The 72,089-nt window shown below is 41.1% G+C and overlaps 1 protein-coding gene and 1 pseudogene across 4 annotated transcripts; one reads left to right on the top strand and one right to left on the bottom strand.

Moving 5' to 3' along the window:
- The first annotated feature begins 50,590 nt into the window (after positions 1–50,590).
- Positions 50,591–70,587, top strand: LOC120322158 (eIF-2-alpha kinase activator GCN1-like). Of its 4 annotated transcripts, none has more exons than XM_039377190.2 (4): positions 50,591–50,692; positions 50,746–50,848; positions 54,260–54,332; positions 70,204–70,391. In XM_039377190.2, the coding sequence occupies exons 1-4, from the start codon at positions 50,678–50,680 to the stop codon at positions 70,235–70,237; spliced, it is 225 nt and encodes a 74-aa protein (XP_039233124.1). In that variant the 5' UTR covers positions 50,591–50,677; the 3' UTR covers positions 70,238–70,391. The 4 variants fall into 4 exon arrangements, with proteins under 4 accessions (XP_039233124.1, XP_039233125.1, XP_039233123.1 ...); XM_039377191.2 differs by having other exon boundaries at positions 54,238–54,332; XM_039377189.2 differs by lacking the exon at positions 54,260–54,332 and having other exon boundaries at positions 70,204–70,587.
- Positions 52,366–53,837, bottom strand: LOC122319626 (annotated as a pseudogene).
- Positions 70,588–72,089: the final 1,502 nt, after the last annotated feature.

Below are 72,089 nucleotides of genomic sequence, written 5' to 3'. Positions count from 1 at the left end.
GAGAAAATATTCTTTGTCTGTTGAGAAAATGTCTATGTGTAGCATTTCTCCTACATGAGAGGGAATCGGAGACTCGCCAATCTCTTGCTTCCTAGGATGCCTATCATATTTAGCTTTAGCGCATGTTTTGCAGTTTTGGACAATTTCATTGGCCAGTTTGGCCATTTTTGGGAAGTAGTATTCTGTGAGAACCTGCTTCACATTTTCTTGGGCCGATCGGTGGGCCCTATTGGGTTCTGCCAATATGATTTCCCTTTTTTCCTCCGCAAGGTCATTGAGTAATGATTCCTTGTCAGTGAAGTTGATTGTATGTCGTTTCTTATTTTTAAAGAGAACGAAAGAGCGTTTTAGCGGAAAGCGGGCCTCTTCCAGAATTAGTTGGTTCTGGAAGCAATTTAGGTGCTTATCCGTAGTTTCTATGGTGTGCGTGAGGGAAATCTCACTGTGAATGGTCGCACCACATGATTCTGCGTCCTGTTCTTCTATGGCATTAATATGCTGCCTAGACAGGGCATCAGCAACCAAATTTTCTTTTCCCGGTCTATAGACTACCTTCGCACCCGTTTCCTCGATGCGACCCTTCCACCTTTTAATTTTCGCGTTAGGGTTAGAGTCTGATACCGAGAATGACAATGGTTGATGGTCGGTGAAGATAGTTATATCTTTCACCGCATATAAATAGTGTCTCAGTTTGGCCAAAGCCCAAACGATGGCTAATAATTCCCTTTCATTTGTGGCGTAGTTCATTTCCCTGTCCTTTAATGTCCTCGAGATCATTGTAATAGGACGGTTCTCCTGTGAAAGCACTGCTCCAATACCGTAGGCTGAAGCATCCGTCGTTAGATGGAATGGCTTCTTGTAATCCGGGTATCGGAGCATAACATCTTCGGATGCTAAAATGTTGCGCAGTTTTTCGAAAGAATTTTTTTGCGCCTCATTGAATTGTACTTGGATGTGCCGCGATCTGTGTCTGCTTACACTTCCGTTTTCGCCCTTTAAGATGTCCGAAATAGGCCTTGCTATGGCTGCGAAGTCCTTAATGAAGCATCTGTAATAGCTCGCGAGACCTAGAAATGATCTAACCTCAAATACTGTTTTTGGTTCAGGGAACTCCTTTATGGCCCTGACCTTTTCTGGGTCGGTGGTAGTGCCATCACTGGTGACTATAAAGCCAAGAAAGTTTACGCTTTTTTTTAAAAAAACTTGACTTTTTCACTGAGACTCTCATATCTGCATCGCTTATGGTTTTTAAAACCCAATCCACGTGCTTGACATGAGCATTCTCGTTTTCTGAGAAGATTATTACATTGTCGACGTAGACATAGCAAGTCCTGCCGATTTGCTCTCTGAGAATGTCATCAATGGCTCTCTGGAAGATGCTGGCAGCATTTCTCAAGCCAAAGGGAAGCCTCTTGAATTCGTACTTCCCTCCGCTTACGGAGAAGGAAGTTTTTTCGCGGTCATTTTCCGCTAAGATGATCTGGTGATACCCGGACTTGAGGTCCAGTGTCGTGAAGAATTTGGACTTACCCAAGTTGCCCAGTATCATCGAGATATCTGGCATAGGGTATTTGTCTGGGATAGTTCTTTCGTTTAGCTTACGAAAGTCTATGACTAATCGTCTATTTTGATTGCCGGCCTCGTCGGTTCCTTTTTTATCAACCACCCATATTGGGTTGTTATAAGGAGAAACCGACTTTTGAACAAGAGAGAACGCTATAGTCGAGTTCCCCGACTATCTGATACCCGTTACTCAGCTAGTGTAAGTGCGAAGGACAGTTTTTGGCGGTTTGTGGGCGTTAGAGTGGGCGTGGCCAAAAGTTTTTTGGCAAATAGATAGAAATTTACAAGACTAATACAAAAATGAAAAAATATCAAAACATTTTTCAAAAGTGTGGGCGTGGCAGCTTTGGGCGGTTTGTGGGCGTTAGAGTGGGCGTGGCAAAAAGTTTTTTTGCAAATCGATAGAAATTTACAAGACTAATACAAAAATGAAAAAATATCAAAACAATTTTCAAAAGTGTGGGCGTGGCAGCTTTGGGCGGTTTGTGGGCGTTAGAGTGGGCGTGGCAACCTGAATCGACAAACTTGCGCTGCGTCTATGTCCCTGGAGTCTGTATACTTAATCTCAACTTTCTAGCTTTTGTAGTTCCTGAGATCTCGACGTTCATACGGACGGACAGACGGACAGACGGACGGACAGACGGACGGACAGACGGACGGACAGACGGACATGGCCAGATCGACTCGGCTACTGATCCTGATCAAGAATATATATACTTTATATGGTCGGAAACGCTTCCTTCTGCCTGTTACATACTTTTCAACGAATCTAGTATACCCTTTTACTCTACGAGTAACGGGTATAATTATACCATTTTTAAGCAGGTCTTGGATTTCGTTGTTGACGAAATCTGCTGCCCCCATAAGGTATGCCAGTGTCTAAAAGGAATTTCATTGGTACCCTTTCTTCGTCTGATGACGGGTAACAGGGATTTTCCCCTAAAAAATTTAGGTAGTCAGAATCATACTCGGTAATGGCATCGTCGTCTATTTTCGATTCCCCTTTGGCGGCGGCGGCGGCATACGCTCCTGTCTTTTCTTCCGCATTCTGCGTAATGAAATTAACTTTTTGTTGTTTCCTCACGGCGCCTGTGCGCTCGGAGGTGGCTGGTCTTCTGTTCCGGTAGGCATTTGCCTGGCTCGGCTGCATCACTTTAGAAAGTGAAGGATCGACCTCCATAGGCTCTGGTGGGCCGTCGTCTTTGTAATTTTTGGTACTTTGCGGGTGGGCGTGAACCTGTGCCTTATGCTGCCTATTAAAATACAGGTTTTTGGTATTACTAGGTTGTGGGTCATGGCGGTCGTATTTGTCAAGTTGACGACCCTGCGCTTTTGCAGTAGGTTCGCGATCTTTGTCTTCTTAACTTCTAGCAAAACTAGCTGTAAAAACGTACCTCTCGTGGTTAGATTCCACTTCTTGTGCTAAGGCCAAGGCTGCCGGCATGTCTTTCGGCTTTGCCGCAGTGAGGTTGCGTTTAAGTCCCGAGATGAAAATACGCAAGGCGTCCTCTCGGAATTTTTCGCACAATATATTTGCCGCCGATGGCTCGTGAGACATATTTGCTTTATTTGTGAGTAAGGTGAGTTTTTTCTCGACCTCATCATAATACTCCAACAGGTCATGTTGCTTCCCTGTCTTAAAGTGCTCATGTCCTGCTCAATGACATGCATTGGGCGTTTGTCGCTGTAAGTGAAATCGAGCCGATTTATAATGCCATCGAAATTCAGTACGGTGCCAAACGAGGATAAGACGTTATTGGCCGCGCCCCTAATTATACCCGTTACTCGTAGAGTAAAAGGGTATACTAGATTCGTTGAAAAGTATGTAACAGGCAGAAGGAAGCGTTCCCGACCATATAATGTATATATATTCTTGATCAGGATCAATAGCCGAGTCGATTTGGCCATGTCCGTCTGTCCGTCTGTCTGTCCGTATGAACGTCGAGATCTCAGGAACTACAAAAGCTAGAAAGTTGAGATTGGGCATACAGACTCATGGGACATAGACGCAGCGCAAGCCGCCCAAAGCTGCCACGCCCACACTTTTGAAAAATGTTTTGATATTTTTTCATTTTTGTATTAGTCTTGTAAATTTCTATCTATTCGCCAAAAAACTTTTGGCCACGCCCACTCTAACGCCCACAAACCGCCAAACCTGTCTTTCGCACTTACACTAGCTGAGTAACGGGTATCAGATAGTCGGGGAACTCGACTATAGCGTTCTCTCTTGTTTTGTTCCTAATAATTGTCACCGCCTCGTAATGGCGAGAGGTGCCGTTGTAATCTTTAAATATGCGATACGCAGCAACCGCCGCTTGTCGCCACGAAACATATGATTCTTGTGAGGGAGAATTCAGGCAAATATTTAACGGCGTCTAAAGTCATGTTACATGGTACACCACTAGTTATGTCTATGGGTTCGTAAGCTCTAATTGCGGGGGCCACTGCTGAGGTGGGCGCGACCTGTGTTGCTGCCAACTGGCTGGCCAGCTCCTGAATTTTCTGACGCATTTCATTTTGTGCGAGTTCGTTTTTGGCAGCCTCGTCCGCCAAAGAATTGGCCACCACTGCCTGTATTACAGGTTTGAGTTGTTCTGGGTCTATCGCCATTGCAGGGGAATTCGCGGTTGCACGTCTTAGAGGGGAAGGTTGATTTTCACAATCGGACTCTGAGTCCGTGGAGTATGGTGTACTATTCCTATACTGTGAGAAAGTGGGCTGCATGAGCAGTCCAATTCACTTAGGTATGCAAGAGCTGCCCGTGTGGGCAGCAGTTGACTAAAGCCAAACAAACAACAACTAAAGACAAAGGCTGCAGCGTCGAATGTCGCGCTTGAATCGAATGGAAACACAAAACAACAACAATAAATGAAAAGCGAACGTGTTATAAAAAACAATTATATGATTTCTGTTTTCATTCACATTGATGCGAGACCATGTTTTAGCGTATCTGCTGGATTAATAATTCTTTTATTATTATATATTTTTTTTTAATTTTCACAGACTTACAATGCGTTTAGCATCGGTTTCCACTCACATAATTTTTTGTTTTTGGTGTGTGTGTTATTTTGTCACTAATTCCCTTCACTTTTCCCGCTCCGCTGTCTTTTGCTTTGCCGCAAATTTAGTAGCTGTGTGGGCGGTGGTGGTGGGTGGTGGTTTTTTACCACTGGTTGGGCGCCAGTTATTAATGTTGGGGGTGGCAGGGGGGATCCCTCGCTGCAGTCCCAGATATTATGTTGAGAGGAACTTTCCTCTTTTAACTGCCAGCCTTGTGGTCTGGCAGAGTAATTAATACAAATATATTTTACGACGTTCAGTCGGAGTAATAAGGTTGACGAGCAGCCGCTCTTTAATAATGTCAAAAATCAACTGAACTTAAAAATGAATCTTACAGCTAACAAAAGACTCGCAGCGGCCACGCAAATATGCTGTGTTTGCCAGCTGCGCACGGGTTTCCGCCCGATGCTGGGTCAGCACTTTAACGTTATAATATTATATTTCGTGCACTGAGCCAACTGGTCTAGCTCGTTGGCTCGTGTTTACTTGTATACGGAATATCTCCAGCTGACCAGTCCAATCCTTTTATTTTCTGATGATTAAGATGTTGTTGCTTAAGAGTTTCATTATCCAATTCTTTAATGTTAAATGGTGGTTTAAAATGAAAGAAATTAGGTATGACAGTTCCGGGCAACATAAACGCTAACTCTTTTACAAAAACTTGTTTGTTGTTTCCAAGTAAATATTGAAAGTCTACTATAATGCTTGAATTTCGATCTACAGTGTTCATGATGGTTGGTTGAGACTTTTTAATCAGCTGAGGGTGAGTTTGGAAGGGCTTCCTCCTTTATATACCGCCAAGATCAGAATATACTTTTAGTTTGAATAAAGCATTCTAAGCCAATGGATACGTGCATAACTAAAAGAATGAAATCTGCTCGAAAGACCCAGGATCATGAAGTCATTTTTGGTTTCGAATATTATGTTGGTCATAACTTAAAGTTGAAACGTGGTCTGTCAACTTCTCGTAATTTTTCGGCCATGATTTGGATGCAGCAAAGTAAAAACAATTACGTTGGATTTGATAAAGACGAATGGATGCAACTGCTCACATATAAGGAATATATACAGCTGAAGCTTGACCAGTATGACTTCCTGATGCCAGATACTATTATTGATCATCCTTGCATGCCCTCAATAAAGTGTAATTTTAGATTTAGGAAATCAGATAAACAGTACGTTTTAGTAATTAATCAATATGGTAACAAAATTGAGTTCGATTGTGAGTCCTGGAGATCTTTATTAAGATTGGGTTTTTTTTTTTACCACATTTTTGTGCTGGAATTCCATATTACGACAACAAGTTATTTATCTTTATCACAAACATATAATTCCTAAGTGTGCATCCTTACAAAAGTTAGACATTCAACTGTCTGATTTGGAGGGTTCCTATGATAAAGATGTACAAATAGATTTAACTCGATTATGTTTTGAAATTTCTAAAAAGATGCGTGTGGAAATAAAACGGGATGTACTAGTATATAAGCAATCACTATTATCTAATCAAGCAACGTCTTATAATAAAAAGTAACTCAAAGAAATCAAATCCTGATCATGAGCAAACAACAAGTTGTTAATGAAATTCATAAGCCTGCTCGGAAAAATTGAAATGATTCCATTTAGTAAAGAAAATAAGGGATATAAATATTTACTAACCGTTATTGACACGTTTTCAAAGTATGCGTTCGCCGAAGCGGTTAAGACAAAGTCTGCCCCAGATGTAGTACAGGCAATGGAAACTGTTTTTAGAACGAGTAAATGTAAACCTAAGAACATTCAGTCAGATCAAGGAAAAGGGGTTTTAATTCCGCTTTTAGGGAATTAATGACAAAATTTCATATAAATCATTACCATACTTATACACACCTAAAGGCTTCTATATGTGAACGCTTCAATCGAACTCTAAAAAATCGTATGTGGAAAATGTTCAGTATGAAGGGTGACTATAAATGGATTCATAAAATCAAATTTCTTCTAGATCAATACAATAATTCTTATCAACGAACTATTAAAATGAAGCCTGTGGATGTGGGTGTCAAAAATGAAGAGTTCATTTTAAAATCAGTATATAATATACCAAAAATATTCCCAAAACATAAATTTTCAGTAGGGGATTTCGTTAGAATAAGTAAATACAAGGGAGTATTTATGAAGGGATATGAACCTAATTGGACTACAGAAGTTTTTAAAGTTTTAAAAGTTAAGTCAACAAGGCCTGTAACGTATGAAATAGAAGATTATATGAGTAACCCCATTCAAGGTTCGTTTTATGAAGAGGAACTTCAGAAAGTAAAAGACAAAAATTCGTTTCTAATAGAGAAAATAATTAAAAGAAAAAACAAGACAGAACGCTATAGTCGAGTTCCCCGACTATCTGATACCCGTTACTTAGCTAGTGTAAGTGCGAAGGACAGTTTTTGGCGGTTTGTGGGCGTTAGAGTGGGCGTGGCCAAAAGTTTTTTGGCAAATAGATAGAAATTTACAAGACTAATACAAAAATGAAAAAATATCAAAACATTTTTCAAAAGTGTGGGCGTGGCAGCTTTGGGCGGTTTGTGGGCGTTAGAGTGGGCGTGGCAAAAAGTTTTTTGGCAAATAGATAGAAATTTACAAGACTAATACAAATATGAAAAATTATCAAAACATTTTTTAAAAGTGTGGGCGTGGCAGCTTTGGGCGGTTTGTGGGCGTTAGAGTGGGCGTGGCAAAAAGTTTTTTTGCAAATCGATAGAAATTTACAAGACCAATACAAAAATGAAAAAATATTAAAACATTTTTCAAAAATGTGGGCGTGGCAGTTTTGGGCGGTTTGTGGGCGTAAGAGTGGGCGTGGCAACCTGAATCGACAAACTTGCGCTGCGTCTATGTCCCTGAAGTCTGTATACGTAATCTCAACTTTCTAGCTTTTGTACTTCCTGAGATCTCGACGTTCATACGGACAGACGGACAGACGGACAGACAGACGGACGGACAGACGGACATGGCCAGATCGACTCGGCTACTGATCCTGATCAAGAATATATATACTTTATATGGTCGGAAACGCTTCCTTCTGCCTGTTACATACTTTTCAACGAATCTAGTATACCCTTTTACTCTACGAGTAACGGGTATAATAACCAGGTGCTTGTAAAGTGGAGCGGTTTCGACTCCAGCCACAAGTCATGGATATCTGTAAATAATATGCTTAAGTAATGAAACACAATAAAATAATTTCAATTTGGTTTTTGTTTATTTACATTTCTGTATTGTTTTGTAATTTACAAGGGTATACAATAATTTTTTATTATTGAGTATTAGTAAAATTACTGCTAATTATATTATCTATATTATAATGACCGTGGCCTAAAGTGTTACAATTATCTGGTGAAATATATCTCTTATCATCCTTATAGTTAAGACTAATTTTATTTACAATTTCGGTATAAAGAATGTGAGACCTACTACGAATTACTCTCTGTGAGCCATAAAATGTCTTTTTATACTTAATACATTCAATATAATCTACATGATTCAGCCTCTTAATAACAGATTTTTGTACACCTTTAATTTTTTTTATACATTCGGGGTCATTTCCTTCTCCATCAACTTAACAAGAGTATGCCTTAGCCTTAAGTCCCGCAAAAGAGGTCATAACCTTACCGGCATGTCCATCTTTCATTTTTCCTGGTTCTTTATTATTAGCCTGTATTATATTAAATTGGTTTTCTTGCTTATAGTTAGAACTATCAAAGCGTTGTGGGTTGTCTTTTATAGTTTGATAAAAATCTTCTTCTGAAGATAGTATAAATGAATCTGTATCCATATATATTATTTTCGTAGATGGACTTTTAATTAAAAGGAAGTCATAATAAAATGCATACATCAGCCATTTTGAGAGTTCTAAAACCGTTTCTCCTATATATGGGTTTATCATACATAATTTTGGACGGTGTTGACTCAATTGCTGCTAAGTCTGAACCAAATATTTCTACGCTGTGAAAATCATTTCTAGCTATGCGCTGTCTAAAGCCTGGAGAATTTTGTTTCGATTGATAATGTTTAACTAAAGCTACTTGACGACGCTTTGCTACATTCTCCATTGTTTTTCCGTAAACAGCATTATTCATTAGCTTAAAAAAATTTTTTCAAAATCATTTTCAGCCAATTTTCTCTGCTGTGTGTTTAGGTCGATATAAGGCTTCAGCCAGCATGATTGCGTAAAGGACAAAACTCGGTGTACCTTTCTTACAATAAGACCATGCTCTAAACAAAGTTTAGCTGTTTTGAGTGAATTATGTATTCACTTTTATTAGTTAAATCAGCTATAAGCTTTCTTTGCTTGCCCCCGGGTGGAATTTTATTTTCAGGACAGAATGGTAAATAATTATGTAAATCATGCTTATCGGCAGGATACTCCAGATCAACTTCTAGCATATACCCTATACTACCATCACATGCTATATTTTTATAGTCGAATAAATCAACTTCTTCTTTATCCAAAAACTGAAACCCTGATAGGGGTAAGGGCTGACTCATAGCCCATCCATATAAATTATTGGCATCAATATAACTTAAAATATTGTTCGGTTTTTTTGGATCGAAGTTTTTTAAGTATTTATTATTTGCTATAGAAATGCGCTGAGTGCATTGAGTCAACCCTCCCCGAATTGCTCTTTTTAAAAAATTATACATATCACCATCACTTATTAGTTCTAAATTTACATTAGTGAACTTAAGCATAGCATCCCATGATATTGATGGCGCAGTAACATAATTAATGGGATCTAACTTATAAATTTTTTTGCAAATTTTCCTAAAATTTTCAAACACATCTGCTAAAATTAAAACATCGCTTTCTAAATATAGTTTTAAATAGTCTTTAATAGTTCGACAGTTAAATGTCTCCCAGACTTTCTGTGCGAAATTAAAGTTATCTATACTACAATTTTCTTCACTAAGAGAATTATAAAAACTATCAATGCTTGGAAGTTGGGTATCATTAAACTTTTCAAAACTACCTAAGTAGTCATAGGGAAACACCCCCTTCCTCCTCATTTGCTTAAATTTTTCTCCCTGAAATTTCGTACTTAGAATTTTAAAATCTTTATCCTGCATATAGCTTGATAGTTTATCTAAACTTGAATTTAAAAATCGGACTGAATCTATGTATCTTATTTTGTATCTGTTTGTAGCATTGATTTTTATAGTTTGCGTAAGTGCTATATAGAGCTCTTTATTGCAAGGTATGGGACTTAAGTCCCCCTCTAATTCAGTAATAAATAAATGAATATCATATTTAGATAAATTATGGAACACTACAGGAAAGAAAGGGTCACTTAATCTAAACTTAGGCTTACAATTTCTATGGATAGGACCTACGTATTCTCCAGAAAATTGATCAAAGAATTTGTCCAGGTCGCTCGAATTTATTTCTTTCTTGCAGGCGCAACCATTTCCCTTTTGAAGCTGTTAATCGAATGTGTCATCCCTCGCTTTATTGGAGTTAACCCAATATTTGTAATACAGGCTTAAAGTTTTTTCTTTAAGTGTTTTACAAAATGTTTGTACGCAATCAACGCCTAAAAAATTATAAAATTTAAATATGTTAGTTAAATATAATTTTATAAAAATGTTGTTCTATTTACCTTCGTAAGTCCACAGCTCGTTAAGATTAGGATAATCTTTATGGGCAATATAAAAGGATACGGCACATGCCGTATGCTTTTGTACTTGCGTAGTTGACGAGGAAGCAGAAGAATTTAAGCATGTTTTGTAATTTTCAAGAACAGCCTCAATGTCTGCATAAATTACAACTGGAGGAGATAATTTTTTGTGATATCCTTTAAACGATGTTGTCGTATTAGGGTCAGGATAAAATGAGGACACTTTTCCGCATTCCAGTTTGTTGTGAGTAGTGCTTTTCACATGATAACACTGAAGACAGTTCTCACAAAAATATCCTCCCGATTTTCCTTTAGAAAATTGTTAAGAGCATAATGTAGAAAGATTTGTTATATATGCATAAATCATAATGTTTTGGGTAATATTATCGATTCCCAATATATTAATGTGGTTCCGTTTTCTTTCTTTTGTTTTAATCGTGGGACCAACAATTTTTTCACCTGCTTCATCAATTTCATAAATATTTATGCTAAAGTTGACATTGTTTTTCTCAAAATGTCGAACTCCTATTTTTTCGATTGGAAATTTAATTCCCGAAAAATCTAAAGTCATTCCGCCATACACAATAGTTTCATCATTAATATTAATGTTATAGCTTTGAGGCTTTGTCATCCTTTCTCTCGAATATTTCCTTTGCTGGGGGGTTGTAAAAGTCCTATTTTCATGGTTTTGATTAGCTATAAATGCTAGTATACACCACTTGAAACAAAATACGTCGGCATTCTGCACGTTTATTAGCGCATTTCGGGCTCTTATTTTTTGAGGAGCTTTAATGTATCCGCTGGCAGGAATGTTTTCCAGTTTTATTATAGTAGTTTCAAAATAGTTAAAATTTGTAATAGCCCAGCCTAAGTCTTTTTCTTGAAATTCGCTGCTTAATGTAATTAAGCAATCTATAGCCGAATTTAGCTCATCAATAATATCTTCATTTATGTATACAGATTTGTAGGCAGTTTTAAAGTGCTTCATTGTTCACTTCATTGTTTCCACTTCATCTGTTTGCTTTATATATGTACCATATACACTTAGGTTAAATTTAATGGTTCTGTAGTCTGTCATACAATGCTTTATAACTTCAACTATATCTTTTTGACACTGCTGATAAAACTCTTTTAAATCAATCACATAATGGACTATCAATTCGATATGATTTTACTGGAAATGTCGTCTCTGATGTAAGCAATATGATATTCGCATTGTTCTTAACTTCTCTGGCCGACGCATTTTTATGTATATCGTTGACGTATCTGTTGACGTTCTCTGGATGCCGAGTACTTTTCACCGCAAGTAGGACATAAGAGTTCCCTTCTTAAGTCAATTTGTTTTCTTTTTGGTGGGCTAGATATTTCCTTATCCTCTTCCATCCTTAATCGTTTTATAGACTTAGCTGATGTCATAGGGCGGTCTTCTTCATCCAGTTTTCATCTATCCATTAAAATGCTAAATGCATTTCGGGGTCCTTCACAGCGTTGGTAGTGATCATCAAATTCACAATTTTTTACTAGACTAGAGCATAAGTCACATCTAATGTTAGAGTTTAACATTAAAGCCTCGCAGGCTTTACTGGATTCTGAGCACTTCGCGTAATGAGAGACAAACTCACTAATTTCGATGCATTGGTTGCACAAATCACAAGCCACTGATGATTCCATTTTGAATTTTTTATAAATATATTTTATTTATATATTTTAATTCGTTTTTAAAATTTGTCACAGTAAATGGTTTGAGTCCACACAAACAAATAAAACGGTTAGACGTGATATCCCGAGCAAGTTCGACCGAAATTATGTATATTATAAGAATGCAGTGCTGAGGTATTATAAGAACTGATCCTGAGCAATTTAAGGGGATCCATTTTTATACACGAGGATTAGAGAGTTTGACATCTACAGGGGGTGTCTACTCTTAGAATCCACCTGATTGGTTCTCGATTTAAGGAGCATTCACAGACTGCAGACTGCACAGACTGCAATGGGGAAGTCAGAAAAGGAGGGCGAGCTATGGGTTTGGATGCAGGTAAATAGCCGCTTGACTTTCTCGATAATAGGTTCAAAGAGTCATAAATATTTGATTTTATGGAGACAGATCACAGATAATCTGAAATACATATCTCTGTAGGGAATTAGTTCGGATGACCGCAGTCAGGGATCATGAAATTATTGGTGACTACTAGTCATTGTTACTTTATAAGTAACATTTTGCAAGGCGTACATTTAAAACGTGGGTAGCCTTAAGCTGAAAGTCGCTATGACTTCAGATTGTTTAGATTTTCTTCTCAACGGCTCCATAGCTTTTAGATGAAAGTAGCTGGAATATAAGGGAACGACGGTTTTTTAACGGTTTTATGATTATATGACCCTATAACCAGTTTGTTTGATATTTCTAAATATTTCTCAACTAATAATCCAACCACCAGTTACCTTCCCAGAAAATTGAGGACACAGTATGGTGCATAGCCTTGAACAGAAGTCTGACCCCCACCCTTGCGATCATCCTTATGACTGCTTGTGCGCGCAGGTACAGATAATTTGGCTTCTGACGTCGTTGTTGTTGCTGTTGCGGCTGCTGCTGATGAGTTCCTCCAGAAATGAAAAGTCACGGGATCGACTTCAATTTCGCACTTTATTACAACACTTGTAAATTAAGACTAACTTAAACCTAACATTGGAAATGCCGCGGGACCGCGGAGTGGTGAATACCTTGCGGGAAGGAGGGAGAGCGAGAGGAGAGAAGGAGAGCGCGAGGAGAGAAGGAGAGCGCGAGGAGAGAAGGAGAGCGCGAGCAGCGGTGCTTGCGAGCCGTGGAGGAGCTTGGAGTACAAGCATTGGCCGCTTACACTGCCGCTCAACTGTTTGCGCCCTTCTGGCGTGAACATTCTCCCCCCCCTTGCGTAGGCAAAGGTATCCCTGGCCGGCTAGACAGCAGGATCGGCCTCTTCACTCCGTGCACGCTCCAGAAACGGTCCATCCGAACACCTTGTTCTGCGCGACGGGCAACCCATCCTCAATCTTTAGGAACCCCGGTTGGATCAGATTGGCATATACATCTGATCCCAACACGAGGGAGATGGTGGCCGGCCGGTGGAAGCGCTCTTCCGCGAGACGAACACCGTCAAACTTGGCCCTTGCGGCGTCGCTCAGAGCTCGGATGGGTGTCCGGATCCTTAGGCTGGGTTCGATCTTCAAGACGACGTTGAGTCGGAAGGTGCTTGTTCGGGACCGGAGTGTCACCGAGCAGACCTCGTCGTCTCCCAGCCGTGTGATGGGCAGCCGGAACGCAGCCGCCAACGACCGGTCGATGCTGCTCACCGGCATGCATGGGTCGATCATGGCCCCGGTCTCGAAAGTCTTCGAGCCCGTGTCCAGCACGACGACGGCTGTAGCCTTCTGCTGCCCCGTTGCCACCGACGGAGACGCGACGGAGACCTTCGGACGCGGGCGATTGTTGGCGACTGGGGCTGGTGGCGGAGTGCGGGAAATCCGGACCGGACGAGGTGCAGCGGGGTGGCGCTCTCTGCGCGTCGGAGCTGGTAGCTCTGCCGGGGTCGGAGCGGGGAGGACCTCGTGCATGTGGAGTAGAGTGTGGTGGTCTCCTCCACACTTCTTGCATCCGTCTTGGCTGCGGCAGTCTCCTCCTGAGTGCTGATGGGCGAGGCAGTTCGAGCAGTACTTAATAATAAGTACTGCCCGAAGGCGCTTTTCAGCGCTCAGTTTGTGGAACCTCTTGCACTTCCGAAGAGGATGGATTCCAGAGCAGACTCGGCAGCGGTAGGATTTAATACCTCGAGTACGTCTGCTCTCCAACGACTGGGTGGCACGAGGACGAGGAGCCATTATTTTAGGAAGTGAGTAGTAAGTCTGCCAATAAAAGAAATAAAAAGCTTAGTATGAGCCAACTACTATTTGGGCCCCGGAATGGGGGAAGTGCCCTAATCCCTAGGAACGGAGGACTCTTTGTCCTCCATCGGTAGGAGAATAACCTTGTGGACAGGGCGTTTTATGGTGCCCCGAGACGTACGGATCTCAACGACTCGAATGCGGTCGTCGGCTCCTGGAAAGGCAGAAACGATTCTGCCGAGCCGCCATTCGTTCGGTGGTAGATTGTCCTCCTTGACAACTACCATATCGTCGGCTTGGAGGTTCCTGGTCGGAAATTGCCATTTGTGTCGTTTATGGAGTTCTTTAAGATACTCCTCTTTCCACCGTGCACTAAACTGCTGATGTTGTGCCTTGAGGTGTTGCCATCGATTTATTATCGACTTGGCTTCGCCCTTTATCTCGGGTTCCGCCGTGGAAAGCAACGGCCCTCCAATAAGGAAATGGCCTGGTGTGAGGGCCAGCAAATCTGAGGGATCTTCGGACATAGGGGAGAGGGGTCTAGAGTTGAGGCAAGCCTCAATCTTAGCGAGAAGCGTCGCCAGCTCCTCAAATGTGTATTTGCGGGCTGACGTCGATTTAAGGAACAGGGTTTTAAAGCTTTTCACCCCTGCTTCCCACAAACCCCCCATATGTGGAGCCCCTGGTGGGATGAACCGCCATACGAGTCCCTGATGGCTATATGCATCAGTCACGGACTCTTTGGTAGCTTGGAGAAAGTCCCTGGAAATCAAAGTTGCCGCCCCCACAAAGGTCTTACCATTATCCGAATGGACCCGCTGAGGACAACCGCGCCTTGCTACGAAACGAGCAAAGGCCGCTAGAAATTTCTCGGTTGTTAGATCGGAAGTGGGTTCCAAATGGATAGCCTTCGTGGAAAAGCACACAAACACACAAACATAACCCTTCGTTATGAGACAACCTCTCCCTGTATAATTATACCCGTTACTCGTAGAGTAAAAGGGTATACTAGATTCGTTGAAAAGTATGTAACAGGCAGAAGGAAGCGTTTCCGACCATATAAAGTATATATATTCTTGATCAGGATCAATAGCCGAGTCGATCTGGCCATGTCCGTCTGTCCGTCCGTCTGTCCGTCTGTCCGTCCGTCTGTCCGTCTGTCTGTCCGTCTGTCCGTCCGTATGAACGTCGAGATCTCAGGAACTACTAAAGCTAGAAAGTTGAGATTAAGCATACAAGCTCCAGGGACATAGAAGCAGCGCAAGTTTGTCGATTCATGTTGCCACGCCCACTCTAACGCCCACAAACCGCCCAAAACTGCCACGCCCTCACTTTTGAAAAATGTTTTGAAATTTTTTCACTTTTGTATTAGTCTTGTAATTTTCTACCGATTTATCAAGAAACGTTCTGCCACGCCCACTATAACGCCTACAAACCGCCAAAAACTGTATTTAAGACTCTCCTTTTCCATTCCACTAGCTGAGTAACGGGTATCAGATAGTCGGGGAACTCGACTATACGTTCTCTCTTGTTTTTTATTTCGAAAGGGCCGGCATAGTCGACACCCGTGTAGATGAACGCCCTCGAGAAGGAGACTCTATTTGTCGGGAAATCGCCCATCAGCTGTGTTTGGAGTCTCTTCTTGTAAATCGTGCAAATCTTACACGGATTGACCACAGCCTTCACCAGATTCTTGATTTTAGGAATCCAATACTTCGATCGGATCAGGCGTACGATCAATTGACTACCGCCATGAAGAGTAATCTGGTGGGTAAATTGGACGATGAGGCGCGACAGTCTACAGTCATAGGGGAGAATAATCGGATGACGTTCATCATATTGCAGGGTTTTGGAGGCAGTGAGACAGCCGCACGCCCTTAAAAGGCCGTGTTGGTCAATGACCGGGAACAAATTCACCAAAGGACTTGACACTGGAAGAGGCCTTTTCTCGGTCAGATGCTGAAGCTCTTGGCCATATGCTCTGCGCTGCGCAATGGAGGTCAGAGTTCGTTCTGCCTCCCGGATCTCTTCACTTGTAGGCCGTGAATTGGGCAAGAACGAACCTTTGCGGCAGCGTTTAAGGAAGCGTTGAACACAGACCAGAACTCGCAGGGCCTTGTCCAATTTGGAGAAACGTTCGAGAAAGTCGATGGACAGGGCCTTGACAAAATGCACTTTGACCGCGCGCTGCTCTAGCTCTGTCACTGGAAGAGTGTCGCTTTGTGCTGGCCATAGCTCTCGTGGCCCTTGCAGCCACTCTGGTCCGTGCCACCAGAGATGGTTTTCTGCCAGTTCATGTAGGGATACGCCTCGACAGGCTAGATCGGCGGAGTTTTGTTCTGAGCGAACGTGTGCCCAACAGTCGACTGGCGTCGCCTGCGTGATCTTGGCAACTCTGTTGGCCACAAATGTGGTCCAGTTGCACGCAGGCTTTCGTAGCCAGGCTAAGACGATTGTGGAATCTGTCCAGCAGCGGATATCTGAATTGGCGGAGGGCATGTGCGGAAGGATTGTTGTCACCATTTCGGTTAACAGCACGGCACCACAGAGCTCTAGCCGAGGAAGGGAGACGGTTTTTACCGGGGCCACTCGTGTTTTGGCTGTAAGCAGGCGAGTCAGGATCTTTTGCCCCATCTCGACGCGGATGTATATAGCCGCTCCATAGGCTCTCTGAGACGCGTCACAGAAACCGTGGTGCTCTATGATTACCTCAGGCTGGTACCAGATCCATTTCGAAACGCGGCTCTGGTTGAGGTCGGAATGCTCGTCTAAAAACGATTGCCACCGCTGACTCATTTCAGTGGGAAGCTTATCGTCCCAGCCTAAGTTCTGCAACCAAATCTCCTGCATGAACATTTTTGAACGGGTTATGAACGGCGCGAGCCACCCCGCAGGATCGAACAACCTAGCGATTTGGGACAAAACTTCTCGCTTTGTATAGGAGGGTTCCACAACTATTTCGGGGGGAACGAAATAGAATTCGTCGGACTTTGCCCTCCACCGAATACCGAGCGTCTTGGCCGTGCTTTCGGCATTGATGTCGAGGAACTCGCTATGAAGGAGGTGTTCGGCCGGGACGGAGGTGTTCGAGGTCCACTTTCTTAGCGGAAACCCGGAGGCACTTAGGGCTGCTTGCAACTCTCGAATCGAACTTTGGGCTTCGTTTACGGAATTCGCCCCTGCCAGAACGTCGTCGACGTACATGTGCTGCTGGATGATGTGGCTGGCATTTGGAAATGGCGCTTGGATATCCTCTGCCAGCTGTTGCAAGACTCGAATGGCGAGGAAGGGGGCGCAGTTGACCCCGAAGGTAACTGTTTTTAGTTCAAAGTCTCGGATATCTCCTTCCTTGTTTCGGAACAGAATTCTTTGAAACGGGGTAGTTTTGGATCGACCCAGATCTGACGATACATTTTCGTAATGTCTGCACTGAAGACGTATTGAAAATAACGCCATTTCAGGACCTGGATCGTTAGATCGGGTTGTAAGACTGGACCAGCATGAAGGATATCATTTAAGCTGGTCCCATTTGCCGACGGACTTGAAGCGTTGAATACAACGCGAAGCTTTGTAGTGGTGCTTTCGGGCTTAACTACCGCGTGATGAGGAAGATGATACGAGGGAGAATTGTGAGTCGGCGGAACTTCTTTCATATGACCCAGATCCAGGTACTCCTGGATCACGCTGTCATATTGCTCTTTTAAGGGAAAGTCTTTTTTTTAACGATTTTCGTTTCTAAGAAACTGAGCTAACGCAATGGATCTTGAATATCCTAAATCGGATCCGGTATTCTCGGGGTCCCGGAACGGGAGCGTCACCACGTACCTCCCGCTTGCGTCTTTTGTTGTTGTTTGGAGGAAGTTCCTTTCACAATAGGAGTCCGACTCTTTTACCATCTTTACTGGTAGATTCTCCACCTCCCAGAACTTGCTGAGAAGCGTGTCGAGCGAATCAGGGTCGCCTATTTGGTGCACCTGGGTCGTGAAGGATGCGACCCGTTTCGGCTTACCCTTGGAAATCGGCCCCGTTAGCACCCACCCGAAAATAGTTTCTTGGCCCAGGAGCGAGCCGCAAATATTTTGTTGGGTGCCATCCATCATTATGGATGGTAGAATGTCGGCCCCGATCAGTACATCAATTTGAGAGCTCTCAAAAAAGGTGGGATCTGCCCAGCGGAGTGCGGGCAGGTCCTTCAAAGAATTCCGAGGGATCGGATAGGAGGGCAGTTTGCCTGAGAGCTCCGGAAGGACGTACGCTTCAGTGTCTAACTGTAGACCTGGCTTAGTAGGAGAGCGAATCCCGAAGTGACACAGCTTCGAGGATTTCGCGGAGACCGAATGATTTAACCCGGAGACTTGGGTCTGGGTGTTGCGGAATGGCAACTTGATGAGGTTGAACAGGCGTTCTGAAATGAACGTCGCCTCGGATCCCGAGTCGATTAAGGCTCGGGCTCGGTAGTTCGTCCCCAAATGGCACATGTCAATGATCGCTGTGCTCAGTAGGACGGCTGAAGTGGCGGACGCGAAAAAAGTTTGCACCGCTGAGGTGCTTGCCGATGCATTTCTGCTGGAGGGTCTCGAAGGTTGCTGTGTAGGGGGCGAGGTTGAGGAACTCGCATTTTCGGAATTTGGAGGGCTGCGATGCAGCAGCGTATGGTGCCTGCCCTTACTTGTAAAGCAGCTGTGTGTACTTGTGCAGTCACGTAGCTGGTGACCTCTGGCACAACAATTCAGACATAGCTGCTTCTTTTTTATATAGCCGGAGCGCGAGTCAACAGACATTTGAAGAAAACGCGGGCACAATCTGACCGGATGGTTCTCCTTAGAACATAAGTCACACCCTTTCTGTTTGGTGCTGACCTTTGTCTCGAAGGATTGAAGCCTTTTTGGAACTGCCTGAGTCGGTTTCATATCTTTGATGGCTTCCAATGTCCGATACCTTTCGCTCAGGAAGGCATTCATTTCTTCCCAAGCTGGGATCTCGGATTTGGCAGTTAGCGACTGTTCCCATAAGGAACTTGAGCTGGCTGTTAACTAAAAGTCGCTTGTTTTGGAACCGATCTCGAAGCGCCTCCCACGCTGAAGCAAAACCATCATTCGTAAGAGGAGATTTCGCCACGATGGCTTTTGCTTCGCCACTTGTTTTCGTTAGGAGATGGAATAGCTTCTCGACCGGAGTCAGCCTGGGGTTGTTTACGTAAATTGCCGTGAATAGGTCCCGGAAAGTGGGCCATCGGAGGTAGTCGCCATCGAAGACTTCCGTGTCGCCTGGAGGTAAGCGGCAGCCGGACGAAATTAGCGGCTGAGATGGTGCTTGCGCGACTTGAGGCGTTGCTCTGTCGATTGTTTCGCCAATTTGTGCTGCACATGACTCGTATACTGAGTAGCAGTAGTCATATTTGGCCTGGAGAATAGACACTGTGTCGAGGGATCCTTCTTGGGCCATTAGGTCAGAGCATGTTTCGTACTCTCTTTCCACTTTGTCCCATAAGGCTCGCACCTGTTGCAGACGGACTTGTAACGTGTGTAGGGACGGAGAGGCTTGATCAGGAGTGTTGATCTTCGCTTCGAAAAGGCTTACGCGATCGCTGACGGCGATGAATTTATGCAACGCTGCGGTTGCGGGCGTTGGCTGCTCAGAGGATGCCATTTTCTTTGTGGTAGAGCGTGTGACGCGGAGGAAATCAGTCCCGACAGCGGAGGGACTCTCGGATTTTCTCGATAGGGAAATGACAATCCTAGGAGTTGTCTTAGAACTGGTCGATGGCAAAACCTTTGCTTTCGGAGAGGGAGTCGCGGTCTTGACCCTGGGACTAACGGACTTGGGTGCTGGCTTACCGCGAGTGGATAGCGGAGATTGCGGGTTAAACTTTTGTTCTGTTCCAGGTGCGGGTGTCTTTTTCTTGTCTCCCTCTAGGGGCATGCTCAGCTATGCCCTAGGAGAAGGAAGTCAAGAAGGCCTGCCCGCCGCAAAAAATGTGGAATCGAAAAAGAACCAGACACAGAGAGCACCCAAATCTGGATGGACAAAGAATCCCGTCGGAATTCGGGAGAAAGTTGCAATTGGGATCTGGAAACAATAGCTCAAATTTATAAAAAAAACTATGAATTGCAATTTCTAGAAAAATAGCTAAAAAAAAGCTACCATCTGGGGTCTGGATAATAGCCAATGATTTATAAAAAATCGCTACCGATTGGAAATCCCGAAAAAAAATAGCTAATATAGAAAATAGCTATAAATTGGAATTTATGGAAAAAAATAGCTAAATAATAGCTACCAGATGCAGTCTGGATAATAGCCAATAATTTATAAAAAATCGCTACCGACTTGAGATCCCGAAAAAATAGCTAATATATAGAAAATAGCTATAAATTTGAATTTATGGAAAAAAAATAGCTACCAGATGGAGTCTGGGTAATAGCCAATAATTTATAAAAAATCGCTACCGACTTGAGATCCCGAAAAAAAATAGCTAATATATAGAAAATAGCTATAAATTTGATTTTTTATAAAAAATAGCTAAAAAATAGCTAACGAATAGAGTTCGGATGATAGCTAATAATTTATAAAAATAGCTACCGGATTTAGGACCACCACGAAAAATCGCGACAAACGGATGCGAAACATAAACACCAAAAAAAAACCAACAAACACGCCAAAAAGCCAAGTTGGGAGGCTGATAAATTTGGGTGGAACTGATAAATAATTATTTTAATTTAGGAACCAAAAATAGGAGCCAGAAATAGCTTGTAAAAAATTATTATTTGGCTTAAATAATTATTAAATAATCGGGTCAGTTTTTTTTTAATTTTGTCGTCGAACTTATTTATTTTATTTTATGTTTCGATTCTAGGGTATTCTCTCGTCGCTATGCGCCGGTTTTTGTCAGGGCAATAAAGAACAAAGAGGAGACGAAAGAACTTGCACTTGGCAAGCCTATGTAAGTCGCGTCTGTTTGTATGTATGTATGTATTCTTTGGAGTTTAAACATATATATGTAATGTAATAACGGAAGAAACAAGTCAGGTTTTATTTTATTCTGTATGTCGAGATTTGTGTTTTATTTTGAGCCAAGAGATAAAAATTGTTCTCAGTTCGCATTCGATGTTATTTATTATTTTTGGTAATATATTTATTTTGTGTATTAAATTGGTTAAATCTATGGAGTGATTTTTATATATGTATGTAGATGTAAATTTTATTGGAATATGTAATTGTATATTTATATGTGTATGGATATATGTGTATGGATATATATGTATGGATATGTATATTTATGGGTATGTATAATTTTATGTGTATGTAAAATTTTGCTGAATATGTATATGTGGTTTGTATTTTTTATTGAGGCAAAAAAAACAGCAGTTTAGCAGCGGACGATAATAGTGAATTTTGGACAGTGTTTTAAAAAAAATGTATATATATATATGTATATGCGCTTGGATACCAGCGGATCACCGTGAGACGAATTTGGGGGCCGGTATTGGCAAAGTGCTTTTTTATGCACTTAAAAAAAAGAAGTAATCACGGTGGCTGGGCGCATGTACTTATATATTTTCACTTAATTTTTACTTTTCACTTGATACGGATGGACGGAAAGAATAACGCCGTTGGAAAAAACGAAAATGGCGACCACGGACGGAATAGGATATAAAGCCGTACTTATCTTGATTTTTTCCGCAAGGAGCGCTGGTAGGATGAGGATGTATCCGGCTCGAAGGACCATCGACTTCAATTTCGCACTTAACTAGACTAACTTAAACCTAACATTGGGAATGCCGCGGGACCGCGGAGTGGTGAATACCTTGCGGGAAGGAGGGAGAGCGAGAGGAGAGAAGGAGAGCGCGAGGAGAGAAGAAGAGCGCGAGCAGCGGTGCTTGCGAGCCGTGGAGGAGCTTGGAGTACAAGCATTGGCCGCTTACACTGCCGCTCAACTGTTTGCGCCCTTCTGGCGTGAACAATCGCAAGGGTGGGGGTGAGATTTCTGTTCAAGGCTATGCACCTTACTGTGTCCTCAATTTTCTGGGAAGGAAACTGGTGGTTGGATTATTAGTTGAGAAATATCAAACAAACTGGTTATAGGGTCGTGTATACGTATATATAAAAAATCATATAATCATAAAACCGTTAAAAAACCGTCGTTCCCGTATATTTCAGCTACTTCCGGTCTCTGTCAACCTTATTCCGTCGTGGGAATCGATTGCTGCATTCCTGGAGCAGCGATGTAGGACTTTGGAGGCCGTGGATTGCGCCATGGCAACCTATGCGCCAGGCGTTCAGGTGGGCAGAAATCGTTCGACGCTAGTTGCTACCACCCAAAATTCTCTTGGTTGCATGCTTTGCCATAGTACAGAGCATGCCATATATTATTGCCTGCAATTTAGAGACTTAGCGCCAGTAGATCGACTGCGCGAGGCAAAGAGGCTAGCACTTTGCCTAAATTGCCTAAAGGCAGGTCATCAGCTACGGCAATGCAGCTCGAGCCGCTGCCGCACCTGTCTTCAAGCTCCCACACTGAGCCTTCTGCCCCGCTTTCGACTTCTTCTACTCTAATTGCCCAGGATCTCGGTAGTGACCTTGTGCTGCTAGCCACTGCAACCGTTCTAGTGCAGAATCGGTCGGGACTGTTCGTTCCCTGCAGGGCCTTGTTAGATTCTGGCTCTCAACTGCAATTGGTCACCTCTCGGTTTGCAAATAAACTGAAACTTAAGAGGTCGAGGTCGTCCGGCTCCGTCACTGGAATCGGGGATTCCAATTTTGCGACTGATGGAATTGCGATGCGGTCTGTCACTTCGGATTTCTCAACGAGCATAACAGCAGTTATCGCTCCCAATGTCACGGATCGCCAGCTAAGTTTTAATGTGGACATTGGGAACTGGAAGATTCGAGAAAACCTGCAGCTCGCCGACCCGGAATTTCATAAAGCTCAGCGTGTTGACCTGTTTATAGGAGCTAGCCTGTTTTATGAGCTGCTGTGCGTAGGTCAGATAAAGTTGTTGCCAGGACTGCCAGTGCTTCATAAAACTCGTCTGGGCTGGGTTGTGTCTGGAGGCTGCGCGCGCCCTTGCGGGAGCGCCTTAATAGCTTCTCGCGTTCCTTCTTTAGCCAGCAAGGAAAACAGCATTGATGTTGAACTTGATTCACTTCTGCAGCGCTTTTGGGAGGTAGAAAATTGTCCCGGCCCAATAGTTCAAGCCACTAAGGAGGAGCTGGATTGTGAGGGCCACTTTGTTAAAAATTACACCCGACTGCCAGCTGGCGATTACTCGGTACGGTTGCCGCTAAAACTCCATTTGGACTCTTTAGGAGATTCCTATCCTCAGGCTTTGCGGAGATTCCTGTCGCTGGAATGGAAGCTTACAAAGCACCCTGTCTTGAGGGTTAAATATGCGGCGTTCATGAAGGAATATCGTGATCTGGGACATATGTCGCCTGTGCCTGCCTCCGAGGTCAGCTCGTGCCGATATTTGTTACCACATCACTGCGTCATGAAGGAGGATAGCACTACCAGAAAGCTTCGCGTTGTCTTTGACGGATCAGCTGCCACTTCCACTGGTTTCTCGCTTAACGATGTGTTAATGGCCGGCCCGGTCATCCAGCCCCAACCTATTTCACATCCTAATTCGATTTCGCTCACACCCAGTTGCCGTTACAGGAGATATATGTAAAATGTACCGATGTGTAAGGGTCTCGCAAGAAGATAGCTATTTGCAGTGCATTGTATAGAGGGACTCCCCGATCGATGACCTTCAAGTATACAAACTCGACACAGTTACCTACGGCACCAAACCAGCCTCCTTCTTGTCCGTAAGGGCTATGCAGCAGTTGCCAATCGATGAGCAGGCATCGTTTCCAATTGAATCAGAAATCCTTCGACGCGATTTTTACGTGGATGATCTTATCTCCGGCTCAGGCACGGTAAAGGATGCTATCAGCATAATGCAGCAGACGGCTGGCATTCTTGCGAAGGGCAAGCTTAAGCTAAGGAAATGGTGCTCTAACATTCCGCTTGTGCTGGACGGTGTGCCCGCCGAGGACAAGGAGTCATTCATGAAGTTTGAAGCTGGTAGCGATTTCACCAAAACTTTAGGTCTCGCTTGGGATCCCGCCTCCGACCAGCTATTGTTTTCGTTCTCTGCCTTTCAGTCGCCATTGAGACCCTGCAGGCGCTCTGTTTTGTCTGCGATTGCTAAATTTTACGATCCTCTCGGCCTGGTCGGTCCGGTAATCACAAGGTGTAAAGTCTTTTTGCAGCAGCTCTGCAAGGAAAAGCTGTCCTGGGATGAAAGCCTCCCGGAAACTCATAACACGAAATGGCTTAATATATGTCGCAGTTTTGAAACAATACGTCATGTTAGTTTCCCTCGGTTCGTGTTTAGCGCAGAGTCTGGTCTTGAGGTGCATGGTTTTTGTGATGCAAGCATTGATGCCTATGGAGCCTGCGTTTATGTGGTTTCTAAAGGGAATCAAAGTATTAGCCGTTTGCTTTGTTCGAAGTCACGCATAGCTTCGTTGAAGACCATAACAGTACCAACGCTGAAGCTTTGTGGTGCGGATCTTCTGGCTAAAATCATGAGGGAAATAGTAGGCTTGAAAGTATTTAAAGGACGCTACTATTGTTGGTGCGACTCGACGGTGGCACTTTCCTGGATCCGAGATGAGCCCGCCAGGTTCAACATATTTGTGGCAAATAGGGTTGCTGCCATTCAGGAGCTGACAGATGCCACGGCTTGGCGTTATGTTCCAACAGCGTTAAATCCGGCTGACATCTTATCCAGAGGATCCCTCCCGTCTGAGCCTAGCGAGTCGTCACTCTGGGCTCATGGACCCATCTATCTTACGGAGCCTGAAAGAGATTGGCCAACAGTTGTTTTTCCTGACAAGCCGGTGCTTGAGCTTCGTCGAAATGTGTTCATCGTAAAGTCACCGAACGTGGATGTAATTGCTAGCTCCAAATTTGCAAATTCTTACCCCTCACTGCAACGAGTGTTTGCATAAATTTACAAATTTTGTAGTGGAATTCGTCATCCTGGGGGCTCACCGTCGCACCCATTCAAGAGGGTACCCAGATGATGCAGCGTTTGGTGCAGCGCGCGCATTTACGGGAGGACATGCAGTCCCTAAAAACGCTGGGAAGAGTTTCTTCGTCTAGTCCCATATCCTCGCTTTCGCCGTTCCTAGATCAATTTGGACTTATTAGAGTAGGCGGAATTCGTCATTGGACTTTGATGGCCGCCACCCGAAAATCCTATCAAGGTCCCATCCGGTGACTCTGGCGATTATTTCGCATTACCATGAAACCAATCTTCATGCCGGACCTCGAGCTCTTCTGGGTGCAATTTGATTTCAATATTGGTCTATTGGGGGAGGAAGACGGTTACCAAGGCCGTGAACAGATGCATCAGATGTTTTCGGATTAAGCCACGGCTGATAAAGTACATAATGGCGGACCTTCCCAAGGAGCGCTTGGAAGGATCTCACGCTTTTGAGGTTGCTGGTAAAGACTTCTGTGGACCCTTCTTTCACAAGTCGGATACTCGCAACAAGCCTGCGGTTAAATGCTACGTCTGCGAATTTATATGCTTTGCAGCCAAGGCAGTGCACCTGGAGCTGATCAAGGATCTCTCGACAGTTGCGTTTCTGTGCGGACTCAAGATGTTCATATGCACCCGGCGGAAGCCGAAGCAAATTTGGTCAGACAACGCCACCAATTTTGTCGGCGCCAAGAATGAACTTCTGAAACTTCGAAGGTTATTTCTCAGCAGCGAGCATCAAGGCTTCATTCAGAATTTTTGCCTTTCGGAGAGGATAGACTGGCGGTTTATCCCTCCACGGTCGCCCCATTTCGGTGGACTTTGAGAAGCAGCGGTGAAAACGACAAAGCATCATTTCTACCGCGCTGTTATTAACTCCAGACCTTTAGTTCCCATTTCAGACAACCCTGCCGATCTGAACGTCCTCACTCCTGCGCATTGTCTCAATGGTGGTCCGCCCTCGTCGTTTGACGAGCCAGCTATAACGGGCCTAAACTATAATCGGCTTGACTCTTGGCAGCGCATTTCCTTTCTTCAGCAAGTCTTTTGGTCGCGATGGAAGGAAGAATACTTGACGTTGCTCCAGCAGCGCTCCAAGTGGCGCACCCCAAAGCCTGGCGTAGCCGTGGACAGCGTCGTTCTTGTTAAGGACGAGAATCTACCCCCAATGAGATGGCCTTTGGCGAGAGTCATGCAGTTGATTCCTGGCAGAGACGGCGTCACTCGAGTTGCAAAATTGAGGACCGCGTCTGGAGTAATAAGGCGGGCAGTGAACAAGCTGTGTCTGCTTCCCCTTGAGAACTCTGTTGGAAACAAAGCTTCCAACGGGGGGAGAATGTTGGGTCATGCAGCCACCAAAACTGTGCTGTAGACTAATTTTATAGTCTTAATATTGTAAGCCGAAATCTCTCTCTCTCTCTTTGTAATCTGCCTACATCAGGCTCGGGCCCCGCATTTCGGCTGTCTGTCCCGCCAATTGTCATTTCTATCGTTTTTCGGCAAAGACTCAACTTGTGAATTTGATATAGCTCTTGGTCGGCCCTAGCTGCCAGTATAATAAACAAAACCAACTGTATCGAAAAATATTCAGCTATTTATTATTTGCAACAGCTATTGAAAAAGCTCAATAGCTAAACAATACCGGTTACTCGTAGAGTAAAAGGGTATACTAGATTCGTTGAAAAGTATGTAACCAGGCATAAGGAAGCGTTTCCGACCATATGAAGTAAAGTATATTCTTGATCAGGATCAATAGTCGAGACGATCTGGCCATGTCCGTCTGTCTGTCTGTCCGTATGTCTGTCCGTATGAACGTTGAGATCTCAGGATTGTACAAAAGCTACAAAGTTGAGATTAAGCATACAGAGTCCAGAGATATAGACGCAGCGCAAGTGTGTCGATTCATGCAGCCATGCCCACCCCAACGCCCACAAACCGCCCAAAACTTTTTAAAAAAGTTTTGATATTTTTTCATTTTTGTATTGGTCTTGTAAATTTCTATCGATGCTTTTTGGCACGCCCACTCTAACGCCCACAAACCGCCAAATAGTGTCAGTGTTGAAGACTCTCCTTCGCACTTTCACTAGCTGAGTAACGGGTATCAGGTAGTCGGGGAACTTGACTATAGCCTTCTCTCTTGTTTTTATATCTTCTTTTTATTTTAATAAACTATTACTTTGTGTTTCGAAATGTGTATTAAATTTTTTCTAATGAGAACAACAACGAGAAAATATTTAAATTGAAAATCAGGTCTTGCAGTATCAATATTAATAGTGGGTACAAAATGACGCCAAAGAGAATATACCCGAGGAATACAGGGTAGTACGGCGTTTCGCTAATCTAAGCACGCCAAACGAAAAGGTGCCAAACAACAACAACGTAAGCACCGGTGCACAAGCTAAAACTAAAAGTTTACCGCTGCAGCTGCTGGTATATTAGGCTATTAGGCATTGACCTCAACTATTAGTGCGAGTTTGATCCAGGGAGTGGGAGACGGTGGCGACAGTGATTGAAGTAATGAATACAATTACAGTAAATTTCGACTTTTCTTATATTTCCATATTATCACAATTAAAGCCTAACTTAAGGAAGGTTGGCGAAGGCGGGGCGAATTCGTAAGGAGCGAGAGAGAGCTTTCTGCCTTCGCTCTTAACTAACTTACACTAGACTTCAAATTTTACTCCATACAAAAAAAAAAAAATAATTATAATAATAAATCCTGGAGCTTCAGCCAACAATGTGGCTTTTGACTACACTGATTTGTAAATAGCGTTTATAAATTTAATCAATTCGTTTATACAGGTTTGAGCTACTCTACAGCTTAATTTTGTATAATTGTATCCTATTAGTCTCCGAATCTTTCAATTAATTATACCCGTTAATCGTAGAGTAATAGAATATACTAGATTCGTTGAAAAGTAGGCAGAAGGAAGCCTTTCCGACCATAAAATGGATATAGGCGACCGTCTGTCTGTCCGACCGTCCACAGTGGCGCCTGAGATATTTTTGGGTTACAAAAATCATAACTTTTGAACCATTTGAGATATTTTCATACATGAAAGGTAATTTTAATACCTTTCGATTAAGACGCAGCGCAAGTTTTTCGATTCATGTTGCCACGCCCACTCTAACGCCCACAAACCGCCCAAAACTGCCACGCCCACCCTTTAAAAAAATGTTATAATATTTTTCATTTTTGTATTGGTCTTGTAAATTTCTATCGATTTGCCAACAAACTTTTTGCCACGCCCACAAACCGCCTAAAACTGCCACGCCCACACTTTTAAAAAATTTAAAATGTTATAATATTTTTCATTTTTGTATTGGTCTTGTAAATTTCTATCGATTTGCCAAAAAACTTATTGCCACGCCCACTCTAACGCCCACAAACCGCCAAAAACTGTGTGTTGAAGACTCTCCTTCGCACTTCCACCAGCTGAGTAACGGATAGTCGGGAAACTCGACTATAGCGTTCTCTCTTGTTTTTATTAGTAAATTATAAATTTCTACCGATTTGCAAACGCACACGAACCCCCCATAACTGCCACGTCCATAGTTAACGCCCAAAAATTGTCAGTGCTGAAGACTCCCATTCGCACTTTCACTAGCTGAGTAACGGGTATCAGATAGTCGGGGAACTCGACTATAGCGTTCTCTCTTGTTTTTATATCTTGTTTTTATTTATGTTTTTATTTATTATTTATGTTTCGAAATGTGTATTAAATTTTTTCTAATGAGAACAACAACGAAAAAATATTTAAATTGAAAATCAGGTCATGCAGTATTAATATTAATAGTGGGTACAAAATGACGCCAAAGAGTAGTACGGCGTTCCGCTAATCTAAGCGCGCCAAACAAAAGGTGCCAAACAAAAGGTGCCAAACAAAAGGTGCCAAACAACAACGTACGTAAGCACCGGTGCACAAGCGAAAACGAAAAGTTCACCGCTGCTGGTATATTAGGCTATTAGGCATTTACCCGCACTATTAATGCGAGTTGGATCCAAGGATTGGGAGACGGTGGCGACAGTGATTGAAGTAATGAATACAATAACAGTAAATTACCGTAAATTTCGACTTTACTTATATTTCCATATTATCGCATTTAAAGCTTAGCTTAACGAAGATTAGTCTCCGAATCTTTCAATTATTTATACCTTTTAATCGTAGAGTAAAAGAGTATACTAGGTTCGTTGAAAAGTAAGCCGAAGGAAGCCCTTCCGACCATATAATGGATATAGCCGACCGTCTGTCAGTCCGACCGTCCCACAGTGGCGCCTGAGATATTTTTGGGTTACAAAAATCATAACTTTTGCACCAGTTGAGATATTTTCATACATGAAAGGTAATTTTAATACCTTTCGATTAAGTGGTCATACAATATGGTGTGATGAATAGTAGATTTTATTTTCGAAAATTAATGTTTTTGGAGGCAGTTCTTTCAATTTCTATCCAATTTCGAAAAATACTTTTCATTTGTTTTCTCTGAAAATGCTAATATGGTACATATTTAATGTTTTAAAAACAAAAAATAAATAAATTTTAAAGAAAATAATTTTTGTTCTTTTTTATTTTGTCAATTTTTCATATATTTTTACCTTTTATTTAAAAATAATTAAAAAAATTCATTCAATTTTTCTTAATTTTATATTTTTGAAAAATAGTTAGTCATTATACATTCATTTAAAATCATTACAAAGTCAGGGATTGAAAAACAAGCCGCCAATACAGGAAATAATGTATGCCCGCCATACAATTTCGTACTGCGCAGCAACTGCGCTTATAGCTGAATTTGCTCTAAGCCGCCCCTTTTTTTGAGCTGAGTTGAAAGTATCTTTTGGCTGGGAAATTCGTGGTGGGACGTGAGGGACCCGATCTCTTTTGATTCTGATAAAGAACATATTCAAGAACAACACCGATTTATTTTCTCCATCAAAGTTGAAAACAAGAGACAACTCTATAGTCGAGTTCCCCGACTATCTGGTACCCGTTACTCAGCTAGTGGAAGTGCAAAGGAGAAATTTCCATACTGACAGTTTTTGGCGGTTTGTGGGCGTTAGAGTGGGCGTGGCAAAAGGTTTTTTGGCAAATCTATGGAAATTTACAAGACTAATACAAAAATGAAGAAATATTAAATTAGTTTTCAAATGTGTAGGCGTGGCAGTTTTGGGCGGTTTGTGGGCGTTAGAGTGGGCATAATCTCAACTTGTAGCTTTTGTAGTTCCTGAGATCTCAACGTTCATATGGACGGACATACAGACGGACAGACAGACGGACATGGCCAGATCGTATAGATCGAACATATATACTTTATATGGTCGAAAACGCTTCGTTCTGCCTGTTACTTACTTTTTAACGAATCTAAAACACCCTTTTTACTCTATTATTTGGTAGCCGTGCATTAACACTTTATGGACCGTTGCCGATGTTGGAAATCATGGATACAAGGACATCTATTGAGTTATGGTGAAAAGGTGAAAGCTTCCCACTTTTGTGTTCATTTCAACCTTTTTCTCTGTGATTAAGTCGAATTTTCGTCGAAAAATCGGCTGGCTGGCCCAATGCACATTGCAATGTGCAGTGGTCGGAAATCCAAAATTCCTGACCAAAAATCAAAAAACCAATATTTTTCGTTTATTGTAACATCTTTATAGGAGTTGGGGTCGCTGATTACGAAAATGATAAAAAAATCAAAATTCAAAATGGCGGATCCAAAACGGAGGACATTTTTTGGCAAAAATAGTGCGCTGGTGCTAAAATTCAGATCATAAGTGTTTTCTTGGGTCGCTGATTACCAAAATCACATAAAAAAAATCAAAATTCAAAATAATGGATATTTTTTTCAAGAAGAACGACATGTTCCATGGAATATTATTTATTCGTTCTCTTATCTGTTATTACATATATATATTACAAAAGTACAATTTCTTCAAGTACATAATTATGTACGGTTGTGGATAATATTTAATTCAATAAAAGTCCATTTTGCAAATAGCTTGTACAAGATATGCGCGGTGCGCGCCTCAAACAATATCGTTTGCAGGCAAAATATGCAAGAATATGCAGGTAATTCTAACGGATTCCTTTTTTGGGTTGAGCCTGGATTCATAACTAACTACAAAATTTTACAAAAATAAACAATTCGGCGCGCTGACCTTTGATTGTTAATAACTCCTTTAAAAATGCATGTAATTGATTTCCGCAAAAAATAATAATATTCTACATACCTCCAGGAACAACCTCCATTTGGCGCGAACGTTTTTATAAAGAACTTTATCACGATTTTCGTCAAGCGCACGAAACAGGTTAGGTTGCGCGATCTCACACGTGGAGCAATGACGGGCAAGTTTAAGTGTGTGCCCACAGGATGGTATTGAATTTATCGACACAACCTTTTGGATTATGACACTTTAATGCCATCTGTTGAAGATGGCTCTGTTACCGACCTCTGTCGGTATCTTTCGATTTTTGATTTTTGGCCAGGAATTTTGGATATTCGACCACAGTGCGACGGCGTGTTCAGGATTACTATTAGTCGGCGTGATCAGGATTTTTTAATCCCAAACTTTTTAATTGTAATTTGACGGAATGAACATCGTCGGCGTGCTCTGAATTTTTTGATCTCAAACGTTTCAATTTTAATTAGGCGGAATTAACATCGTCGGCGCGCTCGAGATTATAAGATCTCCAGCTATAATTACTTCTTTCTGCAATAACTTAGTCAGTTTTATATTCTATTTGATTGCTAAAGTTTTTTTTTATAATATATTCCTTTAATGGAAGAGCATTATTTTCTCCAATTAATCGCAAAGTTTTTTTCTACTCATTGTCATAACTTTCTAGTTTTTCTTTTTTTCCATTATATTTCAGAATTCCTTTTTCTACATCTATTTTAGCTCCAATTTTCCTTAATAGATTGTACCCAATTAATAAGTCAGATTCTAAACCTTCTATTTCATAAAATATATGTTTCGCTTCAAATATTGTTAATATATGGTAATATTTTATAATTGAGTATCCATGAACTGTAGATACTTGTTCTTGTGAATTGGTAATTCTTTTTATAAATTCCATTCTTGATATAGCAAGAGGAGGCCCCTGTCGATTAATAATTTTAGTTGTTTTATTTGCATTTCTGTCTATTCCTGTTATATGTGGTATTCCGCTGTAGGACTTTGATTTAAAAAGTGATCCTCATCAATGTTATATATTCTCATACCTTGTTATTATTATAAGTGAACCGGTGCATTGCCGTTAATGTGAACATCAGCGAAAACCAGCAACAGCATAAAGTTTCCTTACAAGTGCTCACTCCAAGTAATCTGAGAGCCGAATAGCAGCGAAAGTGTGCCACAAAAGAAAAGAAAACTTTTATATATATGCATACTTCACTTAGTGATTTTTTTTATTTTGGTTTTTATTATTGTTCGGTTACAATTAATTGGTGCACGAAGGTATATGTATGTATGTATAACTCCATCACTATATATATATGTACCCACCCAGGATCCAACGCGTCGAGATCTCATCGCTTTTCTCTATATTCGAGTTTTCTCTATATTCATATGTATACATATATTCTCGTGCTCATTTCATTTGTAAACCATTAGTATATTTGTGTCAGGTTTAAAGAAAAATATTTTATTGTTAGCCCCTTCAGGCAATTTATTTCATTAATAGAAGTTAAATATTTTGTGTTTAATATTGTCCTAAATAAAAATTATTTTTCAGCGACGAGTATCCGCCTTGTTTTGGTTAGGCAAAAAAAAGAGCCCTCAGAGCGACGTTCGTAGTCGTGAATAGCCAGTAATTTTTGTTGACGTGCGCACCCTTGCTTGGTGATGAATTCGATACTCCTAGCTAAAAACAATTATTGCCAACTTATCATAATTTTTGTATGCTAGCTTTTTAATTCTTTTTTGTATTACATGGCTCTAGCCAAAAATCTATTACTCAATAAAATTATTATTGCTATTATTGTAACTACAACAAAATGTGTAGGTAAACATTTCCAGAACGGGTACTGACGCGAGAAGTGAAGTAGGTCAAAAACGATGACATAACATTTGGCGGACAACCTTGACAAAAAGGGGATCGTATTGCGCGGCCCGCGACGATCCATCAGGCATGCGGACGCATGAAGGGAAGGGAACGTGTCCAAAACATTGCCCGATCGTTTTACGATCAAGCTACAGCTTGTGGGGCAGTGAGGACTGCTGACTGACGAACGGTACGAACTGTTTCACACTGTTTCCACAAATACCTAGCAGTGAACCGTCTGCTGAAATCCTCGGCGACCAAAAAGCCTTTGGAAATTCAATAGAAAATAATCAGTACATTGCATTTTCTAATAAAGCGGAACATATAAGCGAAAACTCTTAGTAGTTTAAGGAGTGACGAAAATTCCTCGCTGGCATCCAACACATTGGAAGTCCAAGCAGCGGTCAATCCGACTGCAGTCTTCCTTGCTTCCTGACGCAAGACTTCATCGTCCAGCTCGAAAATTGTATTCTTGGGTCAGTTTTCCTCTTTATCTATCAGAAATAGTGGTCCAGTGAACCAGATTGACTGCCAATATCGTCCACGTCACAACCTCTAGAAACTATATCTGCTGGGTTCTGCCTTGTGGGAATATACCGCCTTGTAGATTCTCCTGACTATTCTTGATGCTCCGCTACCCTGTTAGAACGTCGACAACGAAGATGGATGAGATTAAATCCAGTAAAGAGTAACTACAGAATCCGACCGGTATACAATTCGTTCGATGGGGATTTTGAATAAGGGTCACGTTCGATAAAGAGTTTTAATAAGGGTTTGATTATATGACAAAGATCTGCGAGAATGTGAGCGGCGCATAACTCAAGCCTTGGGAGCGTTACATTGATAATTTATAAATTTCGACAGTTATAAGAATATAAGCGCAAGCTCCATAAGCCCTCATGGATGCATCGGCAAGGGCATGTAACAGCACCGGTGACATCGGGTCGGTATGCACGAACCGAGGAATGTATATCTCATTCTGTTGAGACAGAGTGCTTTTTAGCATATTCCAAGCTATTTCCAAATGCATCGGAATCGACTCATCCCAATCTAACTTTTTAGGCTGAAGTTCCTGCAATAGGACCTTTCTTTTAATGACAATGGGACTTAATAAGCATAATAATGTCAAAACACTTCGATTTCACTGACAGTTTGATCCGTTTTCTCGCTCGGAGACCCATGACAGAAGTGTCAAGCTTGAACTTGAAGGCTTTTGCGCTAGGCAACCACGATATTCCTAACGCCTTAGTTGACTTTGAATCCGAAATAGGTATTGTCCTAACTGTGCACTCAGATGAATTGACCTCAGGTGAGTTTGAAGACCAATTTGTCTTCAGCTCCTCTACGCATGCAGCACCAGTTAATATGTCATGGACGTAAAATCGGATCCAATTATGTTGGCAGCTCTAGGGAATGAAAATCTTACAGATTCACTTAACCTTTTCAAACACCGAATAGCCAGAAATGAGGCCATATGTAATGGTGTTGAGCTTGTAAAATCTCAAAAATTCAGAGGGGTCTCTCCTTCACACTATGAGTTGAAACTTCCTATCCGCTTCATGGACCATCTCCTGACATCTTTACATCTTTTTTACATCGGCAGTCAGAGCATATCTGTGCAGCCGGAAGCGGAGTAGCGTGGAGTTTGGATCGGACTTAAACGGCAGCCTAACATCAAACCGACCTGATGGCAATACCTGAGAAGTCTTCCTGTAAAGATCTTCACATTATTTGTGCTCAGGCGACAGAATTTTGTTTGGATTTGCCATTTCCTCCAGTGATCAAAATTTCTGTAGTGTGCTGTTAATCGATTCTAACTGTTGTTCACTATAACTTAAACTATTGAGAACTTATTTCGGGACTGCAGATTTGTAGTTTGACAACCAAACCAAGAAGGGTCTTTTGTAAAGTTGGATAGTCAGGACCTTGTCTGATTTGACCAGCAGCTAGCAATTCGAAAAATGATTCTGCTCCTATCAACATCAATTTTTTGTGACTTATAGAAATAAGGGGCTAAGTCTTTCGAATATTCCAATCACTGCCGTTTACCGAATGATCAGGATGGTAACCGGAGATAGATCCAAAACCGAACGAAAACTCAATACCATTTATTTTCGACGTCACCACAATGTGTATCTCTTTTCTGACTTGAGAATTGGACTCGCCAATACTATGTAAAGTTGATATACGACTCCTGCCTACAAATACAACGCTAAGCTGTTGTCAGGCACTGTGTATCTCGACACTTTTTGCCTTTGCATTTTGAAACAGTATGGCCTTTGAACAGAAAATTGATACATAAGGAGGCAGACATAACAAACTCAAACCTTTGCATTACAGAGAGACGCCCAAGTGAGCTACAGTGGTCCGTCCTTTTCGCTCTTGGTGACTTGGTAAGCTTTAATTGTTCCTAAAGATTCACCAGAAAGACATGAAATTAAATGGTTACATTTTTCGATAACTGGAGTGCTAGCGCCTTGATGAACAAAAGTTTCAAAAGGGCTGATGAAACTTTTGAATTCCGAATAATCTCCACTTAATTTTGGCAATGACAAATACGAAGGTCGCGCATAAGCTGGGGATACAGAAGCTGATCCCGAAGTTTTGCTAAAGCTTGCAGTCTTTTAGACAGATATCGGAGACATTATTTTTGCCTTGGTCTTCAAAATACTCGAAAGAGTATTTTTGCGCAGAGTATTGACTGTACTGGACGAGGCCAGACTGATCCTTGATGACTAGTTTGGCTTTAGACGCTGCCACGGAACACCGGAGCAGTGCCACCGGCTTGTCGGACGATTCCTGGAGACATTCGAGCAAAGGAAATACTGCAGTGCTGTAATGCGGAATGTAAAGCAGGCATTCGACAGGGTATGGCATCCTGGACTCCTCCATAAACTAAAAACCTGGCTCCCAAGCCCCCACTTTACCCTCCTTAAATCCTACACCGAGGAAAGACCATTCCGAGTGATGTGCGGAAGTGCAATGAGCTCACCCAGACTGATCACAACTGTAGTTCCGCAAGGCAGCGTGCTCGAACCAATCCTCTAAACCATATATACCGCAGACCTTCCCATCATTCCCTCCAGGAACTTAACAATAGCCACATCTGCAGATCGATCGATCGTCGACGTTTGAAGACGTGTTTTTATTGAGCTCCGCACAAATCGGTTGTTTTAAGTGAAGTGAATGACTAATAATATAAACTTAATAAATAACCCGAAAGCGAAAGAGACGTTCTCTCTTTTAGCTCCTCTTTTAGCTCCGACACAAGCCCCGCTACTCCCAACCACAACAGCTGGAGCAATAACGACAACCCGCTCTATCTCGTCGTCGGCTGCACCCGCTCACGCTCTTACTGAGACAGCGAAAGCAAAACCGCAAGCAACATACGGTACTGCTACACTACCAGCAAAACGAAACGAAAACGTAAACAAAGAAGCTGGGTCGACCTAGCAGACTGGAAGGAACCGCTACATTACAATAAAGCGAAAGCTTACCCCGGAAAATTCAGATTCATAAAACTACCCTGATCAACAATGTAGCCCCTGAAAGTACCAACAGATTCGCTATGCTGGCATATACAGCTGAGGACGTGCCGCTGGGATCTGTTGATACCGAACCGAAGAAAACAAAGCCTCCTCCAATATACATCCGCGAGAAGAGCACAATCGGTCTGTTAAATACTTTGATCGAGCTCATTGGAAAAGATAGCTTCCATATAATTCCCCTTGTAAGAGGTACTATCAATGAAATCAAACTTCAAACAAAAACGAAAGACAACTACAGAAAAGTCGGAAAATACCTTACCGCATAATAAACAGGCTTTTACAACTACCAGCTTAAAAGCAGCAAGGGCCTACAAGTAGTACTGAAGGGCATTGAGTCTGATGTTACGCCCGAAGAGATAAGAAACAATAAAAAACAGGAACAGGCAGCCGCAATCACTCTTCAAGATTGAGCATGTACCAGAAAACAATAATTCTAAAAAAAACGAGGTTCACCCAATTTACAAACTCAAGCTCCTTCTGCACAGTAGGATCACGGTAGAAGAGCCGTATAAATGGAACGCTCCTGTACAATGTACAAACTGCCAAGAATACGGCCACACGAGATCGTATTGCACACTTCGCCAAGTGTGCGTATTCTGTGGAGATCTCCACGACTCCACGCACTGTCAAACTAATAAAAAAAAATGCAAACAAGAAAATGTGCAATAACTGTGGGGCAATCACACAGCAAACTACAGAGGCTGTCCAATCTACAAAGAGCTGAAAAACCGTCTCCATAACAAAACGAACACGGCGCGGGCACACCAAGAAACAGATACGCTGACACACGCATTTTCGAAAGCAACAAGCTCCGCTCCATGGCCTATACCCACCACTAACAAGATAACAAAACTATAGCACAACTGAACAGCAAGAAACCAAAACTGAAGCCATGATGCAAGCCTTACAACAGAGCATGATGGAGTTTATGACATTAATGAGGACCACCATTCAAGACATGATGAGTAATCAAAACCTTTTGATACAAATGCTTGTAGCCCAACAATCAAAATAAACAATGGCTACCTTACGCATAGCTACGTGAAACGCCAATGTTGGGACCGCCACGGTGGGACCGCCATACTCATAAGAAACCGTATGAAGCACCACTTTTACAAAGAGTTTGCTGAAAATCATCTTCAGGCCACATCTATCAACATACAGCTGGAGGACAACACTCACCGTTTCACAGTATTGGAAGATCAATTCCTAGATTTCTTCCAAGCACTAGGGCCACACTTCATTGCAGCAGGCAACTACAACGCCAAGCATACTCACTGGGGATCGAAACTTGTGAATCCAAAAGAAAAACAGCTTTATAAGACTATAATAAAAGCCACTAATAAACTTGACCATGTTTCTCCTGGGAGTCCTACATACTGGCCATCAGACCTTAATAAAATATTTCCCGTTAAAGCTGAATGTCTGCCAGATCTGCCATCTGATCACTCGCCTGTAGTAATTCACCGCCGCCGGTACGCAGAAAACGTGAAGCCACCATACAGATTGACTTCACTTAAAACAAATTGGCTCAGGTATAAAAATATATATATATAATATATATATATCACACATTGACGTAAACCCAAAACTCAATACTGAATCTGATATAGAGAGTTGCGCGAGTACACCAAAAATCACAAACATTACAATTAATTCGAATAAGACCAACGTACAAATCGAGCAACTCGTCCACGTAAAATCAGTGCCGATATATAAAGCAACACACCAACAGGTACAAAACATCCGTTTCGCCGATAAGGAATTCCGCAGGCGGCTGGGCTCGTAGTGTTTAGACAGACATGTACAAAATATAATCACGACTACTAACACATACGTTGCGTTTCGTCCAAAAGAAGTCATCAAAATAATCAAAGACAGTCTCAGCCCGAAAAAATACACCGATACCCGTAGGATGCGACATGAATGTTTTGAATGGTGCAGATGCCGGACGTATCGTCATCAGCAAGGGAAACTTGGCCTCGTATGTTATAGGAGCATTAGCTAGTAGCCCCCCAACTCGCAACAAAGAAAAGCTGCACCAAGTGCCCGTTTCTTCATGAATGAATGAGTTCAATCGTCAAGGACTTGGGCCAAAGTTGCAGAATTCACGAACCTTTTCAATTTCTGTTTGATACTCGTTCTTTCAAACTATTTCGATAATTTTATTAAAAGTTGTATTGTATTCAGTGGGTGACAGAGTTTTTTCGAAAACTATACTATTGGCTTCGCATTTTCTAATAAAGCGGAACATATAAGCGAAAACTCAAAGTAGTTTAAGGTGTGACGAGAATTCCTCGCAGACATCGAACACATTGGAAGTCCAAGCAGCGGTCAATCCGACTGCAGTCTTCCTTTCTTCCTGAAGCAAGACTTCAGCGTCCAGCTCGAAATTTGTATTCTTGGGCCAGTTTTCCTCTTTATCCATCAGAAATCGTCACAACCTCTAGAAATAATATCTGCTGCGTTCTACTTTGTGGGAACATGCCGCCTTGTAGCTTCTTCTGACCATTCTTGAATCTCCGCTACCCTGCTAGAAGAGAATGTCGACAACGAAGATGGAAGATATTGAATCCAGTGAAGAGTAACATCAGAATCCGACCAGTAAACAATTCGTTCGATAGGGATTTTTAATAAGGGTTTCGTTCGATAAAGACCTTTAATAAGGGTTTGATCGGAATCGACTCATCCCAAACTAACTTTTTAGGCTAAAGTTCATGCAATAGGATCTTTCCCTTAATGACAATGAGACTTAATAAGCATAAAAAGGTATCGACCTAACTGTGCACTCAAATGAAGTGACCTCAGGTGAGTTTGAAAACCACTTGGCTTCAGCTCCTCTACGCTAAACATTTGCTGACGTGATCGTGTTAATTTGCATGCATTTATTAGTGCACTTATCCCGTTTATAAATAAATATATCAATATATTAAAACGCAATCGGATGGACAAGTAAGTGGTGATTTATGTGATAGTGGCCGTGTTTAAGCGAGCTAGCATTATATACATACATACATTGATACATATATCAAGTGCAGCCGCCCGTTACGTGCATTGACTCCGCTTGCATTTTCGGCATTTGTTTTGTGCTCATCTTCCCACTGAACCGAGTTTAGAGCGATTTGTTGCTATGCCCGCTGAAAGTGACAAAAACAAGGTGACCTTTTTAAAGCGCAAAGTCAATGCGTTGTTCAGCATGTTGCAGAGGCTACAAACGTCGCTGTCTAATGAGACGCAAAGCTGTTACGACGAACCCACTCTTACAATGAGGCAGGAGCAGATTGATGAGCTGCAAAGTGCCTTCAATGTTCTGCATACGGAACTGGAGGAATTAGATTTCGACGAAATTGGCAGTGAAATGAGTGAGAGTTTCGATGAATTCATCGTAGAATTCAAGGCTAGTGTGCGCGCGGAAATAGCCAAACGCAATGTGCATTTCGCGCCGCACTCGACGCTTGCGGAAGGTGTTGTGCCCCACCAGTGTAGTGGTCATCAAACGCAGCCGCGGCCAAGGCCGATGCCGTTGCCGCCTGTGCAGCTGCCAACGTTTGGCGGAGGCTACGCAAACTCGGCGGATTTTTACTCCGTGTTCACAAACATAATCGACAGCCATCCGGACCTCTCCAACATTGAGAAATTTCAGCATCTGCTGAACAACATGTTTGAGGGATTCGGCGCTGGAAACTATCCGATCATTGGAGATCTCAAACGGCAATTACGAAGCGGCTCTAGAGTTGCTTCAAAAAAGGTTTGACGCACATCACCGAGATTCTGGGTCTAAAGGTAGTACGGAATGGTTCAGTGGCATCGCTCCTGGAGTTGTCGGACAAGCTGCTGCATTCCTGGAACAGCGATGCAGAGTGCATCGCATGCCATATATTATTGCCCGCAATTTAGAGACTTAGCGCCAGTAGCTCGCCGACCCGGAATTTCATAAGGGTCAGCGTGTTGACCTATTAATAGGAGCTATCCTGTTTTATGAACTGCTGTGCGTAGGTCAGATAAAGTTGTTGCCAGGACTGCCACTGCTTCAAAAAACTCGTCTGGGCTGGGTTGTGTCTGGAGGCTGCGCGCGCCCATGCGGTAGCGCCTTAATAGCTTCACGCGTTCCTTCTGCAGTTAGCGAGAAAAACAGCATAAATGTTGTACTTGATTCACTTCTGCAGCGCTTTTGGGAGGTAGAAAATTGTCCCGGCCCAATAGTTCAAGCCACTAAGTAGTAGATAGATTGCGAGGCCCACTTTGTTACAAATTACACCAGATTGCCATTACTCGGTACGTTTGCCGCTAAAACTCCATTTGGATTCTTTAGGAGATTCCTATCATCAGGCTGTGCGGAGATTCTTGTCGCTGGAAAGAAAGCTTACAAAGCACCCTGGCTTGATGGTTAAATATGCGGTGTTCATGAAGGAATATCGTCACCTGGGACATGTCGCCTGTGCCTGCTTCCCAGATCAGTTCGTGCCGATATTTTTTTCCACATCACAGCGTCATGGAGGAGGATAGCTCTACCACCAAGCTTCGCTTTGTTTTTGACGGATCAGCTGCCACTTCCACCGGTTACTCGCTTAGCGTTCCCTATTGGATCAGAAATCCTTTGGCGCGATTTTTACGTGGATGATCTTATCTCCGGCTCCGGCACGGTAAAGGATGCTATCAGCATAATGCAGCAGACGGCTGGCATTCTTGCGTAGGGCAAGCTCAATCTAAGAAAATGGTGCTCTAACATTCCGCTTGTGCTGGAAGGTGTGCCCGCCGAGGACAAGGAGTCGTTCCTGAAGTTTGAAGATGGTAGCGATTTCACCAAAACTTTAGGTCTCGCTTGGGATCCCGCCTCCGACCAGCTATTGTTTTCGTTCTCTGCCTTTCAGTCGCCATTGAGACCCTGCAGGCGCTCTGTTTTGTCTGCGATTGCTAAATTTTACGATCCTCTCGGCCTGGTCGGTCCGGTAATCACAAGGTGTAAAGTCTTTTTGCAGCAGCTCTGCAAGGAAAAGCTGTCCTGGGATGAAAGCCTCCCGGAAACTCATAACACGAAATGGCTTAATATATGTCGCAGTTTTGAAACAATACGTCATGTTAGTTTCCCTCGGTTCGTGTTTAGCGCAGAGTCTGGTCTTGAGGTGCATGGTTTTTGTGATGCAAGCATTGATGCCTATGGAGCCTGCGTTTATGTGGTTTCTAAAGGGAATCAAAGTATTAGCCGTTTGCTTTGTTCGAAGTCACGCATAGCTTCGTTGAAGACCATAACAGTACCAACGCTGAAGCTTTGTGGTGCGGATCTTCTGGCTAAAATCATGAGGGAAATAGTAGGCTTGAAAGTATTTAAAGGACGCTACTATTGTTGGTGCGACTCGACGGTGGCACTTTCCTGGATCCGAGATGAGCCCGCCAGGTTCAACATATTTGTGGCAAATAGGGTTGCTGCCATTCAGGAGCTGACAGATGCCACGGCTTGGCGTTATGTTCCAACAGCGTTAAATCCGGCTGACATCTTATCCAGAGGATCCCTCCCGTCTGAGCCTAGCGAGTCGTCACTCTGGGCTCATGGACCCATCTATCTTACGGAGCCTGAAAGAGATTGGCCAACAGTTGTTTTTCCTGACAAGCCGGTGCTTGAGCTTCGTCGAAATGTGTTCATCGTAAAGTCACCGAACGTGGATGTAATTGCTAGCTCCAAATTTGCAAATTCTTACCCCTCACTGCAACGAGTGTTTGCATAAATTTACAAATTTTGTAGTGGAATTCGTCATCCTGGGGGCTCACCGTCGCACCCATTCAAGAGGGTACCCAGATGATGCAGCGTTTGGTGCAGCGCGCGCATTTACGGGAGGACATGCAGTCCCTAAAAACGCTGGGAAGAGTTTCTTCGTCTAGTCCCATATCCTCGCTTTCGCCGTTCCTAGATCAATTTGGACTTATTAGAGTAGGCGGAATTCGTCATTGGACTTTGATGGCCGCCACCCGAAAATCCTATCAAGGTCCCATCCGGTGACTCTGGCGATTATTTCGCATTACCATGAAACCAATCTTCATGCCGGACCTCGAGCTCTTCTGGGTGCAATTTGATTTCAATATTGGTCTATTGGGGGGAGGAAGACGGTTACCAAGGCCGTGAACAGATGCATCAGAAGAGGGTACCCAGATGATGCAGCGTTTGGTGCAGCGCGCGCATTTACGGGAGGACATGCAGTCCCTAAAAACGCTGGGAAGAGTTTCTTCGTCTAGTCCCATATCCTCGCTTTCGCCGTTCCTAGATCAATTTGGACTTATTAGAGTAGGCGGAATTCGTCATTGGACTTTGATGGCCGCCACCCGAAAATCCTATCAAGGTCCCATCCGGTGACTCTGGCGATTATTTCGCATTACCATGAAACCAATCTTCATGCCGGACCTCGAGCTCTTCTGGGTGCAATTTGATTTCAATATTGGTCTATTGGGGGAGGAAGACGGTTACCAAGGCCGTGAACAGATGCATCAGATGTTTTCGGATTAAGCCACGGCTGATAAAGTACATAATGGCGGACCTTCCCAAGGAGCGCTTGGAAGGATCTCACGCTTTTGAGGTTGCTGGTAAAGACTTCTGTGGACCCTTCTTTCACAAGTCGGATACTCGCAACAAGCCTGCGGTTAAATGCTACGTCTGCGAATTTATATGCTTTGCAGCCAAGGCAGTGCACCTGGAGCTGATCAAGGATCTCTCGACAGTTGCGTTTCTGTGCGGACTCAAGATGTTCATATGCACCCGGCGGAAGCCGAAGCAAATTTGGTCAGACAACGCCACCAATTTTGTCGGCGCCAAGAATGAACTTCTGAAACTTCGAAGGTTATTTCTCAGCAGCGAGCATCAAGGCTTCATTCAGAATTTTTTGCCTTTCGGAGAGGATAGACTGGCGGTTTATCCCTCCACGGTCGCCCCATTTCGGTGGACTTTGAGAAGCAGCGGTGAAACGACAAAGCATCATTTCTACCGCGCTGTTATTAACTCCAGACCTTTAGTTCCCATTTCAGACAACCCTGCCGATCTGAACGTCCTCACTCCTGCGCATTGTCTCAATGGTGGTCCGCCCTCGTCGTTTGACGAGCCAGCTATAACGGGCCTAAACTATAATCGGCTTGACTCTTGGCAGCGCATTTCCTTTCTTCAGCAAGTCTTTTGGTCGCGATGGAAGGAAGAATACTTGACGTTGCTCCAGCAGCGCTCCAAGTGGCGCACCCCAAAGCCTGGCGTAGCCGTGGACAGCGTCGTTCTTGTTAAGGACGAGAATCTACCCCCAATGAGATGGCCTTTGGCGAGAGTCATGCAGTTGATTCCTGGCAGAGACGGCGTCGCTCGAGTTGCAAAATTGAGGACCGCGTCTGGAGTAATAAGGCGGGCAGTGAACAAGCTGTGTCTGCTTCCCCTTGAGAACTCTGTTGGAAACAAAGCTTCCAACGGGGGGAGAATGTTGGGTCATGCAGCCACCAAAACTGTGCTGTAGACTAATTTTATAGTCTTAATATTGTAAGCCGAAATCTCTCTCTTTGTTATCTGCCTACATTAGGCTCGGGCCCCGCATTTCGGCTGTCTGTCCCGCCAATTGTCATTTCTATCGTTTTTCGGCAAAGACTCAACTTGTGAATTTGATATAGCTCTTGGTCGGCCCTAGCTGCCAGTATAATAAACAAAACCAACTGTATCGAAAAATATTCAGCTATTTATTATTTGCAACAGCTATTGAAAAAGCTCAATAGCTAAACAATACCGGTTACTCGTAGAGTAAAAGGGTATACTAGATTCGTTGAAAAGTATGTAACCAGGCATAAGGAAGCGTTTCCGACCATATGAAGTAAAGTATATTCTTGATCAGGATCAATAGTCGAGACGATCTGGCCATGTCCGTCTGTCTGTCTGTCCGTCTGTCTGTCCGTATGAACGTTGAGATCTCAGGATTGTACAAAAGCTACAAAGTTGAGATTAAGCATACAGAGTCCAGAGATATAGACGCAGCGCAAGTGTGTCGATTCATGCAGCCATGCCCACCCCAACGCCCACAAACCGCCCAAACTTTTTAAAAAAGTTTTGATATTTTTTCATTTTTGTATTGGTCTTGTAAATTTCTATCGATGCTTTTTGGCACGCCCACTCTAACGCCCACAAACCGCCAAATAGTGTCAGTGTTGAAGACTCTCCTTCGCACTTTCACTAGCTGAGTAACGGGTATCAGGTAGTCGGGGAACTTGACTATAGCCTTCTCTCTTGTTTTTATATCTTCTTTTTATTTTAATAAACTATTACTTTGTGTTTCGAAATGTGTATTAAATTTTTTCTAATGAGAACAACAACGAGAAAATATTTAAATTGAAAATCAGGTCTTGCAGTATCAATATTAATAGTGGGTACAAAATGACGCCAAAGAGAATATACCCGAGGAATACAGGGTAGTACGGCGTTTCGCTAATCTAAGCACGCCAAACAAAAAGGTGCCAAACAACAACAACGTAAGCACCGGCGCACAAGCTAAAACTAAAAGTTTACCGCTGCAGCTGCTGGTATATTAGGCTATTAGGCATTGACCTCAACTATTAGTGCGAGTTTGATCCAGGGAGTGGGAGACGGTGGCGACAGTGATTGAAGTAATGAATACAATTACAGTAAATTTCGACTTTTCTTATATTTCCATATTATCACAATTAAAGCCTAACTTAAGGAAGGTTGGCGAAGGCGGGGCGAATTCGTAAGGAGCGAGAGAGAGCTTTCTGCCTTCGCTCTTAACTAACTTACACTAGACTTCAAATTTTACTCCATACAAAAAAAAAAAAATAATTATAATAATAAATCCTGGAGCTTCAGCCAACAATGTGGCTTTTGACTACACTGATTTGTAAATAGCGTTTATAAATTTAATCAATTCGTTTATACAGGTTTGAGCTACTCTACAGCTTAATTTTGTATAATTGTATCCTATTAGTCTCCGAATCTTTCAATTAATTATACCCGTTAATCGTAGAGTAATAGAATATACTAGATTCGTTGAAAAGTAGGCAGAAGGAAGCCTTTCCGACCATAAAATGGATATAGGCGACCGTCTGTCTGTCCGACCGTCCACAGTGGCGCCTGAGATATTTTTGGGTTACAAAAATCATAACTTTTGAACCAGTTGAGATATTTTCATACATGAAAGGTAATTTTAATACCTTTCGATTAAGACGCAGCGCAAGTTTTTCGATTCATGTTGCCACGCCCACTCTAACGCCCACAAACCGCCCAAAACTGCCACGCCCACCCTTTAAAAAAATGTTATAATATTTTTCATTTTTGTATTGGTCTTGTAAATTTCTATCGATTTGCCAACAAACTTTTTGCCACGCCCACAAACCGCCTAAAACTGCCACGCCCACACTTTTAAAAAATTTAAAATGTTATAATATTTTTCATTTTTGTATTGGTCTTGTAAATTTCTATCGATTTGCCAAAAAACTTATTGCCACGCCCACTCTAACGCCCACAAACCGCCAAAAACTGTGTGTTGAAGACTCTCCTTCGCACTTCCACCAGCTGAGTAACGGATAGTCGGGAAACTCGACTATAGCGTTCTCTCTTGTTTTTATTAGTAAATTATAAATTTCTACCGATTTGCAAACGCACACGAACCCCCCATAACTGCCACGTCCATAGTTAACGCCCAAAAATTGTCAGTGCTGAAGACTCCCATTCGCACTTTCACTAGCTGAGTAACGGGTATCAGATAGTCGGGGAACTCGACTATAGCGTTCTCTCTTGTTTTTATATCTTGTTTTTATTTATGTTTTTATTTATTATTTATGTTTCGAAATGTGTATTAAATTTTTTCTAATGAGAACAACAACGAAAAAATATTTAAATTGAAAATCAGGTCATGCAGTATTAATATTAATAGTGGGTACAAAATGACGCCAAAGAGTAGTACGGCGTTCCGCTAATCTAAGCGCGCCAAACAAAAGGTGCCAAACAAAAGGTGCCAAACAACAACGTACGTAAGCACCGGTGCACAAGCGAAAACGAAAAGTTCACCGCTGCTGGTATATTAGGCTATTAGGCATTTACCCGCACTATTAATGCGAGTTGGATCCAAGGATTGGGAGACGGTGGCGACAGTGATTGAAGTAATGAATACAATAACAGTAAATTACCGTAAATTTCGACTTTACTTATATTTCCATATTATCGCATTTAAAGCTTAGCTTAACGAAGATTAGTCTCCGAATCTTTCAATTAATTATACCCGTTAATCGTAGAGTAATAGAATATACTAGATTCGTTGAAAAGTAGGCAGAAGGAAGCCTTTCCGACCATAAAATGGATATAGGCGACCGTCTGTCTGTCCGACCGTCCACAGTGGCGCCTGAGATATTTTTGGGTTACAAAAATCATAACTTTTGAACCAGTTGAGATATTTTCATACATGAAAGGTAATTTTAATACCTTTCGATTAAGACGCAGCGCAAGTTTTTCGATTCATGTTGCCACGCCCACTCTAACGCCCACAAACCGCCCAAAACTGCCACGCCCACCCTTTAAAAAAATGTTATAATATTTTTCATTTTTGTATTGGTCTTGTAAATTTCTATCGATTTGCCAACAAACTTTTTGCCACGCCCACAAACCGCCTAAAACTGCCACGCCCACACTTTTAAAAAATTTAAAATGTTATAATATTTTTCATTTTTGTATTGGTCTTGTAAATTTCTATCGATTTGCCAAAAAACTTATTGCCACGCCCACTCTAACGCCCACAAACCGCCAAAAACTGTGTGTTGAAGACTCTCCTTCGCACTTCCACCAGCTGAGTAACGGATAGTCGGGAAACTCGACTATAGCGTTCTCTCTTGTTTTTATTAGTAAATTATAAATTTCTACCGATTTGCAAACGCACACGAACCCCCCATAACTGCCACGTCCATAGTTAACGCCCAAAAATTGTCAGTGCTGAAGACTCCCATTCGCACTTTCACTAGCTGAGTAACGGGTATCAGATAGTCGGGGAACTCGACTATAGCGTTCTCTCTTGTTTTTATATCTTGTTTTTATTTATGTTTTTATTTATTATTTATGTTTCGAAATGTGTATTAAATTTTTTCTAATGAGAACAACAACGAAAAAATATTTAAATTGAAAATCAGGTCATGCAGTATTAATATTAATAGTGGGTACAAAATGACGCCAAAGAGTAGTACGGCGTTCCGCTAATCTAAGCGCGCCAAACAAAAGGTGCCAAACAAAAGGTGCCAAACAACAACGTACGTAAGCACCGGTGCACAAGCGAAAACGAAAAGTTCACCGCTGCTGGTATATTAGGCTATTAGGCATTTACCCGCACTATTAATGCGAGTTGGATCCAAGGATTGGGAGACGGTGGCGACAGTGATTGAAGTAATGAATACAATAACAGTAAATTACCGTAAATTTCGACTTTACTTATATTTCCATATTATCGCATTTAAAGCTTAGCTTAACGAAGATTAGTCTCCGAATCTTTCAATTATTTATACCTTTTAATCGTAGAGTAAAAGAGTATACTAGGTTCGTTGAAAAGTAAGCCGAAGGAAGCCCTTCCGACCATATAATGGATATAGCCGACCGTCTGTCAGTCCGACCGTCCCACAGTGGCGCCTGAGATATTTTTGGGTTACAAAAATCATAACTTTTGCACCAGTTGAGATATTTTCATACATGAAAGGTAATTTTAATACCTTTCGATTAAGTGGTCATACAATATGGTGTGATGAATAGTAGATTTTATTTTCGAAAATTAATGTTTTTGGAGGCAGTTTTTTCAATTTCTATCCAATTTCGAAAAATACTTTTCATTTGTTTTCTCTGAAAATGCTAATATGGTACATATTTAATGTTTTAAAAACAAAAAATAAATAAATTTTAAAGAAAATAATTTTTGTTCTTTTTTATTTTGTCAATTTTTCATATATTTTTACCTTTTATTTAAAAATAATTAAAAAAATTCATTCAATTTTTCTTAATTTTATATTTTTGAAAAATAGTTAGTCATTATACATTCATTTAAAATCATTACAAAGTCAGGGATTGAAAAACAAGCCGCCAATACAGGAAATAATGTATGCCCGCCATACAATTTCGTACTGCGCAGCAACTGCGCTTATAGCTGAATTTGCTCTAAGCCGCCCCTTTTTTTGAGCTGAGTTGAAAGTATCTTTTGGCTGGGAAATTCGTGGTGGGACGTGAGGGACCCGATCTCTTTTGATTCTGATAAAGAACATATTCAAGAACAACACCGATTTATTTTCTCCATCAAAGTTGAAAACAAGAGACAACTCTATAGTCGAGTTCCCCGACTATCTGGTACCCGTTACTCAGCTAGTGGAAGTGCAAAGGAGAAATTTCCATACTGACAGTTTTTGGCGGTTTGTGGGCGTTAGAGTGGGCGTGGCAAAAGGTTTTTTGGCAAATCTATGGAAATTTACAAGACTAATACAAAAATGAAGAAATATTAAATTAGTTTTCAAATGTGTAGGCGTGGCAGTTTTGGGCGGTTTGTGGGCGTTAGAGTGGGCATAATCTCAACTTGTAGCTTTTGTAGTTCCTGAGATCTCAACGTTCATATGGACGGACATACAGACGGACAGACAGACGGACATGGCCAGATCGTATAGATCGAACATATATACTTTATATGGTCGAAAACGCTTCGTTCTGCCTGTTACTTACTTTTTAACGAATCTAAAACACCCTTTTTACTCTACGAGTAACGGGTATAATTATTTTTGTTTTTGTTCTCTCGTGAACTCGTTTGTGTGCCAAACCACATAAGGCAATATTTCAGATTATATTTAAAGCTATGTTAGTCGGAATTCTGTATTATTTTATCTATAAATATAATATCGAACTAGTTATTCCTTACATGGATTACTGGGTTTATTGGGTTATTGGTTTGCATAATTCGTTTGAATTCGAGCCTATTAAGAACTAATGAAAACAAACATATATAGTTTCCAAGAGGGCTGGGCAGATGCCCGACGTCGGCAGCGGTGAACAGAATTGATGACAGCGCTATGGGCAGAATGCTGTACTTTTGCATCCGCCTCATAGCTCGCTGCATAGTCGGCTGCCTAGGTCTTCGGAACTACCGTGGCACTGCTGAGTTAGCGCCTCCTGCCCAATGTATTCCCCTATCAATTAGCGAATCCGAAGTCATTCCTTCAGATTGCTGAATTGAAGACTGCTCCAAACTAACTTATATTTAAAAAGTTCCGAATGGAAAATTTTGTTTTATAATTTAATAGTCTAACTGTATTGGCCAACTTTATTCAAAAAAATAGGAAATAGGAATTTATCACATAAAATTCTTTGTAGGTCTCATCTAGTGTTATATTTCTCCTTGAATAACTAGATCAAAGGCCTTTTGTAACATTCGATACGTTTCAGCAACGGAAATATTATTCCGCTCGCAAAATTTAACAGCTCTTCTTTGCTCAACAAAATTAATAAATAAATAATAATAATTATTTATTGTAAATGCATTTTTTAATAATTTTAGAATTGTTTTAATATCCATTTGAGCTATCTTAAACACACGTACAAAATATTTAAAACCAGGCTAAGGGACATGGCGTTATTAAATGGTGAGGCCAATAATGTCTTTCAGGTGCTCTAGAAATCGAATAACTAAATTCCAAATAATATTCAGGAATATGGAAAATAGATGTGAATTAATTTCTACTTATCCACAAGTATTTTTTTGTTATATCTCTTAGACTTAAAAGTGTGATTTGCGTATTAGTAGCTATTCTGCAAAGTATACAAGTGGCGTTGTTTTATTACCAAAGTTCCAGTTTCATCACAAATACTAATATCTTATTTTGTCGATCTCCTTGTGAGGTTACCGAGGTCACATATATAAGAAGTTTTTCTAATTCAGTAAAATACACGTTTTTAAAATATGGTGGACGAACAGGTTTTTACTTAATAATATTTGAGAAACAACTGATTACCCTTTTATTTGTCTAGTTATCTGGAGCTTTGCGAGATTTACCAGGCAGAGTTCTAAACGTGCCTGTTGAAGAACGACAACATTTATTTCGAAATGTGTCCTCAGTTTTAAGACATTCTGGTAAGAAATTTAAAAATCTTCCAATTAATTTTTATTCAATAATCAAATCAATTAAAATTAACAAAAATCGTATAGCATACTAACTCGTATGTACACCTTATTACCACAGTGTTTTAGTGATTTTTTGTAAAAACACGTCCGGCGATAATTATTACATTCATTTGCTTGCAACTTATTTGTTGCAGTTACGAATTGAATTTCATGTCGGTATTGTTGTTAACTAAAAAAGTACCAGAAAAATGGAAACGCAGTATTTCAACTAGGAATATTGAAATATTCAATAAACCAAAACTAGTTTCTTAATCATAAAAACGAAAAAAATTTTTAACAAGAACCAAATGTGCCGGATTTTTTTTATCATTCTAACTTAACTTATTATATATGTTACTGGTATAGTAAAAGGATATACTAGATTCGTTGAAAAGTTTGTATCAGCGTGCAGATAGATTTAAGCGCAAGTTTGTTTCTTTGTGTTGTTTCGTCCTCGAACTCGGCTGCTAATTTCGGAGCTGATTTTTGATTTTTTGAAACAATTTAGAAAAATGATGTATCTTAGTTTTATCGGATGGGTTAGCAAAACGTGTTTAGGGTTTCGGTTTTTAAAAGATATACATCTGCCAGAAAAAGTATGCGTACACACTAAACGTATGTATAACTTTGATGGCCATAAATGTATTTCATGTATTCATTTTTTTATATTATTCACAAACTTATTATTAATTTTATCCGTGGGCTTTTTTAGCAAAGCACATTACTAATTTTATAAAAATTAAAAAGGCCCAACTTTCAACACTGACCGTTTTGGGCGGTTTGTGGGCGTTAGGGTGGGCTTGGCAAAAAGTTTTTCTGCAGATCGATAGAAATTTACAATACTAATAAGAAAATGAAGAAATATCCAAAAAATTTTCAAAAGTGTGGGCGTTAGAGTGAGCATGGCAACATGGGTCAACAAACTTGTGCTTTCTCAACTTTTTAGCTTTTATAATTCCTTAAATCTCGACGTTCATGCAGACAGACGGACATGGCCAGATCAGGATCAATACCTGATTAAGAATATACATATATGTATGTATACTCTCTATGGTCGGAAACGCTTCCTTCTGCCTGTAACATACTTTTCAACGAATCTAGTATACCTTTTTACTCCACGAGTAACGGGTATAAAATAAATTAAAATTTCTTTCTCGCGGACTTAAAGCTGAATTTAAAGTGTTGAAAAGTATATCTACACTTTTTACCAGCACATCCGTCTCCCAAAGCTAGACAAAGTGTCTTAATAAACAATGTACAATAAATCTCAAATGATTGCAGACTCAAATCTACCATTTACTAATTTACAATTTACCATTAATTTCATCTATATTGTTTATATAAAAATTGAGTATATTTTAAATTTACATCTTTGTAAATTTTTTATTAATGGTAATGGGAAAGTTTGTTAGTCTTGATAGGGCTTATAAATACAAGGTGGTTATTAAATAGGTCGTTTGGTAATATGTATAAGGTTGTCAAATATCTCCCTTCCGCTTTTTTGCTCTTTATTCAATGCTTTATAAAAAGTGTTACAGTGATCGGATTTAGTTCAAATATGCGCCGTTTTGTTCGATAATCTGTTTCCATCTAGACGGCAACTTCATAATACCTCCCTCGTAGAAGCCCCCCTCCTTATTTGCGAAGAACTCGGACAGCCACTTTTCACAAGCCTCTTTTGAGTTCAACTTTACACCACCAAGGGCACTCGCCATGGACAGGAACAGGTGGTAATCACTTGGCACTATGTCCGGGCTATATGGTGGATGCGATAAAACCTCCCATCCGAGCTCCCGTAGCTTCTGACGAGTCATCAACGAAGTGTGTGGTCTGGCGTTGTCCTGGTGGAACACTACACCCTTCCTGTTGGCTAATTCTGGACGCTTCTGGTCGATCGCCTGCTTTAAGCGGTCCAGTTGTTCGCAGTAGATGGTAGAATTAAGCGTATGGCCATATGGGAGCAGCTCATAGTGGATGATTCCCTTCCAATCCCACCAAACACACAGCAAAACCTTCCTGGCCGTCAATCCCGGCTTGGCCACTGTTTGGGACGATTCACCGGCCTTCGACCACGACCGTTTTCGCTTGATATTGTCGTATGTGATCCATTTTTCGTCGCCAGTCACCATCCGCTTCAAGAATGGGTCGAGTTCGTTCCAGAAGGTTTTTTTGCGTCAAATCATGCGGCACCCAAACATCAAGCTTTTTTTTGTATTCAGCCTTCTGCAGATGGTTTAAAATGGTTTGGTGACTAACTCCCATCTCCTGGGCGATGTCACGAGATGCCACATGCCGGTCTAACTCGATGTATTCCATGATTTGATCGGTATTTGTCGTCACAGGTCTTCCGCCGGCTGGCTTATCCATGGTGTCGTTTTCACCGGCTCTGAATCGTCGAAACCATTCCTCCGCGGTTCGAAGTGATAGAGTACCATCCCCCAAAACACCATTAATCTCACGGAACGTTTCTCTAGCGGATTTGCCTTTAACGAAGGAAAACTTTAAAATAGCGCGAATTTCGGCGTTAGTGAACTCCATGTTTACACGTCTATAACTGTTGAACGCAATATCCAATAACTAATCATGCATAGCGTCGTTTTGTAGGTTATGTCAAGACCTTTCAAATTATGTATAGTATTGCCAGATACGAGCTCTGTAGCGCTTTGTACATAGCCGCGAAATTCAAAAGACAAAAAGGCGGAAGGGAGATATTTGACAACCTTATATGCAAGTACCATCCTTGTGCACTTGCACCGTTGCTGCAGTTGTATCTATTTTGTCTAAGTTTTAAAAAAAATTTCTCAATATTGTTGCCTTTAAATAATTTAAGTACAATTTTTGTATTGGCTATCAATTCTTTTTCAATGGCTGCATGTTCGATTAAAGTTCCACTGGCAAAACAGATATGTTTACCTTATAGCCGAGTCGATCTGGCCATGTTCGTCTGTCCGTCCGTATGAACGCTGAGATCTCAGGAACTACAAAAGCTAGAAAGTTGAGATTAAGCATACTCCAGACTCCAGAGACATAGACAGAGCGCAAGTTTGTCGATTCATGTTGCCACGCCCACAAACCGCCTAAAACTGTCGGTGCTGAAGACTCTCCTTCGCACTTCCATTAGCTGAGTAGCGGGTATCAGATAGTCGGGAAACTCGACTATAGCGTTCTCTCTTGTTTTTATCTTAAATAAGGAACTTAATCAAGAACGACAAAACTAGGCGAAAAATAAAATAGCACCACTTGATAAAAAATGCTTAAATTTTCAATTTTAAACTTGATCTTTAACTAAAAAAAATTCACCAATAACAAATGTATGCCTATTAAAACTACACCTAACCCACTAATTTAATATTTGGTAGTATTCCCTATTACCAATAACAGGTGCGCAACGTTTTGGCATGGAATCTACCTGGCACCGTTTTAGGAATACTTTGCTCCAGGACGCAACTCAAAGGTATTCGTTGTTAGTTGGCTTAGAAGCTACAACTTCTTTTTTTTATATCTGACGAAGGATTTTCGCTGGATTGCGGCCTGGGGACTGTGCAGGCCACTCAAAATAGGAACAGATTTATTTTGGAACCAATCCTTGGCTTTCCTGCTTTGGTGATTGGGGTCATAGTCTTGTTAGAAGACCCATTTTAGCGGCATATCCTATTTGGCAAAGGTAGCATCACCGTCACCAAAATATCCACAAACACATGTTGATCCATGATGGTTTTTATCCAACGTATTGCCCCAACTACGTAGTAGGAGAAACGATTGAAATATGGGAAAATTTCCACTGAAAAGGAAATTTTTGTGGGATTTGGAAATGAAAATGGGGTATCGAATGTGGGATGTATGTTTTTTTATTTATTTTGAATTAAAACGAATATTTATGTTCATATAATGGATTATAAACAGAATTTCGTGTGAATTATATTAAATCTGTGTCCATATCACTATCCGAACCATCGACATTGCTATTGCCGTTTTCATCCACTTTTGGATTGACGTTGTTCTTATCATTAGCAGCAATTTGGCGCAATTGCTCAGCTTTTGATTGCAGAAACTTATGGAATTCCATGCACGACAAAGTGAAATTATGTTTCATCATCAGCATTGCTTTCAGTGTCCACTTTCAATTATTATTACTTTATTATTATTATTCATATAATTTCTTCGAATCTTATATATTTATAAATGCTGTTATCAACAATATGAATGCTGTTGCCTTTGTCACTGTAAAATTAATTTCTTTGCGATAAACAAATATAGTCTATAGATGTACTATAGTCGAGTTTGATCATGTGTACTGTGTACATTTTATGCAATGTCTATGTACTATGTTTTACATTTTGAATTTTAAACCGAAAATGTTAATAAACAGCGTTCCCATTTTGTGGCAATGTTGGATAGGAAAAACGCTTAAAAATTTGGGAAAATCCCACACAATGTGGGACATCTACGACGCTTAATAATACTGGATCCTCCGTGTTTAATTGTTTCTGCTTTGTAATTTGACTTATATTCGGTGTTCTTGGGGCGCATTACATACGATCGAGATCCATTGCCAACAAAAATAACAACCTTGCGTGGGCGTGGAAGTTTGGGACGGTTTGTTGGCGTTAGAGTGGGCGTGGCAACATAAATCGACGAACTTGCGTCAATGTCCATGATACGGCTGGCTTTTGGAAATGACACTTGGACGTCCTCTGCCAGCTGTTGCAGTACTCGGATGGCTAGGAACACGGCGCGGTTGAACCCGAAGGATCTGGGGTATGCTTTGGATCGACCCAGATCTAACGATACATTTTTGTAATGTCCGCACTGAAGACGTATTAAATATACCGCCACTTCAGGATCTGGATCGTGAGATCGGATTGCAGGACTGGACCAGCATGAAGGATATCATTTAGCAGCTTACATTTTCCGGCGGACTTGAAGCGTTAAATACAACGAGAATCTTTGTAGTGGTGGCTTTCGGGCTTAACTACCGCATGATGATAAGTCGGAGAGCTATGAGTCGACGGAACTTCTTTCATTTGACCCAGTTCCAGATACTTCGCCGTCATATTGCTATTTTAGGGAAGAGTCTTTAAACGATTCTCGTTTCTAAGAAACTGAGCTAACGCAATGGACTTCGAATATAAAAAATTGAATCGGAATTCTCGGAGGCACAGAACGGGAGCGTCACCAGGTACCTCCCGCTTGTGTCTTTCTTCGTAGTTTGGATGAAGTTCCTTTCACAAATATAATGAGACTCTTTTACCATCTTGACTGGTAAATCCTCCACCGCCCAGAACATGCTGAGAGCGTGTCGAGCGAATAAGGGTCGCCTATTTGGTGCACCTGAATCGGAAAACGACCCGTTTCGGATTACCATTGGATATCGGCCCCGTTAGCACCCACCCAACCCAGGAGCGAGCCGCAAATATTTTGTCGGGTACCATCCATCATTATGTCAGTCCCGATCCATACATTAATTTGAGAGCTCTCAAAAAGGTAGAATCTGCCAAGCGGAGAGCGCAGAAAGCGCGGACACAATCTTACCGGATGGTTCTTCTTGGAGCATAAGTCACACCCTTTCTGCTTAGGGCTGTCCTTTGTCTCTCTAGTTTTTTGGAACTGCCTGAGTCGGTTTCATATCCTCGATGGCCTTCCGATGACCTTTCGCTCTGGAAGGTGTTTATTTAATATCAATCTGGGATTTCGGATTTGGACGTTAAGGACTGTTCCCACAAGGAGAGAGTCAGATTTGGCAGTTTGCTCGGATATCGAACTCAAGTTGAACTGGAGCTTCAGTTGGCTGTCGACTAAATGTCGCACATAGACGCAGCGCAAGTTTGTCGATTCATGTTGCCACGCCCACTCTAACGCCCACAAACCGACCAAAACGGCCACGCCTACACTTTTGAAAAATGTTTTAATATTTTTTCATTTTTGAATAAGTCTTGTAAGTTTCTATCGATTTGCCAAAAAAAATTTTGCCACGCCCACTCTAACGTCCACAAACCGTCAGTGTTGAAGACTCTCCCCCGTACTTCCACTAGCTGAGTAACGGGTATCAGATATTCAGGGAACTCGACTATAGCGTTTTCTCTTGTTTTGATTTGTGCCCTTAGCTAGGTCTTCACTTGTTCGAGCGCTCAAACCAGCGCACTTAGTGTGCACTATGGTATCACACATCTAACCAGGAATTGCTTGCTGCTCAGACCTTATTTCCTGACGGCATATGTTTCCATGTTCTTAAAATTCAGACCAGAGGCACAAAATCTAAATTTGCAAGAAAGCTACTCTGCCTCCCTAACGCTAACTAAATATACCACTGTGGTAACTATATGTAGTTTTAAATGTGCGCGCAGTTGCCCGATTATCGAAAATATTTGAAAACGCCCAATCAATATGCGTATTGCTATTGGTTGTAGACGCATCCAAATCTAGCAACGAACTAAAACCCTTTACATCTACTAAAAAATCGAAAATTTGCTTGCAGCAGCCAGAGATGGAGTGGAGGTTAAAATCTCCTAACACTAAACAATTACTATTTAAAAATGTGTGCTGCTGAAATAACTCCTTAAATTCAGATTCAAACTTCTTTAAGGGATAGGTCGGACTTTTATATAAAACAAGAATTCCTAAAGATCGGTACTTAAAGATAGCAAACTCAAACACTGAAGAGGCTAAATTTGAAAGATTTAAATGAAATCGACCACTTGAGCAAAGACTTACATTCTTAAATAGTTCGTTTCGAATACAAACGAGAATGCTTCTTGGTCGGGCTCCGCTAGCTACTGACTGGCAATCTAATCTCACTGCTGTGGTAAAGCCAGGAATTTCATATACCTCATTTGAGTATGTTGATGCTTTAACAAAGCACAGAAGAGAAGACCTAAGCATTAGACGATCGGAACAAACATCGCTTATGTGGCAGTGTCTCATTCTCCATTCGTTGACGTGTGAAGACGACCGCCGGCACTCATTGCAACGAAACAACGCGGACTTCTCTCATACGTCTCCGCGACTTCTGCAGACAGCGAGCGGTCAATCACCCCTAACCCGACGAATTTACTACTGGAACGGTATCATCGGCTCGCTCAATTTCGTCGACGCTAGTACTTGCTCGCCCTGAGCCAGCGATCAAAACAAAAACGCAACTCAACGGTTCCGCTGTGCTAGCAGAAAACCAAAACATAAACAAGAACGCCGGGTCGACAATACAGACTGGAATGGAACAATTAAAAGAAAACTTAGCCCTCAAAATCCGAAAATAAGGCAAAAATTACACGAGACGATGTCACTAATAAAACGCCAGCAAACACCAACAAATTTGAGCTTCTGGCAAATTCTACTGATGAAAGTGTACAAACGACAAAGTCATTCAAAGAGGAATCTAAGAAGGTTAAGCCTCCTCCAATTTACATTCGCGAAAAAAGCTCAAGTGCCTTAGTGAACAAAATAGCGACATTAATAGGAGAAAACTTGTTCTACATAATCCCCCTAAGAAAAGGGGAACATTAATGAAACAGAGAGCCAGATACTAAAAAAAAATGAGGTTCACCCAATCTACAAGTTACAGCTCCTATTGCATCGGCGTATCACAGTAGAAGAGCCACACAAGCGCAACCGCCCAGTGCAGTGCACTAACTGCCAAGAATATGGCCACACTAAGGCTTACTGTACACTGAACTCTATCTGCGTAGTCTGTAGTGAAGCCCACAGCACAGCGAAGTGTCATAAGAACAAGGTAGACAGCTCTGTTAAAATGTGCAGCAACTGCGGTGGTGCGGAGAATCAACACGAGCTCAGCCACACACATCAGTCACACTCTGCCACAATCGGGCCCCTCTTAGACGGCACCCCTTCCTACACATCGTACCAATCCTAGCGTTTCCTTCGCTATTGCCTTAAGATCGGGAATTATCCCGTCACTCTGGCCGCAGTCTACTGCCCACCTCGTTTTGCAGTTTCTGAGGACCAATTCTTGGAATTTTTCAACACACTCGGTGAGCGATTTATAGCGGCTGGTGACTACAATGCCAAGCACACGCACTGGGGTTCACGCCTTTTAAACCCAAAGGGCAATCAACTTTACAACGCGCTTTTTAAGCCACGAAATAAGCTCGATTATGTCACTCCGGGTAGGCCTACATACTGGCCAGCAGATCCAAATAAGCTCCCGGATCTCATTGACTTCGCAATAATAAGAAATATCCCTAGAAATAATATTGTCACTTGCAGAACTATCATCAGATCACTCACCAGTTTTACTTGCTCTCAGGCATCAACCACATATAACTGAGCACACCTACAGGCTGACAGGCAACAGGACCAACTGGGCAAGGTACACGAAATATGTTTGTACTCACATGGTACCAACTCAAACAGTGTCTACCCATGAGGATATTGACCGCCTGACCGAATCGGTGGAGGAAAATCTGGTTGCTGCAGCCAAGGCCTCTACCCCTCCAGACACACACAAAATGACAAATCATACCAAGACAACTCGCGAAATCGAACTGCTAGTACTTGAAAAACAAAGACTAAGAAGAAAATGGCAGAATCACAGATCCCCAAAGGCTAAGGAACAGCCAAAATAGCAACACGTAGACTAACCAGGGCACTTAAGCTTGAGGAAGCAACCGCCCAGCATCTATATATCGAACAACCATCGCCCACCAGCAAGAAGAACCCTTTGTGGAAAGCACACAATAATATTCAGCCACCAGCAGAAACAGTCGTTCCACTGCGAGGCCCCTCGGGAAGCTGGATACGCAGCGAACAAGATAAAGCAAGTGCATTCGCCGATCACCTTCAAGGCGTATTCCAACCAAATACTGCTAGCAACTCATTTGTCCTACCTGTAGCAATTAAAATCCAGCCACCAATAAATCCAATAACATTTAGTCAACGTGAGATAGCATCTATAATAAAAGATCTTGAGCCCAAAAAATCACCTGGACACGACTTGGTGACACCAAAAATGATCATAGAACTCCCACCGTGTGCGGTTCTGACCTTATGCAATCTCTTTAACGCTATTACGAAACTTGGATACTATCCCCAAATGTAGAAAAAGGCGGTCATAGTGATGATTCCCATGCCAGGCAAAGACAAAACGCAACCCTCATCCTACAGACCAATCAGTCCCCTATCGTGTCTCTCGAAACTGTAAAGGCATTCTTAAAACACCTAGCTCCCTACTTAAGAATGCGAAACACAATACCATCCCATCAATTTGGTTTTCGCAAAAATCATGGAACGATCGAACAGGTCAATCGCATCACAAACGAAATTCGTACTGCTTTTGAGCACCGGGAATACTGCTCAGCAATATTCTTAGATGTCGCACACGCATTTGACCGAGTCTGGCTGGAAGGACTAATGTACAAGATAACAAAACTGCTTCCGCGGAATACCCACAAAGTGTTCGAATCGTATCTCTTCAAAAGAGTGTTCTCAACCAGGTGTAACAGTTCGACTTCACACGACCGCTTCATCAATGCTGGAGTTCCCCAAGGAAGTGTGCTGGGCCCCGTTCTTTACACTTTATATACAGCAGACATGCCTACAAACTATCAGCTCACAACCTCTACGTTTGCTGACGATACCGCAATACTCAGCCGATCCAAATGCCCATCAAAGGCAACAGAAAAACTTGACTATCATCTTAAAACAGTGGAAAGATGGTTTGCGGACTGGCGCATTAAGATACAGACTGAATAGACAAGCCTGCCCACCATGTACCCTAAACAATACACTCATCCCACAATCAGACGTAGTAACATATCTCGGGGTTCACCTAGATAGACGCCTCACCTGGCGGCGACATATAGTTACTAAAAGGACTCATATGAAGCTTAAAGCAGTTAATCTCCACTGGCTTATTAACTGCAACTCTCCGCTTAGTCTAGAATACAAAGTACTTCTCTACAATACCGTGCTGAAACCCATTTGGACATACGGCTGTGAATTATGGGAAAACGCGTCCAAAACCAACATTGAAATTATACAGCGAGCTCAGTCAGCGATTCTGCGAACTATCACTGGGGCACCATGGTACCTACGCAGCGAAAGCATCCATAGAGACCTCAACATAAACCTCGTCATCGAGGAAATCCAGATGAGAAGGAGTAAACATCAAGCAAAGCTCGCCGCACACGAAAATCCTCTCGCGAAGTCGCTATGTAGTCACAGCAGACTAAAGCGCAAAGAATCTCCAGCCCAGCAAAGAAATCCTAGGGCCGTCTCTAACTAATACAACTATTTTATATTGTACTTAAACTAATTTATATAATAAGATTTGAATAATTATTGTTAGTCTCATAATAAGAGAAGATCCAATAAATAACGCAATAATTTCGAAAAAAAAAAAAAATGTTGCAGTGTAAAAATATGGAAAAATATATGAAGGTTCGGACAATTGATTAAACAATCGAAATGGGTATTCGGTAGCTTAGTGGAACGCAATTTTCGGAGCTCTGCTTCTGAAGCTGAATCCTGTGTGGATCTTGGGGGGGAAAAGGTCCAATAATGAAGAGACCTGCCGCAGTTGTTTCTCTACTACAGGCTACATACAGCGCAGCTCTCTGCATGCTGGAGTTAGTGTGAACTACCACTTCACTGTACGTAGCTCCTTGACTTTAATGAATAGTTATTGCTTCTGCAGGAACCACTGGAAACTGCCTTCGGTCAATTGTAGTTGCCTGATTAGAATTAATTTAAAATTTTTTTATAATTTTCGAAATCGGCGTCCATGAAGCCTCCTTATAATGTCTGCGCTTGGAACGCGCATTTACTCCTATGCTTTCATCTAGAAATTGTAGCCAAAGAAGATCTGGAGTGTTGGATGTACTGAATCCTATCTCCCCAAGGACACCAGTGGCTCCGTTTACGAGACCATCTGATGTATCTACATTGACCGTCATCATATATTTGGCAGTGGTTTTTAAAGTCAGAGAGGTACACAATCCTTGTGTCTCAGATGTTTTTAGGGACCTAGCTTGTTTCAGACATCTGTTTCTCTGCTGTAAGCTAATTTGAGCGGACTTAACTGAGAGAAATTGAGCAGTGGGAATCGAGTTAAGCTTCTGCCTTTTGTACCGATCTGTGTCCTGATTGCTTGTAAAAAGGTGAATTGAATTATTTGAAATTTGACTTTCATTGGATATTCTAGATCTAAGCAAGCTAACATCATCAAACGTCATTTGAATGCCATGTTATTAAGTGCAATTGCAAACGCTTGGTCATCTCGCTGTCGCATTATCTCTGTGAGTTCAAAAAACCTAAAAGGACTCCACAGATACGATCCAAATATAGCACTGTATGGATCATTTGACGGGCCGCAATTGTCTAAAATCGCCGAACACGAAATACCTCCGAAAAGAGTTTCAACATTTTCTTTAGGCGAGAGTCCAAATGAGAAAAGAGCGTTGCACCGAACATAGAAATTTCGTCTATTATAAGAATTTTTAGATCAATAAATTTTGAACGAAGTGTATTCAACAAATCAGGGCTTAAACTTCTAAATGCGGACTCAGCCTGATTTACAGGGAGAGAGAACATGGAATGAAGAGTGGTCCTCCGATTCCGAAAGCAGCTTTGTTTAGGGATAGGGACTGAAATAAGGTGGATATTAATCTACTTTTGCCGAAATCTGCTCCGCTACATACGAACTCATAAAAAGTTCGATTTGTCCTTGCATTATGCAAGACATGAGTATGGTAAGTTTTTTGCTCCAAGTTTAGAGATCTAACAAAATTGGCTAACTTTAAAGGGGATATAAATGACGGAAGCTTTATTACCCGGATTGTGCTATCCGGATCAACATCTAACAAATTGTTGTTCAAGTTAAAAACATTATTTTGAGAATATATTTCAGGAATATCTAATGCCCTAAACTCCTCATAATGTTCGACCCGCACTTCTTCATTTTCTTCTATATTATCTGCTTTCATGGCTCTTCTAAGCGCGTCTTCTAAACTATCTACGGCATTATACTTTTCAATGTTGGCTTTAATAGCCTGCTCATTCTCATTGTAAAATTGCTCGTAATTTCTTTGAATCAAATCTACCTGTTCGTTTTTTCACGGAGAAAAGAGCATTACTAATGTTCGAAATAGTTTATCCTATCTGTATTAATATTAAATGGCCTATACCTAATAATACTTGCCTTATTTCTTTCCCTAATAAAGCCGCTTCCATCTCGGAGCGGAAAATATACTTCTCCTAAAACATCATTGCCTTCTTCAGTGTCATCGTCACTATTTGCCCTCTGACGAGTACTTTTACGGCTTTTAGAAAACTCAAAATTTGCTGAAAAATCGGCTAAACACAGGCCTTCATGGAAATCTGGTCTTTGTTCGTATCTATCCAGCAATCCTTTCAGAAATGGAGGAAGGTGTTGATATGAACGACCTTATTAATTGCTTCGGACAACACCATTCCCAGACAACAATACACGACTTCCTGAGCAGATATCTCAGTGCCTGAAATAAACTTGTGATCGAGATACTGTAGCTTTTGTCGAATGCTTGAATTGCCTCTTCTAATGTCATTATCTGCTTTTGCATTAACTTCGAAATACCCCGTTGGGACTTGCTAATATAATTAATAATGTAGTTACAGCAAGCAAAAGGGTCTAAAATTAAATGGATATCCATATTTGCCCTTTGCAAAAAAAGAATTTGTTTATTATAAGCTGATGGGTTGTAGGGGGGTGCTGTCCTGGAATTTTCCAAATATGCTGAAAAGAAACACTCGAAGAAAAGCGAACACTAGACTTTTCGTAATTGCGCGGGCGCGACCGGGCGTATGTTTATTCAGCGAAATTAGTTTTGACACTGGGCTTATTCTAATTAGTTAGGCGCTCCCAAGCGCAGCGGAGACTCCTTGGAGACTCTGTGGTGAAGAGCGGGAGTGCGTAAGAGGGAGCGGAGAGCGGGTGACAGTCCAAACCCCGTAACTTGGACATAAGCATTTACTTGAATTTCTGCAATATATGCTGAAATATGCTTAAATGGCTAATCATGTCATCTGCATGATTGCGAAGTAGAAAATCTCGAATTTTTTTTAAAGTTTTCGTGATGTAGAGAATTTTGAGTTGCTTCGGGAAGTGCATTTAATATTTCCGTCCGGGGCATTGGAGGGTATGGAATACCGAAACGACAAATAGATTGTCCCCGCACTTTTTTAAGACACGAATGCCCGTGCTTATGCTTTTGGTATTCAATATATGGAGCCAAATCTGGGTTTGTAACATCCACAGTTACAAACTGATCAATGAATGCTATTACAGTACGCATAGACACTTCATTGTTTAACACCCCCAGGCTTTTTCATAAGTTTAAAGGTCTATATCTGTAATCAAAACATCTAGCGCACGTCACTGGGTCTGTTCTTATAAGGCGCGCCTTTTCCCTAAACTGCAAATTTGAAGCTTCTTCTTAATTTATATTAACCCTATCTACATTGCGCTGGAGCAGTACTAACAGCTCTGGCCACCTAGTTTCAGCGGCCGATAAAGTTATGAAAAAAGTTGGCAGCCCAAATTGGCGAATCCTTTTCTTCTCATCTTCCCAGTGAGCAGGAGACGTGCGAATATCACTAAGGATCCTATATCCCTGATCATGACAAATAAGGTTGCCCATAAAATCTTCATTAAGTACGTTATAAGTACTTGAAATATTATTTCGAATTTTTATTAATTCCAACTTTTTAATATTGAAGACAGTTCGACAGCCTCGTCTATCTACATTCCTAAGTTCAGATCTAACTATGGTTGTGTAGCTTTCTGAAGATAGTATTTTTATGCCATCATATATGCCAGTTCTTCAGAATCAGCATCGAGAATTACGTCGAAAGGCTTTTGGCCTCATCTGGAGCTATTGTATCTCGTCATTCCTACATTATGTGTCTGGTTATTTTCAAGCAAAGTTTCTTGTCCTCCAGGATTTAGTTCTTCGGCTTCTGTATTCTGATCAGAATTACGCGCCTCCGAATTTTCATCCTCCTGCTGGATGGCTAGTTGTCCCTCTACAAAGGCTACATCAGCTTGAGATGCTACGAATGGAACAGTATCGGATGTGAAGTCAGAGATCCACTGCTCGTTAACTGACACATTGTGCTTTCTATAAAGCTCAGTATTAACTAAATACCTAATAGCGTCAGCAATTTTTTCAGGCCGTATGGTTTCTGCCATGAAATCATGTCCGTATTTCATTCTTCGTTTGAGGTGTAGCTGAATTACCTCTGCTACATTGAAAGCTCGTGGAAGAGACGTCACGATCTTGCTTCCTGGAATAGGGACATTGACAACTGCTCCTTTAATAGCACTTTGACGCTCATGACCTAGTGGCTTAATAATCATAAATGGAAGGCGAGGTGAAATCAGTCGTTCTTCCAAGGGAGTTAGGCCCCTCAAAGAGCTATGAATTTCTGGAAAATCTAAGCCATTTGAAATGGCCCCTTTTGGCTTACGGCCGGCTTTAATATTGCTGTGACAAGTTTTGAAAAACCTGAAAAGATTACCAGCGAAAGCAAGATGTCTTGCATTTTGGTATATCTCTTTTCTGAACTCGCAATGTTCTTCCAAATAAGACCTAGAAAGCTAACTTATTTGCTTGGGGAACCACAATCCTTCGCAACAAAAGCAAATCTGAGCTTCTATTTCAATAGGTCTGAATCTAATAGTCCTATTTTCCTAAGCTACATCAAGCCTAATTTCCTAACTTCGAATTGCATTCCGAAGATTTTCTGCTTCCCTATTATCACTAAGGCTTCTGTACTAACTAACTCGTTGACGTATATTTCTAATTGCATCGATCGTTGCTTGTCGAGCAGCTAATCGTGCGCTTCGCCGAGCAAGTGTATTTCTCGCCTGCTCGACTACCCTGCGATCCCTACCGGCCCTAGCCTTAGCTCTGTTGGCCCTATCACGCTCTCTTTCCAATAAGCGTTACTGTGTATCTCTTGCCAGTGCTCGACGCAGGGTATTTGGTTCTTGCTCACCCGCGCGATACACGGTATCCAAGCGCCCTGTACTGCATTCCGGACTAACGAGTCTTCCCTACGCCTACGCTGAGATACTGTATTTGCCACTCTCTCCACCTGCATATCCTTCATTTTCCCTATTTATTCCTATTTCTCAACATTTGCCTTCTTGCACGTTGAGAAGCAGAGGGTCTATTTAGACGAGGCATTTTTCAAATTATAAAAACGACTTAATAAAATATTTATAAATATATATATTAAATATTTTGAAATTATTATTTATTGAACAAAAAAAATACTTAACAGAAAAATAATATTATAAGAATGAGTATTTAAAAAGACTCAAGCTTATATTATTATTTTAAATATCAATATAATTTAAATAATAGTATTAGAAGTGTAAGTCTTTATAAAGACTAACGCTTGCAGCACTATTAAAAAAAATACGTGTAAATATATAAAATATGTCTGTATAAAAGAAGAGAGAACGCTATAGTCGAGTTCCTCGACTATCTGATACCCGTTACTCAGCTAGTGAAAGTGCGAAGGAGGCTCTTCAACACTGACAGTTTTTGGCAGTCTGTGGGCGATTTGTGGGCGTGGTAAAAAGTTTTTTGGCAAATCGACAGAAATTTACAAGACTAATACAAAAATGAAAAAATATCAAAACATTTTTTTAATTTGTGTGGGTGTGGCAGATTTGGGCGGTTTGTGGGCGTTGGAGTGGGCGTGGCAGCATGAATCAACAAACTTGCGCTGCGTCTATGTCTTTAATCTCAACTTTTTAGCTTATGAGTTTCTGAGATCTCCGCGTTTATACGGACGGACACACGGACATATATTAATTTATAGAATTTGTAGAATAGATTAAAATTAACTGTGAAAAAAGCGAAATAATATTTACTTAAGGAATAGTCTATAAAAAGACTTAAGCTTAAATTGATATTATTAGAACCTACCTAACTAAATTAATAGTATTATAAGTACAAGTCTTTAAAAAGACTTAAACTCTTAGTACTATTAAGTTTATATATGGATAGAAATATAAAAATAAGCCTTTAAAAAGGCTCAGTTCTTATATTAATATGGGTAGAAAAGCGTGGCGATATAAGGAGAAAGAAAAGTCAACTACAAATTTGATACTTAGCAATGAGCGCAGCGAATAATTGTTATGCTAAGTCAATGCAAAACTAGTGTGTTTAAGTGGTGGAAATTTATTAAAAAATAATATAGATTTAAAGTCCAAGAACTTCCAAAATGAAGGGCATATTTTGTCATTTTTAAAATGCATGTGTGCACCAATACAGTGGTCAGCTGTCGCTGTATGCGTACAAGAGTGCTGCTGGCTCTAGAGCTCTCCGCTCTCTGGTTTTTGAACAAAATTTCGAGAGAGCCTGGAGCCAGCACAAAAAAATCGTGTGCAAAAAAATCGTATGGCGTTACCCGCCGTTTCCGACCATATAAAGTAAAGTAAAGTAGATTCCGAAGACATAGTCGCAGCGCAAGTTTGTGAACTGATGTTACTATGTCATTATTATGATGTCACTATAACGCCCAAAACTGCCACGCCCACGGTTTTAAAAATTGTTTTGATATTTTTTACATTTAAATTTCTATCGACTTTTTGTCACGGCCCAAAAACTGTGACGTCCTAATATTTTAAATTTTTTTAATATTTTACTAGCTGAGTTACGGGTATCCGATAGTCGTGGAACTCGACTTCAGCATTCTTTCTTGTTGTCTCTCAAAATTTGAAACATTTTTTCACAAAGAGATTTAAAATTTTAATTCAAATTTCCCAGATAACACAAATAGGAATTTTGTATTCTCTATACAGAATTTATAATTTCCATTAAAGATAATAACCCTTGCGCGAACTCCGTTGGGCGCCAGTAAACAGAAGGATTTTGCCCTTGATATTTGTAAAACTTATTTTTCGGAATTTATACCGTTTAATAATCCTAATGACAATACTAATTTGGCATTTCTTATTCTTTTGAATTTAACGAAATGTTATTTGTATACAGTGCCGCCCAACTGAATAGTTTTAAAAAACCTATACTGTTGTCATCTCACATGGTTCCAAATGCATTTTGTTCGGTTTGTTTCTTTCTAATATTAGCCTGTATTTGTTTACTCATTATATTATATACAAGACAAAACCACGGGAAAAATGCTACATTTGCTTATTTTTGCTTATTTTTTAAACAGGGAAAAAGTACGACCGAGTGATTAAAATAAAATAAATTTTAAAATTGGATTGTATTCTAAAATTTAAGGCAATTTTTATCAGTTTTTTTAAGATGGTCCGTGAAAAAGCTCTAACGGATTTTGAAAAAACTAGTACGATGGCAGCTATATATGTATATTTCTGGCCTAGGCAACACTAAGTGTTGATAGATGCAACATTCTTTAAAAGTGTGGGCGTGGCAGTTTTGGGCAGTTTGTGGGCGTTAGAGTGGGCGTGGCAACATAAATCGACAAACTTGCGCTGCGTCTATGTCCCTGGAGTCTGTATGCTTTATCTCAACTTTCTAGCTTTTGTAGTTCCTGAGATTTCGACGTTCATACGGACAGACAGACGGACGGACAGACGGACGGACAGACGGACATGGCCAGATCGACTCAGCTATTGATCCTGATCAAGAGTATATATACTTTATATGGTTGGAAACGCTTTCTTCTGCCTGTTGCATACTTTTCAACGAATCTAGTATACCCTTTTACTCTACGAGTAACGGGTATAATTATGTAATATCAACGAGTTCGTGTGCGAAACGTGTCCCAAGTGGATGATATGTGTGAAAAATGTTCCCAACGCGTCGGATAGCCGCGAGAATGAAATCTTAGATCTTATACACACGGACATACATATGTGGTCCAATGAACACAAAAAGCCACCGGTGGTGGATGATTTTGCAACATTCATTGACGATAAAACTCGATAAAACATATTGGTATACATACAAGTTTAAAGAATTTCAAACTCGAAAGCATCGACACTGGGTCAAACACACACCAAACCAAGTGTATCACATCTAAAAATTTTTGGATGCAAAGCTATCGTGTTAAACAAAACACATAGAACGAAGTTTTGTCCAAAAGGAGACGCACACATATTGATAGGCTATTCTCAAACTTTGAAAGCTTATCGTTTATACAATCCGTAAAAACAAGTTTGCTTCCACGCACGTAGCAAACATGTTGATTGATATTAAGCATCACTTTGTTAGACAATTTGGAAAATGTTATTGATATCAAGTATGTTACAACAGAAAATATGATTTCCGATATTTTTACGAAAAATTTAAATAATATCAAGCATTAGTTAGGACTAAAATGAATATAAATTGAAATGTATGTTTGATAGAAATATGTTATTTTAAGTTATTCTGTATAGACATGTCGCCTTGAGGAGTGTTGAAAATAGAACTTCTCTGTACAATGCGAATGTCTTATACTATAATAACTTTGATAAGAATTTGTGGGGTTCAGAGCGTCTGCTCTGTTCGAGTAATTTTATTTGAATGCTCGTAGCATGCTGTCATTGGTGCAGCTAACCCGCACATGGTGTACTTTAAACTATGTACTCTTTATTGTGCATGCATATACATGTGTATGCAGTCGGTTTTTTTGTATTTGAAAGATAATTCGATGGCATTAATAATGGAATATAACTACGTGGAAATGACCACCACGTAGGTTTTTAGAAATTGCATCCCGGAAGACCAATTCTTGACGCACGGGGACAAATCGATGGGTACGGGTCTTCTGTTAAACTGGCCTAAATGGTTGACATATTTTCGTTAGTGCGCCGGAGGTCCAACGAGCTCGATAGATGTCAGCTGATATCAAAGACGGCCAAACTGAACCCTATTGAAAAAAAAAATCCTAAAATCACCCTATACATATATAGGTATATTCAAAACTAATGTTAAGGCTCAACGTAAGCAGCAGAATAGATGACAGCGCTATGGTCAGAGTGGTGAGTTTTTGTCTATGTTGCACAGTTCGCTTCATAAGTCATAAGTCGTTTAGACTGCTAATCCGGAAAAGGAATCCTCAATTTAGCAAAAATTACATGTTTTTTTAATCCAGTTTTATATTTTTCTGATGCATATCTTAAAAGTATGGCCAAAAAATATAATATATCAAATATGTGCAGGTGTTCCTCATAATTCCCCACCATGTAATAATCCGTCCCACTGAAATGTTTCTTGGAATAATTTGAAACACGAGGCACACTTATATAAAAAATATATGTTTAGTTATTAGTTACTGAGGTCTTGTGCTCTGATAGGCGACTACACTATTATTTTGAAGATAGTAATAATTATTATATATTTTATTTTAAGGTATAAATTCAACAATAGTTCGTGGCATATGTAAAGTGATTGGAACTACGATAACGAAATATAAGGATCCTACATCGCAGCTGATAGTTAGAGATCTTTTATTAGACCTTGTAACTACTCATCATGATTTAACAATTGAACATATGTTAAACGTCTTTAAAGCTTTTATATTTAAAGAGTTCGCTAGTGTACCCCTCAAAATCGTGTAAATTGGCCGTTATAGCATTAGGATGGATATCTATCATACAAAAACAAGCACAACGTGAATCAAACATCTTTAAAACCGAGAAAAAAAAATTGATTGAATATCAGTCGTTGTTATTTCAAATAACTGTTATATCGCCAAACCAAAAAGTTACAGACGCGAGAACAAAAATATTGTAGCGATCTATGGGACAATACTGCAATTTTTAATGAAACAATGGATATATTATTTGAAATGGAAGCAACTAGTAATGTTACAATTTTGTTCATGGAAATGATTCAATTTAAATCCCAAAAACTATAATGCCGTAATATTAAACCATCTACAGAAAAGCTATCAGAATACTTCGTAAAAAGTATGATATCATGCAAAACCAAACCGGACAAGTCCTTTATTACAGCTTGCAGTCCATTATTGGAATCAGTTACCGATACTGAATTTGATTCCTACATTTATCCATCTTTACAAAGGTCTATATTGCGAAGCCCAGAAAATACACTTCAAAGCATTGGATTAATTTTTAATATGTTGAATTTTGACTGCAGTCGTTATGCTCATAAGGTTGGAATAGTTCTCATTCAAAATTTATACAGTAAGGGTGACATCGCACGACAAGAGTCACTTGAATCTTTAAAACTTTTGTCAACAAATGCTCTGATTGGAATATAGTAAAACAATTACTAGAGCGTATTTTCTCTGTTTTAAATGGATCCGACGGCAAAATTAATGTGATCGAATATAGAATAAATCTCCTACAGGTAACTTAAAAGCATACAATGTTTTATCTATATAACTATATTATTTTTCTGCTAAATATAAAATAGAAGAAAAGTACAAAAGAATGGAATAGTCGATCTCCACGATTATCAATAGCTCAGCTAGCGGGTAACGGATATCTGATAATCAAGCAGAGTGCGAATATAGGAATGGGACGTTTAAACACGCCAGAAAAACAGTCCTTTTTCTGCAGTAAGAAGGAAAACAATGAGTTTTTGCTCTATCTCAATTCACACTTAGATTGCCGTCCACACGCCCTTTGTCAGGAGTGGCAGAATCCGTTATGGTCTCCCCGGAGTTCTGGGAGTCCCCATCATAGAACGCCGCTAACTTAATCTTAAACAATAATGTTTAGAAAAACTTTGGCATAGTTCGGTTGGCAAATCTTCATCCTAAAGCCTTACATGAAAGCATTCGCAAATAAATGGGGCGATTTAGCATGCTGGGCCGATTTATTTGGCAATTTCGTGTGCAGAAGATACTTTTAAATATGAGTCCTTTTGGACCTTTATGGAGCGCCGTGCTCTACGCGATTAGCTTCTTCTTTGTAGCATGGTATTACGAATGGTATTGCTAGCTTTAGGTGTCTCAGTTCTACGGTTTTAATTGTTGCAGCATACAAGTGGTCTTAAAAGGCGAGCTATTGACTCCAAAATATAATTTTTGTAGAACTAAGAAAAAGAAAAACCGTTACTCGTAGAGTAAAAGGGTATACTAGATTCGTTGAAAAGTATGTAACAGGCAGAAGGAAGCGTTTCCGACCATATAAAGTATATATATTCTTGATCAGGATCAGTAGCCGAGTCGATCTGGCCATGTCCTGTCCGTCCGTCTGTCTGTCCGTCTGTCCGTATGAACGTCGAGATCTCAGGAACTACAAAAGCTAGAAAGTGGAGATTAAGTA

The sequence above is a fragment of the Drosophila yakuba genome, unplaced genomic scaffold (assembly GCF_016746365.2).
Source record: "Drosophila yakuba strain Tai18E2 unplaced genomic scaffold, Prin_Dyak_Tai18E2_2.1 Segkk10_quiver_pilon_scaf, whole genome shotgun sequence".
NCBI lineage: Eukaryota > Metazoa > Arthropoda > Insecta > Diptera > Drosophilidae > Drosophila > Drosophila yakuba.
Note: the sequence above shows the minus strand (reverse complement) of the source record. Positions and strands in the feature narration are given on the sequence as shown.

Bases quoted from the DNA above. Each gene is read 5' to 3' on its own strand.
- LOC120322158 (XM_039377189.2), top strand. The intron at 50,849-70,203 runs GTAAGAAATTTA...TTTTATTTTAAG, and splicing joins CTCAGTTTTAAGACATTCTG to GTATAAATTCAACAATAGTT.